This window comes from Bos grunniens, chromosome 20, assembly GCF_055505025.1.
Source record: "Bos grunniens cultivar Pamir isolate PY7600 chromosome 20, Bosgru_T2T1.0, whole genome shotgun sequence".
Classification (NCBI taxonomy): Eukaryota; Metazoa; Chordata; class Mammalia; order Artiodactyla; family Bovidae; genus Bos; species Bos grunniens.
In genome coordinates this window covers 45,161,814-45,233,902 of record NC_141184.1, presented here as the reverse complement: position 1 = coordinate 45,233,902, position 72,089 = coordinate 45,161,814, and positions in this window count along the sequence as shown.

Sequence of the window (72,089 nt, the reverse complement as noted above, 5' to 3'; positions counted from 1 at the left end):
ACACATTTGTTCAACAGCATGTGGAAAAGTTGGTTGAATTCATGGAAACTTCACTTGAAGAGACTCAAGAATATAATCTCCCTTCCTCACAGAAAACCTACTGAGAAAATGATTCTTTATACTCCATAGATCCAAATAATGAAAAATACCAGAAGAACTCACTGTGATTTCTATTCAGACTTAAAATAAGGGGCTAGCAAAAGGTTGCAGAACAGCCATCCTGTAGTTTTAACATAAAGGTTTAGGGACTTTGAGCAGACGACCAGAGCTTTCCAAGAGGTTTTTGAAGTAGTACCATGGTTTTTACTAATCATTTTTACCCATGAAACTTGTCAGGAAAAAGGTGCAAATTGTTTTGGTATCCCTGAATCTTTAATATTATTAATTGCAGTCCTGAATATTTATTGGAAAAACTGATGCTGAAGCTGAAACTCCAATAGTATGGCCACGTGATGCGAACTGACTCATTTGAAAAGACCCTGATGCTGGGAAAGATTGAAGGCGGGAGGAGAAGGGAACAACCGAGGATGAGATGGTTGGATGGCATCACCGACTCAATGGACATGAGTTTGAGTAAATTCCAGGAGTTGGTGATGGACAGGGAGGCCTGGTGTGTTGCAGTCCATGGGGTCACAAAGAGTTGGACATGACTGAGCGACTGAACTGAACTGAACCTACAAGATATAAAATATACAACTATTTAGTAGTTAAACTGAAGTACTGAAAATTTTTTATTATGAATTGATATTTATGTTACTAAATTCAATAGCTAATCCTAAATAGTGAAATAGAGAAAGCTTTAATTAGAAAACAGAGTAATCAGAATACTTACTCTTTAAAATTAAATATGAGGCAACAAAAAATGGTTGGCTACATGTACCTATGAAAGTGTGTTACAATCAAAATTGTTTTGGGTTTTATGTGAAAGTGTTCATCTGATATTTTAAAAAATAAATTTACCAGATTATTTGTTTTATACCTCAAAAGGAAGAGAAAGCCAGACCTAAGCTTTAGGGGATAATTACATAACTAGATGGTAATCCTCTCTGGAAATAAAATGGTAGATGCTTTATGGTGACTGGATTCAGGACTTTAGAGCTGCAGTCCAGAGCAGCTCAGCTGAGAGACACAAAAGCAAAACCTGTTCTTTGGTGCCTGGGCAGTGGGTCTCTGGGAGGACAGGAACATGCTGAAAGGGAGCAGTGGATATCATGCTAGCTTTCTAATTTTTCCTCAGGTTGAGCTTTGACAGCTTGTCAGAAAAACTAGATACGATTTTATATTTCTTTTCTCATCTAATTATCACAGTAGCCTAGTGAGATAGATAGCATTCTTACTCTTGAATATACTGAAACTTCAGAGAATGAAAAAGTATGTGATGTGCTCAGGATCTGAAATTTAAATCCAGATCCAGTTCTTAATTCAAAATCCTCTATTGATTTCACTTCACTAGTACTTGGATTGAGACCTAACTCTGATCTTTTACGGGTCACATCTTTTTATTTTTTGGGTTACATCTTTTTATTTTTTAAATTTATGCTTAACATAAAGTCTTGACTCTGGAAAAGCCACAGTGACCAAAGGATTATTTTTTAAGTGGGGTGACATGATGTGTTTGAGTGTGTGTTTATATTTTTGTGCATGTGAATGAGACAGAGGGAACGAGAGATAATTTACTTTTCTTTTCAATTCTTCATTATGTGTTGTATTAATATCACTACTGATTTGATCTGGAATTACTATATGTCATGTGATTTAAAAATATCTGTTAAATGTTATATTAGTCAGCTCAGGTTGCTGTAACAATATGCTACAGACTGGGTAATCTAAATAATAAATTTATTTTCTCACAGTTCCGAAGGCTAGGAGTCCAAGATCAAGGTGTCATCAGGCTTGATTTCTGGTGAAGTTTCTCTTCCTAGCTTGTGAATGGCCACCTTCTTAATATGAACTCACATGACCTTTCCTGTGTGTATGTATACATGTGTGTAGAAATAGGTAGCTCAGTATGTACTTTTCTTCTTCTAACGACACCAGTCCTATTGAATTAAGGCCCAACCCTTAGGACTTCATTTAACCTTATACCTTCTTAAAGACCTTACGTCAAAAATCAGTTATATTGGAGGTATGAATTCAACATATGAATTTTGGTGAGATGTAATTCAGTCTATAACAATTGTGGGCTCTCAAATATTTACCAAGTGGATGGAAGAATACTATGGTGTGTGTATATTCATATATGTTGTTTTTATATAGAAGTTTGTGTTTGAAAAATCTAAGTAGATTTTAACATAAAAATGGAAATATGTGAAATTATTCTGAGATTCAAAAACAGTTTCAAACTCCACCATTGATACATAAACAGATAGTGTTCTTGCCTGGAGAATCCCAGAGACTGGGGAGCCTGGTGGGCTGCCATCTATGGGGTTGCACAGAGTCGGACACGACTGAAGCGACTTAGTAGTAGTAGCAGCAAACTTGGGCTACAAACAAACGCCATTTCAAACTTCCAAGAAAAGCTGAAAAATAGTTAGGATAAGAAATATGTATAAAATAACTTGAGAAGTTTTCTGATCCTAAATCTAAGACTTCTTGTGAGCACTCAGAAACTGTAATGCAATGAACATGTTATTTAAAGTGCATATAACTGTTAGCAAATGTTTAATAATTCTTTGTTGTCTTAATATTAAAAGTAAATTTCAAATATTTCAAACACATATATTTTCAAAATATATTTATCCTTTAGTATTGGTGTACTGCGGTACTTGAAAACTAGGCTTAGACTTGAACTTTTGGTACAGATCCTGAACTCTGGGTTCAGATCCTGATTTCAAGACTTACTAACTATGTAACCCTGGGGAATTTAATTAACTGTTCTGTGTTTTCCTTTTCTCACCTGTAAAGTGAGGATAATGTAAATACCGGTCTCTATGTTGTGAAAATTCAATGGGATAATCTTTGTTAAACACTTAAGAATAGTACCAGATTCAATAACTGTTGCTATTACTCTCCTCTAATGAGTATGTGTATTATTAGCTTTTCTGAACTGCTTAGAATTGGCTGGGGGAAGCAATTGAATTTGTAAAAGTTGCAGTTCTCTAAGTGTTATATACAGACTTCTACTTGAGACCCTTTCACTAAATCCTTGGGTCAAAATTCCTTTCCCAGTAACACTAGATATCCTTTGCCATTTTTGCTGTGTTGGCATTTTCCCCGATGAGACAAAAGTAATTCTGGGTGAAACTGCTGGTACCATAGTATGAAAGGCAGTGATGCCAAACTCTGTGGCCAGTTTCACTTAAGAATATCCTTGAGTTAGTTCTAATGAGGTGGATGAACCTAAAACCTATTATACAGAGTGAAATGAATCAGAAAGAGAAAGATAAATACCATATTCTAACACATATATACGGAATCTAGAAAAATGGTACTGAAGAACTCATTTACAGGGCAACAATGGAGAAACAGACATAGAGAATAGACTTATAGACATGGGGAGCGGGGAGGAGAGGGTGAGATGTATGGAAAAAGTAACATGGAAACTTATATTTCCATGTGTAAAATAGATAGCCAAGGGGAGTTTGCCCTATGGCTCAGGAAACTCAAACAGGGGCTCTGTATCAACGTAGAGGAGTGGGGTGGGGAAGGAGATGGGAGGGAGGTTCAAAAGGGAGGGGATATAGGTATACCTGTGGCTGATTTATGTTGAAGTTGGACAGAAAACAACAAAATTCTGTAAAGTCATTATCCTTCAATAAAAAATAAATAAATTTAAAAAAAATTAAAAAAGAATATCCTTGATGAAGGACTAAAAATTAATAATGTTAAATCTTTATCCTTAAAACTTTTTGTTTATACCTATGGCTGATGAGAGTTCCAGAAAAACATCTATTTCTGCTTTATTGACTATGCCAAAGCCTTTGACTGTGTGGATCACAATAAACTGTGGAAAATTCTGAAAGAGATGGGAATACCAGACCACCTGACCTGCCTCTTGAGAAACCTATATGCATGTCAGGAAGCAACAGTTAGAACTGGACATGGAACAACAGACTGGTTTCAAATAGGAAAAGGAGTCCATCAAGGCTGTATATTGTCACCCTGTTTATTTAACTTCTATGCAGAGTACATCATGAGAAACGCTGGGCTGGAAGAAGCACAAGCTGGAATCAAGATTGCCTCAGATATGCAGATGACACCACCCTTATGGCAGAAAGTGAAGAGGAACTAAAAAGCTTCTTGATGAAAGTGAAAGAGGAGAGTGAAAAAGTTGGCTTAAAGCTCAACATTCAGAAAACAAAGATCATGGTGTCCGGTCCCATCACTTCATTGGAAATAGATGGGGAAACAGTGGAAACAGTGGCAGACTTTATTTTTTGGGGCCCCAAAATCACTGCAGATGGTGACTGCAGCCATGAAATTAAAAGACGCTTACTCCTTGGAAGAAAAATTATGACCAACCTAGATAGCATATTGAAACGCAGAGACATTACTTTGCCAACAAATGTCTGTCTAGTCAAGGCTATGGTTTTTCCAGTAGTCATGTATGGATGTGAGAGTTGGACTGTGAAGAAAGCTGAGCGCCGAAGAATTGATGCTTTTTGAACTGTGGTGTTGGAGAAGACTCTTGAGAGTCCCTTGGACTGCAAGGAGATCCAACCAGTCCATTCTGAAGGACATCAGCCCTGGGTGTTCTTTGGAAGGAATGATGCTAAAGCTGAAACTCCAGTACTTTGGCCACCTCATGAGAAGAGGTGACTCACTGGAAAAGACTCTGATGCTGGGAGGGATTGGGGGCAGGAGGAGAAGGGGACGACAGAGGATGAGATGGCTGGATGGCATCACCAACTCGATGGACGTGAGTTTGAGTGAACTCTGGGAGTTGGTGATGGACAGGGAGGCCTGGCGTGCTGCGATTCATGGGGTCGCAAAGAGTCAGACAAGACTGAGCAACTGAACTGAACTGATATGATGGCTGATTTTTGGTGTATGGCAGAAACCAACACAATATTGTAAGCAATTATCCTTCAATTAAAAATAAGTAAAAAAATAGACAATCAATAGAGAACAAAACAAAAAGAACTTTTTATATTCTATGTGGCAAACTGAGAAATTCATGAAAAGTACTTCTGCTGCATACACTTTGAGAGTTCTTTTTGTGAAAATAATTTATGTGATAACAAGCTAAATTAGCCACTTTTCCTTTTTTTTTTTTTTTTCTTCCCTCTGGGAGTACCATTTATAGTTGAGAGAGCAACTGACAAACTATGGTTATGCAGACTTAGGTATCTACAGATACATTCTTGAAAACTAACAAAGTGAGTCTGCCATTTCAAGGAAAACGACTGAGAAGATTTGTTGCCGATGATAAAATTTGAGCTTTCAAACAAAAGTCTGAATTTAAAGCTTGAATCCCTGCCTTGGATTTGATCCATCTCAACACTTACAGACTTTTCTAATGTGATCTGTGGTGATATTTATGAATGGGATTTTTGGGAGTATTATATAATTAAATGTGTCAATATTTTTAGCATCTGTACAAGTCAGTGGACTTGTTTGTTTTTTAGTCTCTAAGTCATGTCTGACTCTTTTGCAACCCCATGGTCTGTAGCCCATCAGGCTCTTCTGTCCATCAGATTTCCCAATCAGGAGTACTGGAGTAGGTTGCCATTTCCTTTTCCAAGATATTCCTGAATCAGGGATCAAACCTGTGTCTCCTGCATTGGCAGGCAGATTCTTTACCAGTGAGCCACCAGGGAAACCCAAATGAGTGGACTGTTTTCCAAAGACCAGTTAATGGTGTTGCAATATCATGCTTGGTTAAAAGGTCTATTCAAAGTGAATAAAAATAGATGAATGACTTTAATAGACTAATGACTTTAATATAAAATAGTGTAAAAAGCTTTTCTAGGTCCATGCTAAAATCAACCATTAAGAAATTACCACAATTTGAGTTTTGGAGTAGTATCAATGAAAAATATACAGAATTATCTGAAGTGACTATAAGTATACTCCTCACTTTTCCAACTATGTATGTGTGTGAGACTAGATTTCATTCATACAATTCAAAAAAGTCAACATATTGAATCAGATTAAGTGTTGAAGCAGATGAGAGAATCTAGTTATCTTCTATGAGCCCAGACATTCAAATGATTCTTTAAAAAATTCCACTCTTCTCCCTAATTATTTTGTTTGGGAAAACATTTTTCAATAAATAATACGTCACTTATATTAACATATAGGTGGTACCTCCCTGGAGGTACAGTGGATAAGACTCCACCTGGCAATGCAGGGGACATGGGTTTGATCCCTGGTTTGGGGAGATTCCACATGCCATGGAGCAGCTCAGCCTGTGGACCACAACTACTGAGCCCGAGTGCTAGAGCCTGTGTTCCACAGCAAGAGAAGCCACTGAAATGAGAAGCCCGTGCACCACAATAAAATGTAGCCCCTTCATCACTGCAACTAGAGAAAGCCTGCACACAGCAACAAAGTCCCAGTACAAGAGTAAGTAAAAAAATATAGGTTTAGTACTATCACTTTTAAAGTAAAAAACATTAAAGTATTCTTGAGGGTCCCTTGGACTGCAAGGAGATCCAACCAGGCCATTCTAAAGGAGATCAGCTCTGGATGTTCTTTGGAAGGAATGACGCTAAAGCTGAAACTCCAATACTTTGGCCACCTCATGCAAAGAGTTGACTCATTGGAAAAGACTCAGATGCTGGAAGGGATTGGGGGCAGGAGGAGAAGGGGACGACAGAGGATGAGATGGCTGGATGGCCTCACTGACTCGATGGACATGAGTTTGAGTGAACTCCGGGAGTTGGTGATGGACAGGGAGGCCTGGCATGCTGCGATTCATGGGGTCGCATAGAGTCGGACACGACTGAGTGACTGAACTGAACTGAACTGAACAAAGACTCTTTGGGGTATTAAACAAATTTTAAAAGTAAAAGGCATTCTGAGAACAAAATCTGAACCTCTCCTGGAAGCTGGTGCCTTAGTGTGGACGATGGCTACTAGTTGATCTCACCTGTGTTGTTCTGCTGTGTTTTGTCATTTGCAGAGCCAGTCACTGCCTGCTAGTAATACATGCCAGATCTCAGTGGAAGATGTCCCATGGAAACTGACATATAGCTGGACTTACAGAACCTTAAAAGAGTAGATATATTTTTTTTAATCTTTACATCCATCAAAGCAGTCAATATTTACCATACCTGTTGTTCAGTTGTGCAGTTGTGTCCGACTCTTTGTGATCCCCATCAACTGTAGCACACCAGTTTGCTCAAGCTCGTGTCCATTGAGTTGGTGATGCCATCCAACCATCTCATTCTCTGTTGTCCCCTTCTCCTGCCTTCAGTCTTTCCAAGCATCTGGGTCTTTTCCAAGGAGTCAGCTTTTTGCATCATGTGGCCAAAGTATTGGAGCTTCAGCTTCAGCATCAGTCCTTCCAATGAATAATCAGGATTTATTTCCTTTAGGATTGACTGGTTTGATCTTCTTGTAGTCCAAGGAGCTCTCAAGAGTCTTCTCCAACACCACAGTACAAAAGCATCAATTCTTTGGCCATACCTCCCATACCTGTACATCCAACAAAACGTAAGCTCAAATATTGTAATGACTCAGTACTTTTTGTTGTTATCCTTATATAGCTGTCTGAACATTCTTGCACATCATGAAGATTCAGTTTTAAAATGTTAAATTAAGAAATCTACAAAAGACATTAATTAGGGGAAGTCTTTGTGGGGGCTTCTCCAGCATCAGTGTATTTCCCCTTTTAGAGAAAAAAATATTCTATCTCTGTGATTTTTATAAGTTGTATTGGAACATGTGTACTCTTTTTATCAATATACTTTGTAACTGAAAAATAAGGAGAAGGAGGTATTGGATGTTCAAAAATTTCTTCTGTGTTCCTCTTGCCCAGAAATTATGCTTGCTTATTATTGTCACAATTGTGCCTATCATAAATGAAGTAAGAAAGCTGTGATTGGAAACCACCTCTGAGCCAAAGACAGTGGTACTCCTCTCCCCGTATTGAGGCAGTCATCCAGCTTTGTTTCCACTTAACAGGTAAATTCTTTACTAGCTACCAATCCAAATGGCAGAGGGGTGCTAGACTGCTTCGTTGTCTAGAGAAATAAAATGAAATTCAGGTAGACAGTATTTCAGGTAACATCTGAACGTCTGGGATAGAAAATGAAGACATAGTTAACCCTCACTTGTATTTCACGTCTCAAAAAATCCATTTTGTTAGAAAGGAAAGAATCAAATTAAGGTATAAGATAGGAAGAGAAGTCACTTCCAACTTTTCCAGGTCCTAAAATGGTACTGCTATCTACTAAAAATATATAATGAATTTAATTTTTTTCAATAATTGTTTCGCTATTTTTATATCTATAAAGTTTTATTTGTTTTAAGAAGGACTAGTTCAATTTGTAAATACAGATTGAAAATATAAGTTTTTTTTCAATTGTACTTATGATCTTATTTTAGTTTATTTATATTCAATGAATCAAATTCATTGATTTGTGGTGTTTTTTAAGTCAAATTTACATTTTAAAAAATGAACAATTTTTTATTTTGTTCTGCATAGTCAAGACGTTGTCAGCAGAGGGAAGAAGTTTGAAATATGGCATTTGGAAGTAGCCCCTTCCAAAGTTGTCACTAACATTGTGTTTCAGATGGAAGGATCCTGGTGACAGGGTCTTACAGAGTAGGGGAATGCCCTGAGTCACAGTGCTTGGGGGGTTCTCCCAAGAAGGTCAGAGCACTCAGTGTGTAATAAGCAGGGGGCACTACAGCAGCCATTATCTTCCCTCCGACAGAGCGGCTCACTGACCTGGCATGCTGGCAAATGGAGAGGAAAACTCTGCTCTGAGATGTAAATGCCCCATCCAGGTCCCTCATGAATATCTTGTCTCCAGGATTCAAGCAAGTGACCTGGAAAACAAGGTTCCTCCCCAATCAAAATGACAGGCAGAGCTGGTTTCCTGTTAGGAAGACTATGAGGTGTGTAAAAAAATTATGATTTCTGAGGGGAAAAAAATGAGATGTCACACAGAGCAAAATATTACTTTCAAATGGTCCTCCACAGTTCTTTTGAATGGCAGCTGTTAAGAATTCAATTGTGTGTATGACATGCTGGAATCCAGAATGGAAGTTCTGTTGGGGGGCAGGAATGAATAGAAAATTTTGATTTAAATACTCATTTGAGAATATTTGAATATCTGTCATTCTTTAGAGTCTAAAGATTAATTCTTGAAAAAATAATTTCCATTAACAACATAAATTCTAACCTTGTCAAATTCTCTTATGTAATGCATCGGTGCTGAGAGGAATACTCTTGCCAAACTGTACCATTAAATATATAATCCTAGTTTATAGACAATGTTTTCCTCTAAAAGTTTTATTGGTTTATCAGTTATTTGGTTAGGGGGAAATCATTAAGATATGTTTACTTTGATGCCCAACAAAATAATCATGAATCATCTATTTTTTAAAATTATGAAAAATATTGAAATTATAAAAAACAGCATTATATATTTCAATGGAGGAGATGTCTAAAATTCATATGTGTGTGTGTGTTAGCCACTTAGTCATGTCTGACTCTGTGGCCCCATGGATTGTAGCCCACCAGGTGCCTCTGTCCATGGAATTCTCCAGGCAAGAATACTGGAGTGGGTTGCCATTTTCTTCTCCAGGGAATTCATATAGAAAATATCATTTCAAAATATTTTATTATATAATGCTAAATATAGTAAAACAATGCCTTAGAGTTTGGTTAAATTTTAAAAAGTATATTTATTTAAAATATTCTGCCTATTTCAAGTAATATATTTTCTGATTTTTTATAATAATTTATAAAACTGTAATTCAGTTAAGACAAATAAATGTTTCTACACTGTAATCAACTTGAAATAATTAGTCATCTATCAGATATGGCAGGCAAAGCACTTGTGTAAATCATAGCTAAGCCTCTTCCAAAGAGCCTCTTGATGAAAGTGAAAGAGGAGAGTGAAAAAGTTGACTTAAAGCTCAATATTCAGAAAACTAAGATCACAGCATCCGGTCCCATCACTTCATGGCAAATAGATGGGGAAACAGTGGAAACAGTGGCTTACTTTATTTTTGGGGGCACCAAAATCACTGCAGATGGTCACTGCAGCCATGAAATTAAAAGACACTTACTCTTTGGAAGGAAAGTTATGACCAACCTAGAAAGCATATTAACAAGCAGAGACATTACTTTGTCAACAAAGGTTCATCTAGTCAAGGCTATGATTTTTCCAGTAGTCATGTATGGATGTCAGAGTTGGACTATAAAGAAAGTTGAGCACTGAAGAATTGATGCTTTTGAACTGTGGTGTTGGAGAAGACTCTTGAGAGTCCCTTGGACTGCAAGGAGATCCAACCAGTCCATTCTGAAGGAGATCAGTCCTGGGTGTTCATTGGAAGGACTGATGTTGAAGGTGAAACTCCAGTACTTTGGCCACCTGATGCAAAGAGCTGACTCATTTGAAAAGACCCTGATGCTGGGAAAGATTGAGGGCAGGAGGAGAAGGGGACAACAGAGGATGAGATGGTTGGATGGCATCACCGACTCAGTGGACATGGGTTTGGGTAGACTCCGGCAGTTTGTGATCAGTAGGGAGGCCTGGTGTGATCCGGTTCATGGGGTTGCAGAGTCAGACACAACTGAGCAACTGAACTGAACTGAAGCCTCTTCTGCCTTCCAAAGAACAACATTTACACTTATACCCACCCATTAAAATAATATTTAAAAAGAGATTTTGGTATTTCTAGTTCATACACGTATAGAAATTGTTTCTTAGAAAAATAACATTTTAATGTGATTTAAAAATTTTTTGCAAATATGATGTATCAATCATTTAAAAATCCACTTTGGAGTTAAAATCAGGCTTCCCAGGTGGCTCAGCTCAGTGTTAAAGAATCCACCTGCCAAAGCAGGAGACACAGAAGACCTGAGTTTTATCCCTGGGTCAGGAAGACTCCTGTGGAGTAGGAGATGGCAACACACTCAAGTATTCTTGCCTGTAAAATTCCAGGGACAGAGGAGTTGGACAAGACTGAGTAACTGAACATCCATGCACAAAGTTAAACTCACTATCTAAAAGAGAAAATAGAAACAAATATTTTGGGACTTGTCACTAGGAATTGTATATACACACACACACACTTTACCCCTTGGTACTTCATTGTGAAATTTCTGTTGCTTTTGTTGAAGTTTTCTTTTATTTTTCACTTTGGTATTCAACATAATCTGAATGCAAATTTATTCAGTATTGTTATGATCTTTTTTCCCAGATTTTGGAATTATCTTCCAAAAGATTTGCTTATCATGTGGAAGTTTTCAGGCTCCACTATGGAGTCTGAAAAACCATGAAAAAGCCATGACTGGTTTTGATGTTTTGGAGTTGTTATGAGCCATTTTTGGAAAACTACAATTTAAATTTGCACACAGAGCTTAGACAGAATGAATATGTTAATGAGTTCCAGCCATGGATTGCACACTCAAATTATCATCAATTGTGCATGAAAATTTTCCAGGCTATTTGTTCTGAAAATAAGTACTAAATTATGCATTCAACTTAGATTCAGGCATAAAATAGGTTTTCACAAATATTTTCAGATGGCAATTTTTGTGTGTGCAAATACTATACAATCTTATATGGCCTTTTCATTTTACAACATTAAAATCAACATATGAGTGAATTCATTGACATAAAAGCACAGACATACTTTTTGCCACTCTTAAATTATACCACGGAATAATAAAATTCACTATTGTCTCTTAAAACTACCATAAGCTGTCTTCTATTCACTTCTGTGTTGCTATTGAATGTACCTTCAATCTAAGGAAACAACAGTTAAGCATTCATTTTTAGTAAGCATTATAGTAGCAAAATTGAGATTCTCTGAATTTTTCATTCAGATTTTGAAAGGACTTTAACTTGTTACAACTACATTTGTCTTCTTGATTTCTACAACAAAATAACAGATTTAGGTTAAAAGATAATTCTTATTTATAATTATAGCAAAATTTAATTGTTAGAAGAATAATAAGGCAAATTAGTGACTTACATTCTGTGGCCTAGCACTAAAAATTTCCTTATCCAAGATTGTTGATTTTACTAATGAACTTACTAATTCATCATTCAGTTCAGTTCAGTCTTCTCCAACACCACAGTTCAAAAGCATCAATTCTTCGGCACTCAGCTTTCTTTATAGCCCAACTCTCACATCCATACATGACCTCTGGAAAAACCATAGCCTTGACTAGACAGACCTTTGTTGGCAAAGTAATGTCTCTGCTTTTCAATATGTTATCTAGGTTGGTCATAACTTTTCTTCCAAGGAGTAAGCATCTTTTAATTTCATGGCTGCAGTCACCATCTGCAGTGATTTTGGAGCCCCCAAAATAAAGTCTGACACTGTTTCCACTGTTTCCCCATCTATTTGCCATGAAGTGATGGGACCAGATGCCATGATCTTAGTTTTCTGAATGTTGAGCTTTAAGCCAACTTTTTCACTCCCCTCTTTCACTTTCATCAAGAGGCTTTTTAATTCTTCTTCACTTTCTGCCATAAGGGTGGTGTCATCTGCATATCTGAGGCAATCTTGATTCCAGCTTGTGCTTCTTCCAGCCCATTCAGGTATGACCTAAATCAAATCCCTTATGATTATACAATGGGAGTGACAAATAGATTCAAGGGAGTAAATCTTATAGACAGAGTGCCTAAGCAACTATGAACAGTTCATAACATTTTATAGGAGGTAGTGATCAAAACCATCCCCAAGATAAAGAAAGGCAAAAAGGCAAAATGGTTTTCTTAAGAGGCCTTCAAAATAGCTGAAAAAAGAAAAGTGAAAGGCAAAGGAGAAAAGGAAAGATATATGCATCTGAATGTAAAGTCCCAAAGAATAGCAATGAGAGATAAGAAAGCCTTTTTAGGTGAACAGTGCAAAGAAATAGAGGAAAACAAAAGAATGGGAAAGACTAGAGATCTCGTCAAGAAAATTAGAGATACCAAGGGAACATTTCATGCAAAGATGGGCACAATAAAGGGCAGAAATGGTATGGACCTAACAGAAGCAGAAGATATTAAGAAAAGATGGCAAGAATACACAGAAGAACGTTACAAAAAAGATCTTCACAACCCAGATAATCACGATGGTATGATTGCTCACCTAGAGCCACACATCCTGGAGTACAAAGTCAGGTGTGCCTTAGGAAGCATCACTACTTACAAAGCTAGTGGAGGTGATGGAATTCCAGCTTAGCTATTTCAAGTCCTAAAAGATGATGCTGTTAAAGTGCTCCACTCAGAATCTCAACAAATTTGGGGCTTGTCCAAATTTGTTTACAAAATCCCACACAGGGGGCTTGTCTCCTGTGTGTAAGACATCCTATATGAGTGGCTTGACCCACTCATTCCCTGGGGTGAAAGTTCACCTGTGTGATCTCGTTTTTCCTCTGAGTCTCTTTCCCAGACCCAAGTCCCCTCAGCAGTGGCCACAGGACTGGAAAAGGTCAGTTCTCAGTCCAATCCTAGAGAAGGGCAATGCCAGTGAATGTTCAAAGTACTGCATAAATACACTCATTTTACATGCTAGCAAGGTAACACTCAAAATCCTTCAAGCTAGACTTCAACAGCATGTGAACTGAGAACTTCCAGATATATAGCCTGGATTTACAAAAGGCAGAGGAACCAGAGATCAAATTACCAACATCTGCTGGATCATAGAGGAAGCAAGAGAATTCCAGAAAAACATCTGCTTCATTGACTACACCAAAGCCCTTGACTGTGTGGATCACAACAAACTATGGAAAGTTCTTAAAGAGAGGGGAATACCACACCATCTTACCTGCCCCCTGCAAAACCTGTATGCAGGTCAAAAAGCAACAGTTAGAACTGGACATGGGACAACGGACTGCCTCAAAACTGGAAAAGGAGTTTATTAAGGCTGTATATTGTCACCCTGCTTATCTAACTTATATGTAGAATACATCATGTGAAATACCAGGCAGGATGAAGCACAAGCTGGAATCAAGATTGCCTGAAGAAACACCACTAACCTCAGGTACTCAGATGACACCAAGCTATGGCAGAAAGCGAGAAGAACTAGAGAGCCTCTTGATGAAAGTGAAAGAGGAAAGTGAAAAAGCTGGCTTAAATCTCAAAATTAAAAAAATGAAAATCATGGCATCTTGTCCCATCACTTCATGGCAGATAGATGGGGAAACAATGGAAACAGTGACTGATTTTATTCTCTTGGGCTCTAAAATCACTGTGGACAATGACTGCAGCCATGAAATTTAAAGACGCTTGCTCCTTGGAAGAAAAGCTATGTCAAACCTAGATAGCGTATTAAAAAGCTGAGGCATTACTTTGCTGACCATGGTCCACACAGTCAAAGCAATGTTTTTCCAGTAGTTATGTACGGATGTGAGAGCTAGACAATAAAAAAGGCTGAGTGCCAAAGAATTGATGCCTTCAAACTGTAGTGCTGAAGAGGACTCTTGAGAGTCCCTTGGACAGCAAGGAGATCAAACCAGTCAATCCTAAAGGAAATCAACCCTGAATATTCATTGGAAGGACTGATACTGGAGCTGACTTTCCAATACTTTGGCCACCTGATGCGAAGAGCCACCTCACTGGAAAAGACCCTGCTGCTGGGAAAGATTGAAGGCAGGAGGAGAAGGGGATGACAGAGGACAAGTTGGTTGGATGACATCACTGACTCACTAGACATGAGTTTGAACAAGCTCCAGGAAATAGCAAAGGACATGAAAGCCTGGCGTCCTGCAGTCCATGGGGCCACAAAGAGTTGGACACAACTGAGCAACTGAACAACCACAACAGCTTGAGTTAAAAAGAATGGCAAGTAATCCAGTCTCATCTTACATTGCTTACTGAGAGCTTCATGAGATCTAATGTGGTTGTAGCATGGTTCAGTCACACACAGGACTTCAGTGGCTTCTGAATAAGCTTGTTTATACTTCAGATTGTACTTCAAAGTTCTTCATATCTGACTGTAGCCTGCCAGACTCCTCCATCATGGGATTTTCCAGGCAAGAATATTGGAGTAGGTTGCCATTTCCTTCTCCAGGGCATCTTCCTTACTCAGGGATGGAACCTGGTTCTCCCACATTGCAGGCAGACTCTTTACTGTCTGAGCCACCAGGGAATCCCTGAAATATCAAACTATAAAAGTATTTTTGATAGTGTTTGAGAAACAACTAAATAAATAAACACAGTCTTCTCAATGGTCTATTTAGTTAGAGAACCTGGTAGAATTAGTGGATAGAATTAGTGGATAGAAATCTTGCACCTTTTGATGGCTTTGAAAAAATATTTTATACTTTTGGCAGAAATGAAGCATCCACATTTTTTGAATTCAAAAGGAAATGTGTTTCATAGGCTCAGGGATAGCATATGTTAAAACTGAAGTAGGTAAAATTTGTCATTGCTATCGTTACTTGCATAACCTGCACCTTTCTTTTCCCAAATTTTCTTTCCATGAGAGTGAATCTTCCCTTTTGATGTTCCCAGTTCACTTCTACCTCACCCACACACAAATCCATTGCTTCCAAGTCCTCCTTCTGACCTCACTCTTTATGGATATGCACTCTCTGGGGTGAACTCCAAACTCAGCCTCTGCACTATGCTAACCATCCTCTATGACTGAAGTTTATCCCTAGGTGGCTGTCTTTTCCAGCAATTGTTTGGTTGCAAGAAACTGAAATCCACTACAACTAATCTAAGCAAATAAGAATGGCCATATGTCGAAGGCCAAGAGCAGAAACTGTAGCCGTGCCTTATGTGGACTTGGAAACAGGACCTGAGAAGTCATCTATAATAAAGGCAGTCACCCTCTCCATCTGTTTTTCTCTGGGGCTGTGTGTGTATACACCTTCTCTCTCCCTGCATGTTTTCTGCTTTGTCTTTAGAGAATATACTCTGCTTATTTGCAGAGACAGACTCATCTTGACTTACCCCTCAAAGTGACCTCTATATTTGAGATCATTCATTTTACAAGTCTAGTAACTGAATTTGATTGATCTGATTGTATCAATTGTAGTGTTCTCTGAGAGAGAATCCAATGGACCCAATGCAGCCTCTGGGGTAGATGTTATGCTTGTGCTCAGTCGCTCAGTCATGCCTGACTCTTTCGTGACCCCATGGGACTGTAGCCTGCCAGGCTTCTCTGTCCATGAAATTTTCCAGGCAAGAATACTGGACTGGATTGCCATTTCCTACTCCAGGGGGTCTTCCTGACCCAGGGATAGAACCTGAGCCTTGTCTTTTGCATCTGCGGCATTGGCAGGCGGCATCTTTACCATTGTACCACCTTCCCTAAATTAGTTAGCTATGCCTAGAGAGAAAGAAGCATCTGAAAGAAACAAGGTTGAAAGGTGGAGAGTGGAGAAAAGTGGCCTGGCTATGAAAGGAGAATCAAGGAATTGTTAGGTAATTTGATTAAATAATCTGTGCTAATGTGTTCAAAAGGTGCTAGTGAATTATCATTTGGTAAAACTTTTTGCCTTTTAATGGCTCTTTTGCACTTAGATGATAAGCTCAAATGCTTCCAAGAAGTTGGACCAATAATTATGTAAGGGAAACATCTGGGCACAGAACAGCTGTATGTGGAAGATCTTTTAGACAATTGGAGAGGGAATGTGCAGTATAAAAGCATTAGAAATTATTTTTAAATTTATGTGTAGTATAAGTGAAAAACTGGGCTGCCAGAGGTGCCCTCAGTGTGCTCTTTTGTGATTCCTGATCTGAAGCTCTGCTGTAATTCCAAAGGATGATTCTAAAGGTTGCTCTGACTGGCACCATGGATAAGTCAGTGGAAAAGGTAATACTGCCTTATGCCATTCCTTAAATCCAATAGGAAGAGTTCTATTTGGGGGAGTAAGAAGACCTGGGTTCTAGTTCTAATTTTATCATTTGTTGACTTTAAGATTTTAAATATAGGAGTTTTTCTTGTTTGACCTCACTGAAAACGGAGTGACTGCTCAGAGATTTATTAATTTAGTATCATTAGAACAGCATGGTGACAGTGATGATGGGGGCAGTGTGTCAAAGCAAAGAAGAAAATTTCTAGGTCCTATCCCAAACCAACAATTGCAAAATGTCTGGGAGTGGTACCCAGGAGTGTGTATTTTCTAAAATTCCCCAGATGGTTTTAATGCAGTTGTGATGGTGACTGCCTTTTAGGAAGCTGACCTAGCTGCTCCCTCAGCTCTCACAGTCTAAGAGACTAATGTTCAAAGACTGACCTTTTCTCATGGGCTGCTCTGCCTGAAATGGAATCTGGGATTGCCATATTGAGTAAAACCAGACTTCCCTTGGGATAGATTAACACATCTGCCATTATTTTTTTCCTCGGAGGCTAATATGAGGGATTTCTGTTTTCGGACATGTTAAAGTGTGCTTCTGCTTGGGATCAATCATCCAACCATTAATTCTTGATTCCTTGTTTTGTAATGCTGTTTTCATTTTACTATTTTGTGTGTCTGTATCTTTACACTGTCTACAGTTTCCTACTCCTCTTCAAAAAGTGTACTCTTTAGTTTTGAGTTTAGAAAGAGTTCCTACACCTTGACTTCCCCCAATCAGATTTCTCTAAATACTCAGTCTCATTCATGCAAATCTCTTGTATGCTTCTGCCGTATCTTGCATGGAGTTATACTTATTTCCTATACTGAACTGTAGAATTTAGTTTGCTCTGCCTTTTCCCATTAAATTTTACTTTCATGAGAAGAAAGCTCTACCTTATTTATTTCTCTATTACTATTATCTAACACACTGACTGAAAAAAAAGTATGTCTGTGTAATGAGTGAATTAGTGACATGAAAACTGCTGTTACTACTGCTCATCTCACTATCATCACCACCATCATCATCATTGCCATCAGCACTATATGTATGTAAGAGCTCTCTACGCATGTTTTATTTTTCATAGGAACATGGTGACAGGTAGTTGCTCATTTCTGTCTCCTCCCCCTTACCCCAGATGAAAGATCTGGGTATAGCATTAAAATAAACGGGCCAAGGTCAATATGTTGGTAAGCAGCAGAGCCAGCTTCTAAATCTAGTCTGACTTTGGAGCCCAAGGTCTTAACCACAAAGATATACTCCACCATTTATTACAGTTGCTCTGAAGTCTGCAGTAAAGATTTGTTGGGCTGCCTTAGAGTCAGGGTCACTAGATTATTCACAAGAAGAGAAGCATTTGTTGCTTCCTAGTAACTTCTCACACAACCCTAGATTTTGTCTTTTTCTCCTTTTTCCCTTGCCTCTGCATGACTGCATCTCTGTGCAAGCTCTGGTCAAAGCAACAAAGCAGTCTCAGTGATTCAGGTTTACAAGGTGAGAGCCAGGAAGAGAATGTACTATTCATCCAGTAATACATCAACTTGTTCAGGGAAGACAGGAAGAAGAGTAAAGAGACACAAAAACTCCAATCTTCATAGTCATCACAGTTTACATACTCAATGGATAAATAAATGAACTCCATTGATGATTTATTTTTAGAAAAATATTTTTTAACTTCAAACTAACAGAAAAGTTTCAAAAAATAGGGTAATAAATTCAAGTCTGCTCTTCATTTGTATTCATCAAATATTCTTTGCTTGCTTCCTTCCTTTCTCTCTCTCTATATATATATATACATTTCTCATATATCTTTCATATATACATGAGAGAATTATATATAATATGTATGAGAATTATATTATATATATATGACAGTTATATATGTTTGTATAGAGTAGACTTAGATCTAGGTACCATTTCATATATATGGAACAAGTTGAAAGAGTAACTTGAAGATATCATGCCCTCATTCTTAAATATTCAGTGCATATTATCTGGAAATAACATTATTTTATATAACTACAATTGAAATCATCAAAATAAAGAAATTTAACAATGATTTTAAAATGCGTTTGCATAGCAAAGGAAACCACAAACTAAACGAAGACAGCCCACAGAATGGGAGAAATTATTTGTAAATAGTGTGACTCACAAGGGATTAGTCTCCAAAATTTATGACCAGCTTATACAGCTCAATATTAAAAACAAAACAAACGACCCAATCAAAAAATGGACAAAAGACCTAAATAGACATTCCTCCAAAGAAGACATAGAGGTGGCCAAGAAACACATGAAAATATGCTTAACATAACTAATTATTAGAGAAATGCAAATTAAAAGCACAATGAGATATCACCTTACACCAACCAGAATGGCCATCATCAAAATATTTGCAAACAATAAATTCTGGAGGAGGCACAGAGAGAAGGGAACCCTTCTACACTAACGGTGGGAATATAAATTGGTATAACCCCTATGGAGAATGGTAAAAGAGTCCTTAAAAAACTAAAAATAGAGCTACCATGTGATCCAGCATTCCCAATCCTGGGCATATATCCGGGGAAAAACATAGTTCAAAAAGACCCATTTACCCCAGTGTTCATTGTAGCACTGTTTACAATCGCTAAGACATGGAAGCAACCTAAATGTCCATTGACAGATGAATGGATGAAGAAGATGTGGTGCATGTATACAATGGAATATTACTCAGCCATTAAGAAGAATGAAATAATGCCATTGCCACTACATGGATGGACCTGGAGACTATCATACTAAGTGAAAAAAGTCAGAGAAAGACAAATGTCATATGATATTGCTTATATGCAGAGTCAAAAAATTTATACGAATGAATTATTTACAAAACAGAAATATACCCAGAGAACAAACTTATGATTACCAGGTGGAAGGGGGAAAGTTGGAAGTAAGCCATGTACACATGGCTCTATTTGAAACAAAATGCCTTTATGCAAAAAAGATGCATTAATTACCCAATCTATGTCAATTTTCAAATGTCACTAATTGTTCCAATAATGTCCTTTTAGCTCTTAATTTCCAGTGCAAGATCATTCGTCATCTTTAGTCATCTCTCTTTTAGACTCATTTAATCTGAAGTAGTTCTTCACTCTTTTTTTTCCCCTCTCAGTTATTGCTTTGACATACTCTAAAGTACATGCCAGTTATATTGTAGAATAGATGAAAGCTTTATCTGATGTTTTGTCTGATTTTTTCTCAAGATTTGATTCAGTTTATGATTTGTCAAGAATTTCACAGAAGGTATACTGTATTCTTCACAGTGCCTCACATCTGGGGGCACATCTTGTTTTCATTGTTGTCTGCCTGTTTGTTTTGCTTTTATCCATGTTATTGGTGATGTTAACTTTTGATCATTCCTCTAGGACGGTATACTCTGTTCACTTTAAAAAGTGGGTCATGAATATGTTATATGTGAGAAGATCTTTGGAGAGCATTTAAATAGTGCTTTCTTTCTGCAGATTTTTCATTCTGCCTCAATCAATGACCATCTTTATTGTGTGAAGGTGATTTTCTAATTCCATCATTTTTGTGCATTTATCAGTAGGCATTTTACTGTAAATAAGATCTTTCTCCCTCATTTATTTGTTTATTTTAATATGGGCTCATGGCTTTTTATTTTATTCATTGGTTTATAACCCATGCAAAAACAAACATTTTATAAAATCATAAAATGGTCTTATATTTGGCAGTGGGGGTCTCTTAAAGCTCTGTTTTTTATTGCATAGTTTATTGATGCTATTTCATACAGATTTATTTTTTTGTTGCTCATATAAAAATTTTCAGAATCAACCAGGTTTTGATGTTTAGGGATAAGGAACTTTGGGATGAAGAATGAGTAGTTTCCTGCATTGTTAGAGTTATAGTCAGAGGTGCTTGGTAGCAGGCTTAAGGGAGCCAGTTGCTTGCATCTTTGCTTAGCTCCCAGTGACATATCATGGTAGCCTGGAATCAGCCATATCACAGAAATTGTCAGACTTCCCCCCACTCCCACACTCCTGAGAGGTGGTTGTTTAACATTTCATCCACACACTGCTAGCTATATACAATGTCTAATTTTCCATTACTTTCTTTAGACTGGCTAAGCATCCTGGGCAGAAGTTGGCATACTTCTTGAAATCCCGATGAATTTCCCCATTGGTTATCTCTCCATACATGTAAAAGAGGCATCATAACCCTAGAGTCATCTGGTAAAAAGAGGTCATTCCAATTCCATGAGCTTGGCTCTTTGGGGTCTCAGAGGAGTGTGTGCCTGGAGCTGAGGTAGTCCCTTCTGAATGGGTAAATACAATTACCCGGCTTCAATGAATGTAGCTGCCATTTTAGGTTCACTGATTCCTCTTCCCCTCAGCCTGGCAGCCCCCACACAAGGTCTTTGTCTCACTGCAGCCCATCACAGAGAGCTGCCCCAGATAACTACAAGTTAAAAATGCTTGGGTGAGTTTGTTCTGGAAAGTAGGGTCTCTATCAAATTCTTATTTAAAATGTGTGTGCCCAGCTGGAACATTTATTTATCTCAGACTGATAAGCAAGCCTGGGCTTATTTTCATCAGCTCCAAATTTGCTTTGGCATGGGAATGTTGACACTACCAACCTGGGCTCAAATTTGATCACATGCTTTTACCGAAAGGGTGGCCAGCGGGCTAGGATTCCTCTAATGTGACAGTACTCAAATGTACTATCCAGCTTTAAATGCAATAACATTTGAAAGGCTTGCTCTAACACCGAGAAGGGTTGTAGCATTCTTGAACACATGCAGTTTTAAGTGCTGCACTGTTCTCAGAAAAGTAAACAGGAATATGGAAGCTTTACTTACTATCCTAAAAAAAAAAAAATTACTCTCAGTCTGCTGTTTCCAAAGGAAAGCAGACAGTATAAAGGATGTATCTAACATCTTTTATTTTTCCACTTTGGGTTGTGTCATATAAGCTGTATTTTCTTTTTTTAACAATAACTCATAAAATAAAGATAGAAAAATTAAAATTTCCTCCAATTTGCTTTAGTATTTGTAGGATTCTTTTCTGACAGATCTGATTGTGATGAGAAGACAAATATATTAAAGGTTGACACCTGCTATTAAGTTGGAATTTTTGATGAGGTTCAAAGATGGATCTCCATGACCTGGAAAAATAAATCAAGGTCACTGATTGACTCATACAAAGTCTTTTCAGCCATTTATATTACAATGTAATTATAGCAAACTGATGTACAATCCTAAAAGAGCTCTAACCCACCCACATTGATACATATGTATTGTATGATGAATAAATGAAAAGAGAAAACAATATGCAAAGGAAATTATCTATATTCTTCATTATAAGGAGGTTCTAAGTACTGTACAGCTACTGTGAGGATTAGTTTCTGGATCTCCATCTTTCACTGATGCTCAGATTATCTCGATTTACCTTAGTTTTGCTTATATTCACTTATTATTATTACTTGAATATAAAACATAGCCTTATTATTTTCCTTGATCTTTATTGTTGTTTTTTTCAGTTACTAACTCATATCCAACTCTTTGTGACCCTATGAACTGTAGCCATCCAGGCTCCTCCGTCCATGAAGGATTTCCCAGGCAAGAATACTGGAGTGGATTGCCATTTACTTCTCTCTTTTCAACCCGGGGGATCAAACCCAGGTCTCCTTTTTGGTAAGCAGATTCTTTACCACTGAGCCACCTGGGAAGTTCCTTAATCTTAGAAATTAACATTCAGAACTGGAACACTCTCTGACTGCAATATTGAAGAAAGTAGAAACTTCCATTATCCTGAATAAACATCAAATCAAAGTTTTATATTGAGGTTTCCTATGCTGTAGTGACTTTGAGAAATTGGAGAAGAGAAATGCTCATATTTCCAGAAACTTCTTCCTCAATTTATCTCAGGGTTGGACTCAATCCTATTAAGTCAGTTTTTAGCTCTCTTGCCAAGGAGTGGTAGGATAAACAAAAGAGAAATACTATTTGTGGCTATGTGCTCTGATGCAACCTTTTCTTTGCAACATTTTCTTCCTTGGATGAAAAGGAAAGGGTTGATTAGCAGGTACATTTCTTAAAGTATGAAAGAGGGTAGTCAGAAATGTATTGCTTCAAGAAGTACAGCAAGGAGTTACTTAGCCTTTTCTTCAGTTTTAATCAGAAGCAATTCTTTTCCTTAGTTATTCTTTGAAGGAAATTTAAACACACACACACTCACACACTCAGCAAAAGGTAGAAAAGATCAAAGAGGAAACCTGTGGCTATGCATTATTGTGACAAAATTCCTGTACCAGAGAAAAATGGGAAATAGAAACACAGGTATTTTTTTCCCCCTAATTTCAGGAGATCCCAGTACACTGTTGAAGTACTAGTAGATTACTGCAATGCTTAAACACAGTGTACGTATTTCATTTTCAAATCTAATTCCTTTTTATAGGAACAGGTAAAATATACAATTTAAAGCAAAGTTTCACTATTGTTTAAAATGGATTCTTTTCAATGGATACAAATATCACGAATTTTCCCATCTCAGCGCTTTTGATGGTGTTCATGTGGGCTGTGTTCCCTAGATGTTTTTACCTGGAATCCCCTTCATCCAAGACTGAGTTTGCTTTTCTTTACCTAGCTGATATTATTGAAACTCTATGTCTCTATAGCTGGTCTGTCTATATAGCATTCTATATATTTACTGCATTTCAATGCTGGGAATACCCTAGCATGACCTCCTTCTAGAATTTATTCTTTGTCATTATGGGGATATTTTTCATGTTTCCTTTAAAACCTTAACCGAGAATCACTGAATTAATCCTCTTATGCTTCTTTTTGTAAAAGCATTTTTTAAATTAAATATTTACTATTTAATTTACAAAGTAATCATCTAAATATTTTCAAAGAGAAGTTGGAATTGTTTAAGATCGTTTCTGAAAATCATATCGAAGTCAAAGTTATCTTCTATGGAACATTACAACCAAACTCTGAAGTTATGAAAATAGAAAAATAATTTATCTTTTATTTCTTGCTGATTAAAATTTTATAACATGTCAACCTTAATTAGGACTACAATCTAAAATCTGTGTTTTTAATCTCAAGAAGACGGCTGGTGATTATGTATGTCAGAAACATAATCTAGCCATATAAAGGAGACAACATATTTTCTCAAGAAAATTTGTAATTCAATGGATAAATATTGAAATAAAAGAAATGTATAAACCAGTGATATAAAATGAATTCTCATGTCTCTAAATATTTATATTTGCAGAATGTGTGATGTAGAACATCCTAAAAATTGACTGAAAGGAGCATTTGTCTCCAGGTAAGTGGGAGGGGACATAGTAACACATTTAAAAGGCTGAAGAGATTGCAAAACTAAATCACATCAGATGCTGCAGGGTAGCATAAATAGGATTGTGTCTTTGTGCATTTTCAGTAGTTAATATGCAGATAGAGCACTTCTGTGGAATTAGTTTGGCTCCTGTTCAGCTCCCAGCAATATCAATATTAAATCTCTAGTACAGTTGAATAAGTAGGAGATTACCATATTTCCAGATTCATTTTATTATGTACCTTGATGGTTGATTTCTTGTATTGAAAAAAATTACTTCTGAAGTTACTCCATAGACAGCTGGTTTTATTCTAAAGGCATGGAAAAATGTGGACATTTTAATGTGTAACACATCTGTTTAGTAGCTTTAAGAAACATAAAGGAAAAGATTTCCCTTCTGCATCATTTTAATGTAACTAGTTGATATTTTTATATAAATGGCATTTTCTAGATTCAGTTGATTAATATTAGCTTTGTTGCTAATTTATTAAAATACCACATTTAAAATGCTTTTCTTTTTCCCTCTCTTTTTCCCTTTCTTTTTCCCTCTCCTTTTTACGCAAGTCAGTATAACAAAAAAGTGTGTAGCTGCTATCCATAATGTTCCCTATAGTGAGTTCTATTTAGCTTGTGCTTTGTCTGCAATTTCACTCCTGAAATTTGGCAGAATATACATAAAAATTAGAATATCAGCCACTAGTATTGTAGATTCTGCCAGACAGAACCATCAATATGAAAAAGGGGGGAAAAAACCCACTGCCTTTCACAGATCACCCTTCAACCATCACAGTGACAAAATAATTGTAGGACCAGTAAGATTAGTCAGACCACATGGGCACAGGACATCGAGTCTGTGACAGAAGCAAATGTGCTATTAAGAAAGTAGCCAAGTAAGGGCATGCTGTTCTGACACTTCAAGTGCTGCCTGTGAATATAGATGCCTTCTTTGAGTGAATGTCAGGGCACAGTGATTACCATAATTAAAACATACATATATGGCACATTTGTAACTGTTTAAAGTTCCAGCAAGTAAAGATTACTCACAACTGGAAATCTGCCACACTGACCGTGGCTTTAAGACACCACAGAGTTCAGGTGTTCTAGGTAACACCATCTAAAGAAAGCACAGCTCTCTACTCAAGGGTTTGTTTGCCTCATGGAAACATGCTACCAGAGGGCGTTTATGCCGGCTATGGTTTAAAAGAACAAACTCTCTGGCTCCAACCAACTCTGTTTTTCTTACCAGGCAGCAGAAACTGAGACACTTTAGGTCTTATGTTTTATAGGGAAGCCAGAACACATTTCTCCCTTTGTGAAAGCCTAGCAATAAAACAGTCTGAAAAGTCACATTAATTATTATGCTTTGAAGGTTGAATTGATGAGCATCTCATCAGTTAGTGCCTAGGTATATGCTAACTTTTAAAATGCAGTAATATCATAAATGGCTATGTGTGGTTATATGTACCCAGTAGATTATAGGGGTTTATGTATTTACAGCAGTTGGTTAACTTGTTTTTGAAAATCCACTGGGTAACTCACTTCTTTGCTTCTAATATTAGCTTTTTGGCATAAAATACAAGTTTTAATAGCAGACCAGCCTAGTAGGAGATGATGGTAGTGAAACATAGTAATTCACTTAATGACCCAAGTAAAGATATAGTTTTATTTTCTAAGAAAGTGTATTGTCAAGGGATCTTCTAGCTTATTTTTTAAATAAATTAAACTTGGGGAAGAATTGTGGACACTAAGTTCAGGCAGTTACCTGCTTTTAAAAAAATCTTCTCTAAATTGTATTTGTATGAAATATAAAACATACATTTTATGCTAGAATTTTAAAAGAAGATATTGGAGAGACAAAAAGAATTATTTGTTTATGCTAATTAAATGACTCATTCAGGTAATACTTTATATCATTAAATCATTATACAACATCAAATATTTGTTATTCAAGAAGGTGCTAACTTACCCTAGGACAAGTTTTGAAAATTTGGGGGCACTTTTCTTGAGGTCACAATGAACTGGGGCTCTACCGGCATTTCATGTGTGGGACCAGCCCTAGTTATCTGGCAATTGCGTATCTGCCTCTTTCCAGCTAAAGTCAGCATTTTCTGTCTCAAACATCTCCATGTCTTTTCTTCTCTGGCTGACAGTTTTCTCCAGCTTCACGGAACTTATTCAGCCACAAACAGGGGTAACACCAAGGTAGGGAGTAGTTAGAGACCCTTATGGGTCATAGGAATCCACAGAGAAATGTCCCAGGCTTACTGTTCTAGGGTAAAAGATACTTTTGAGGCACATTCCACCTGGTTTCTCAGAGGCAATCCCGTGGGCTGGGCCCTACTTACCCACAGCAACACCCCACAGATTACCCTACCCTATATTCTCTTTTTCCCTTCCTTAAACAAATGTCTTTTTCTCACTGTATGTTTAGGGGAGATGCCAGCCTAGGACATAAACCTTCACAAAGAAGGATTGTCCTGAATCTCTCACAACTATTGTATATCCTGCTAAGTATTCAGTTGATTTTATATGCACACACACCATTCTTATACATTACATACACACACATATATGTATTTAATGTCTAGAATCTATCTACAAGTATAAAGCAGATTTTGTATGCTTTCATATATATTAAAATTTTCAGGAATAAAATTATGTATTTGAAAAAACTGGGAAGATTTTACTTAATTTGTTTTCATCTTTAATAAGAAGTTTTCAGCATCTTGGAAAATCTTGTTACCAGTGGCAGAAGTTTATTTTTTGATCAGATCATTGTGGCTATAATGTAAAGAATGAACAGGACAGGGTTGAGGTATAGACCAGTTAGGCAGAATTGGCAATTGTTACAAGGGAAATGGCTTCCCAGGTGGCACTAGTGATAAAGAGCTCATCTGCCAATGCAAGAGACATAAGAGACACAGGTTTGATCCCTGGATTGGGAAGATGCTCTGGAGGAGGGCATGGCAATCCACTCCAGCATTCCCGCCTGGAGAATCCATGGCCAGAGAAGTTTGATGGGCTACAGTCCATGGGGTCACAAAGAGCTGGACGCAACGAAAGCGACTGAGCATGCATGCATGCACAAGGGAAATAAAGATAGCTTGGACTAGAGACATAGTCACGGGCCTGAAATAATTATATATGATATATATATCATATATAATTGTTAAATATAATAATGAGGTTTGCACAAATGGAGTTTGAGCTGTCATTGAGATGCCCAAAAGAAGATGTAGGGTAGGCATCTGAATATGTAGGTCTGGAAATTGGAGAACAGGTCATATTAAAAAATATAAATGTCATATATCAACATTCTATAGATAGTAATCAATTTTTATAGCATAGCTAAGATTGCCTGGGGAGAGACTGTAGGGTGAGACATGAAGCTTGTAAGGAGTTCCAAGGATCTCTGATACTTAATTTTTAGGTAGTGTTCAAAACAGACTGAAAAGCAGATGCCAGCAAGGCAGAGAAAACCAGAAAAGGTATAAACACAGCAGCCGAAGGAAGAGAATGCCTCTAGAAAGATTAATGTCCAATTCTGCTGAAGAGACACAGTAACAGCTAAAGGCTCCACCACTGAATACTTCCTTTGTAAACTTGGGAAGTTACTTAAAATTGCCCCCTCCATATGATCTAGATAGAATTACAGACATCACAGGAATATTGTCAGGAGACAATATTAAATGAGATAGTGTTTGCCTAGGGCTTAGCAAAAACAGTCTCAATTTATAGAAACTTCAGCAAGGAAGAGGAGGACCCTTGTTAGGTTTATAATGTCCCTGTAACCTGCTTTGCACTCACTGTAGCCATGCGAAATTGAATTTCTGTTTCCTAGCTTAAAAGGAGGGTGGCAAATCCAGACAGTATAAAGTAATCCCTAAAGCAATTCCAGTAGCTAAAAATTCAGAGAGCCATAGTTGTTACAGAACCTAATTACAGCTAAACCACATTTATTCACCACCATCAGGAAATGATGGAATCTACATCAGGGCATTTTTCAGGTGCTGTACAGTATCATGTTACTTAAGTTATTGTGTCTGCTTTTTAAAGTGTTTCTCCTCACCTTCTCTCTGTTGTAGTCCATGGTGATTTCAAGTTGTGGTTAGGATGCCCGTGAGTAACAGTCATTCCTTTCTGTCCCACACAATCACTGATTTATTGCCTTTAATTATGAGGCTACCATCTTTTCTTTTTACCAAGGTATGACTTTAGTTTGGGGTAATGTGTAGGTTCTTTATGTAAATATCTAATGCAGGTATGTATTAAATTTTCACACCAGACAAATTTGCTGGTGGTCATCTCTAGTTGGTATGAAGAATCTTCACTTCTGCCTTCAAAAGAACAACTTACTCTAGTTTATCTCTGTACCTTTTGTGTCCATATGAATCATCCAAGGAGCTTTATAAAAATGCTAGTATCCAGCCTTTGCTGCCATAGATTCTGATTTAGTAGGTCTTGTTTGGAACTCAGAAATCTTCATTATTTAAAGGCTACCAACATTATTCTGACATATACTGAGCACCTCGTGAAGGAGGTGTAGTGACTTAAAATTGTAGACTGTCTAACTAGATATACTGGATTTGAATCCTAGCTCTATCACTTACTAGCTGTGACCACTTAAATAATTAAACTTGCTTCCTTATTTGTAAAATGAGACTCATGACAGTAGCTACATTATAGGTTTATTGTGAGGATTAAATGAGTCAATCACAAAAGTACTTAGCACAGTGACTGGCACATACTAAGTGCTTGTCTGAGGCTGAGTTCCTTGGAAAGCATAGGCTAAAATAAGGACTTGGGAGCAGTTGCTTCTTTGAGAAGTAATCTCAGGAAACAAAACAAAGTGAGGGGTGAAGAAAATAGAAAAGGAAGGGAAAAAATCCAGGAGAGGGTGGATTAGTGGACTGGTTAATGACGTGGCCAGCTGGGATTCAACACCATGGGGACCTCCTAAGGGGCACCATATAATTGCCCCACCAAGGAAGAAGGAGGCTGAGGAATTAATCCACCAACTCCTGTTCCCCGCTGGTTGAAAGTTGAAACAGGAAGGAAACTTCCCTCAGTTCTGGGCTGTGCCTATACGTGACTGATCTGTATCCCTTGGCTTTAAAAAGCTTTCTGGCTTCCCTGGTGGCTCAGATGATAAAGAATCTGCCTGCAATTCAGGAGACCCAGGTTCTATCCATGGGTTGGGAAGATCTCCTGGAGAAGGGAATGGCAGCCCAATCCAGTATTCTTACCTGGATAATCCCATGGACAGAGGACCCTGGCGGGCTATAGTCTGTGGGGTTGCAAGGAGTCAGACACAACTGAGCAATTAACACTTTCACTTTGATGCTCAAAGCAGAAACACCACTGGCGGTTCGAATGGGTCCTGATGCTGTACATGGAACTGAAATGGGGGTAGGTCATATGATGGGATTCATCACATGCGTCTACTACAATTGGTAAACCCAAATGGCATATCATGTGCTCAGTGTTAATCACTGTTATCCGATTTTAGACATTGTGCCAAGCTCCCTACATGCTGTTCTATTTAATTTTTTTGAAATATTTTGTGGAATTACCATGTCCATTTCACAGAAAGAAATAACATGAGAGATGAGAAAAAGTTAAAGTGTACAATGTCACACCAAGAAGAAGGAAACAGATTTAAAACTAAGTTGTCTTTCACCATAATTATCTCAGCCTCACTTGTGATAATTCTGAACAGTAGCAAGAGGAAAAAAAAAAAAAAATATATATATATATATATGTGTATATTCCCAGAATTTAAGTTGTCAAAATACAGGAATGGCAACAACTTTATATGCTTTGATTCCAAAATTAAAAAAAAAAAATTCACATATTTATTTATAAAATACTGGAGCATTGCCAATGTGGATTTCTGCTCTTTATAGTCAGCTCTGAATTATTTAAGGATTTAGTTCAGTTTAGGTCAGTCACTCAGTTGTGTCCAACTCTTTGTGACCCCATGAATCACAGCAGGCCAGGTCTCCCTGTCCATCACCAACTCCTGGAGTTCACTTAAACTCACATCCATCGCGTCGGTGATGCCATCCAGCCATCTCATCCTCTGTCGTCCCCTTCTCCTCCTGCCCCCAATCCCTCCCAGCATCAGAGTCTTTTCCAATGAGTCAGCTCTTCACATGAGGTGGCCAAAGTATTGAAGTTTCAGCTTGAGCATCATTCCTTCCAAAGAAATCCCAGGACTGATCTCCTTTAGGATGGACTGGTTGGATCTCCTTGCAGTCCAAGGGACTCTCAAGAGTCTTCTCCAACACCACAGTTCAAAAGCATCAATTCTTCAGCACTCAGCCTTCTTCACAGTCCAACTGTCACATCCATACATGACTGCAGGAAAAACCATAGCCTTGGCTAGACGGACCTTTGTTGGCAAAGTAATGTCTCTGCTTTTGAATATGCTATCTAGGTTGGTCATAACTTTCCTTACAAGGAGTAAGTGTCTTTTAATTTCATGGCTGCAGTCACCATCTGCAGTGATTTTGGAGCCCCCAAAAATAAAGTGTTACACTGTTTCCACTGTTTCCCCATCTATTTCCCATGAAGTGATGGGACCAGATGCCATGATCTTCGTTTTCTGAATGTTGAGCTTTAAGCCAATGTTTTCACTCTCCTCTTTCACTTTCATCAAGAGGCTTTTTAATTCCTCTTCACTTTCTGCCGTAAGGATGGTGCATTCTGCATATCTGAGGTTATTGATATTTCTCCTGGCAATCTTGATTCCAGCTTGTGCTTCTTCCAGTCCAGCATTTCTCATGATGTACTCTGCATATAAGTTAAATAAGCAGGGTGACAATATACAGCCTTGATGGACTCCTTTTCCTATTTGGAATCAGTCTATTTTTCCACGTCCAGTTCTAACTGTTGCTTTCTGACCTGCATATAGGTTCTCAAGAGGCAGGTCAGGTGGTCTGGTATTCCCATCTCTTTCAGAATTTTCCACAGTTTATTGTGATCTACATAGTCAAAGGCTTTGGCATAGTCAATAAAGCAGAAATAGATGTTTTTTTCTGGAACTCTCTTGCTTTTTCCATGATCCAGCGGGTGTTGGTTTAAGGATTAGGTTGTACATAGCTGAACCAAAGTTTTCTTATTTCCTCATTCCTCTTGGCATTTTGCCATTAAGTAGTTCCTCTATAGAAGTCTGGTTGTGAAATCTCAGCCAGGTGAGTTTTATATTATAACTATGGGTAGGACCTATCTCAGTTTGATGGAAAGAAATTTGAAGATTATGGTATAAATGGATGAATTATTTTAGTCAAATAATCCTTGAGTTATAGAATTTCACAATTAAGTATTGCCTTAAAGGTATCTAATTGGTTTAATTTTCTAATGGGAGAGTTGTTTTTTGTCAACATGTTTAAGAACATAGCCTAAAATGACAGATAAAATTATTTTTGAAGCTAACAAAACACAGAAAACTATAGAAATAGCCTATCAGTCATTAACACATCTAATGATTTTTAGCAGATATTTGTAAGAAAATAATTTTTATTATGTCCATTTTTCACAAGAGACAATTCATGTAATGAAAGAAATTATGTGACAAGGTCTGGACCTATGTGACTTGAAAATATCAAATTAATATAATGAAGTGATATAATGTAATATATTCCATGTAAACCCTTGTATGTTCCAGCATAGAGTTGAAACAGTACCTCAAAAGCAACATTTTTTTTTTACCCAAAGTCTATTTTGCTAAGATTGAAATGTGAAATCTCTGATATGCTGAGGAGTGATTTTGAAGTGGGACTGGGTGCTGTGCCTCCACTTGGGCTGAGCAGACCAGCTGTGCTAGTTTTTCTGTTGGAGGGAATACCTGCTGAGAAACTAGCCTGCATGTGTTCCTTAATTTCCTGAATTATCATATCCTTATAATCAGTACCTGAGCCGTGACGCCATTATGAAGCCTGAAACACTAGGTTCCAGGAGAGTTTCTTTCTAGGAGATGTAGTCTGAAGTGGAATATTTTATTTGGCTTCTTATCATTCAATGTGTATGTGTGTGTGTGTATGCATGTGTATGAATTTATACATATATGTGTATACACATAGATTTCTATGTTTGCCTTACCTAAGCCATAAGCCACTTATGCTAATTTATCATAATGAGGTTTCAGATCCCCAAATGGTCTTCAAGTAGTTAAGTAAGAAATATTATCTTACTTAAGAAGGCTAAACCAGACAAAATATATTTGGATTATGCATACACTGAGAGAAGAAAAAATATCATGTCTTACAGACATGCTGCAGGGTCCCAGATAATGAATGCATTTTAATTGAAAATGACAATGCTATTCTTTTTAATTTAGTGATCAATTTTTCTTTGCATGAGAATGGATACATGAAGTAAATTGATCCATAATAACCACAGTTTTGAGGCTCCAGTATTCCTTGTTTAACTTTTAAATATTCTTTAGCTGCCATTTTATTGCATGAAGTTGAGCACTTCATACACACATTATGAACTTTTTGCAATTAGTAAGAATTTAAAGTTTTAAATTCAGAGAACAATGATTATTACTATTAGGAATACTAATTCATTTTATAGAACATTTTGGTACGGTTAAAGAATCAAATACATCTTCCTTTATACTTTTCAATTGTAGTTATTGATAAGACTAGGTTTATATGGTTTAAAATGCAAAGGTTTCAAGTGTGGGTGAGATGGAGGATCGTGTAATAATATAGAAAACAAGATAGGGTGGCCAGGAGAGAAATCCATGTTCAGAGAAAATTAAATGCTTAGATTAGAGCACGTTGGGTCTGAAGTGGTAAAGAGACATTCATGTGGAAGAATCAGCAGGTCACTTTTGCATGCTCTACTGAGCCAAATGCTCCAATTCCCTCAAGCAAATTAATAATGTTTACTTCATGTTTGAAGTGACCCTATGAATTCATAGAAAAAGAAAGTTCAAATTAATATGGTGATAAGAATCAAACATGAACAGTAAGTAGTTCAAAATAAAAAGTCTCCAAAGTGTGACCATCTAGCTTAGTATAAGCATGATGGCAACAGCATTAAATTGTCTAGGCCCAGGGAATAGTAAGGTCTAAAGCTTCAATGAAAACACTTGTATTATATCACATTCCTGATGTAATCTTTCTGCCATGCTATGTTATCAATAACTTAAAAATAATAATAAATAAAAACTACCAAGAAAACAAGAATATCTTCATTTAATGACATCTGAAAAAAATACTGCATCTTTGTGGAATTATTGCCTGTATAATTGGACCATGAAAACAAGCTTAAAAAGTCCACTTTTGCTAAACAAAATTGCTATTCTGAAAATTGTCTAAAAGCATTAAATTTGGTTTTACTCTTTTTAAAAAAAAAAAAAAAATTGTCTAGGCCCAAATAGTGCCCAGTGCTGATGACTCACACATCTGTGTTTCCAGACTAGATTTCTTTCTAAAGCTCACTGGATTAGTTTACTTAAATGACCATAGGACACTTATTCTAAATATGCTGAAGGAAGAAGTCATACTTTCCCTAGCCAGCATCTGATCGCCCTTTGTTCTTCATGTTAGTGAAGAGTGTCTCAAGTCTATAAAAATAACATACTGAAATTTGTGCATTTTACCATCAGTTCAGTTCAGTTCAGTTCAGTCGTTCAGTCGTGTCCAACTCTTTGCGACCCCATGAATCGCAGCACGCCAGGCCTCCCTGTCCATCACCAACTCCCAGAGTGCACTCAGACTCACGTCCATCGAGTCAGTGAGGCCATCCAGCCATCTCATCCTCTGTCGTCCCCTTCTCCTCCTGCCCCCAATCCCTCCCAGCATCAGAGCCTTTTCCAATGAGTCAGCTCTTCACATGAGGTGGCCAAAGTATTGGAGTTTCAGCTTTAGCATCATTCCTTCCAAAGAAATCACAGAGCTGATCTCCTTCAGAATGGACTGGTTGGATCTCCTTGCAGTCCAAGGGACTCTCAAGAGTCTTCTCCAACACCACACTTCAAAAGCATCAATTCTTCGGCGCTCGGCCTTCTTCACAGTCCAACTCTCACATCCATACATGACCACAAGAAAAACCATAGCCTTGACTAGACGGACCTTTGTTGGCAAAGTAATGTCTCTGCTTTTGAATATATCTAGGATGGACATAACTTTCCCTCCAGGGAGTAAGCTTCTTTTAATTTCATAGCTGCAGTCACCATCTGCAGTGATTTTGGAGCCCCCAAAAATAAAGTCTGACACTGTTTCCACTGTTTCCCCATCTGTTTCCCATGAAGTGATGGGACCGGATGCCATGATCTTCATTTTCTGAATGTTGAGCTTTAAGCCAACTTTTTCACTCTCCACTTTCACTTTCATCAAGAGACTTTTTAGTTCCTCTTCACTTTCTGCCATAAGGGTGGTGTCATCTGCATATCTGAGGTTATTGATATTTCTCCCGGCAATCTTGATTCCAACTTGTGTTTCTTCCAGCCCAGCATTTCTCATGATGTACTCTGCATATAAGTTAAATAAGCAGGATGACAATATACAGCTTTGACGTACTTCTTTTCCTATTTGCATTTTACAGTACTTTCTTTTTTTTTTAATTTTAAAAGCAGTATAAATGGAATATTCCTTTATCTCTTTCAGGTTCATTTGAAAATAGTCCCCACATAAGACTGTAGTTCATACTGTCATTTTTTTTTTTACCATATATGGTTATTAGAGCTTGTGTCATTGGATTTAAAAACATAAATAAAACATCTTATCACCCTCTTTTACTGTAACCACCCCCTCCTCCTGAACAAACACATCTCTCAAACTGAATTAGGTTACTCTCTACTTATGAGTAGCTAGGGGTGAGTGATTCTTGGTTCATAATAGTGATACACTTCCCCAGGGCATGTATCCACCATATTCAATGAACAAAAGCTTTAATTTCATACCTGATGATATTGGCCACATGCTCTTCTGTGAAAAGTATTGGGGTGAGGTGGGGTTGAAGGAAACTTGTATCTGGCTTATTTGTTTGTTTATTTAATACATTTAATTCCATGTTCTACTCCCATAATTTCTTCTGAGTGTGTTCGAGCATCTTATTAATTTATGAGTTACAGAGTGCAAAAATTAAGTGCCAGGTTGCTGCCGTTCTAAGCCTACTTACAGAGGTACCAGAGCAGCAGGTCTGTTATTTCCCACTTCAAGCTTATTTCAATGGAAAAATTGGCTGCTACAACCAGACAGATTGTAAAAAGGAAAAAAGTCTTAAGATTAAAAAATTATATAATGAAGACAGTCCTTATCCAAATCTGCTGAGATCTTGGTTTTTGTTTGTTTTCGTGAGGTGTGATTATCTTATGGTGAAGTACTTTAATAACTAAATTCAACGACTGATGTCTGAGTTAGCAGTGTTATAGTAAGTTTTACATTAGTAAATATTTGTATTATAATGAAATTCTATGAATCGATAAATGAAATTATTCCTGTTTAACAGCTTGAGTTTTCAATCTAATCTTCCATTCACTTGAATATGACAACCACTTTCATCAAGGCCTCTAGAGCTTAAAAATGGGGTTTGAAGAGTTTGACCAAGTATTGCATTCTTCCAAAGATTTCTTTTTAAAATTCCACATTATAGTGTTAAAACAAAAACAAAAGTATTTGACATGTTACTATAATATTCCCTATCTATACATAAGTTGGAGTCAATGAAAACATAATCTAACATAGTATCTCTAGGGTTGGACCTATAATTAACTGTCAATTTTTAAATCATTATTGGCCAGGGCATTTATAAGACATTAATGTTGAAAATTTCCCTAACCAGAGCATCAGTACCCTAACCAGCTTGTTGGAGTGACTGAGGGTTAAAGATAATACATATACATACCTATTCCTTCACCAGCATCTCCAATCTAGGAGAGGGGGCAGTCCTTCTCCAGCAAAGCTAGATTTTGCTTGGCTCCATTTTCCTAGCACATTGCAAGGCCTTGGAGATATTTTCTGTATGTGCTTAACGTCTTGTTATTATAGTCCAGGAGCTTCAGTGTCCTAACACAAAATGATCCCTAGATCTCTTGCTCCTGTGACTGTTGCTATAGTAGTTCTTGTTTTCTCAGCTATGCGTACCCTACTTCTTAATCTCTTTGCACAGTACCATGCATGATATTGCTATACCGAATTCAAGTTTGTTTTCTGTGTTCAACTATGTATAAATTTAAGCTGTCTTCTTTCTGTTTTCTTTTTTAATTTAGCAACTATTTTCAAGCTTGATTTTTGTTTTGTTTTATTAAGGACATGCTTCTTCTAAAAATCTAATAATACAGAAAAATAAAAGAATATAATTATCAAACTAATTCACTGATCACCCAGCAATAACCAGTTTTAATATTAGATCCCCTTACAAATATGCATATTATTAATGTAATAGAATAATTATCATTTATAAATAATCAGATCAGATCAGATCAGTCGCTCAGTTGTGTCCGACTCTTTGCGACCCCATGAATCGCAGCACGCCAGGCCTCCCTGTCCATCACCAACTCCCGGAGTGCACTCAGACTCACGTCCATCGAGTCAGTGAGGCCATCCAGCCATCTCATCCTCTGTCGTCCCCTTCTCCTCCTGCCCCCAATCCCTCCCAGCATCAGAGTCTTTTCCAATGAGTCAACTCTTCCCATGAGGTGGCCAAAGCACTGGAGCTTCAGCTTTAGCATCATTCTTTCCAAAGAAATCCCAGGGCTGATCTCCTTTAGAATGGACTGGTTGGATCTCCTTGCAGTCCAAGGGACTCTCAAGGGCCTTCTCCAACACCACAGTTCAAAAGCATCAATTCTTCGGCGCTCAGCCTTCTTCACAGTCCAACTCTCACAACCATACATCTCACATCCATACATGACCACAGGAAAAACCATAGCCTTGACTAGATGAACCTTTGTTGGCAAAGTAATGTCTCTGCTTTTGAGTATGCTATCTAGGTTGGTCATAACTTTCCTTCCAAGGAGTAAACATCGTTTAATTTCATGGCTGCAGTCACCATCTGCAGTGATTTTGGAGCCCAGAAAAATAAAGTCTGACACTGTTTCCACTGTTTCCCCATCTATTTCCCATGAAGTGGTGGGACCTGATGCCAGTAACAATAAATTAGTATTATCCTCACATATATACATATGTACAAAAAGGAAGATCAACAGGAAACAAAATTTGATATACAGACAGCAAAAAGAATGCTATAAAAATTAAATCATATTATAAAAGCTTTAAAAATAAAGAATTTAACATAACAAAAAACAAAAACTGAAGGAAATTCTGTACTTCATAAATGTTGTATTTATCTTTTTGTATCAAAAATATATTGCTTCTATAAAGGTTCTAATATTAATATGTACTACTATTAAACAGATGCATTCTTTTTTCTTTTTAAAAGCTACTTATTTCCCAGTGGAATCCCTATAGATTTTTTGCATATTTTTCCACTGAGCATTTAGCTCTTTGAAGCTTCATTTTGCAATTGCCTCTTTTCCACCTTATCAAGGATGAAGGCCTTATCTCATCCTCCTAAAGGCATTTAAAACTCAAAGTCCTTGGTTCCCCAAATTTGTAACAGCTTCAGTTTGTCATTTTGTCCTTTACTCAATTTATTTTGCTTTCAGTAATACATTAAAAAGTGTTTTAAAATAATTTAAAATACTCCTTTGTGTTTTAGAACACAGCTTTTCTGAATATTTCACTTACTATATTGCTAGAGATAAGATTCTCCATTGCATTTTCATCTCAGCTTTGTTTCCCCCTAGATTTTGGGTCCTGTTTTTGTTTAGTTTCATTGATTCATAAACTTGTTTATGTTATCTTGTATTCTTTTTCTTCCTTTTGCTTTTGTATTAGAATAATTTTTATATTTTCAAGGTATTGATCCATTTCCTCAATTAAGATCATCTTTACTAAAGGTATCAGAGATGCCTTAAATAATGTTTCTCTCTCTTGTTGACTAGCTGGTCTACTCTTATCATGGTAATTCTTGTCCAAGAGCCCTTTGTTTCTTTCAACTCACAATTTCTAGTAAAAGACAGTGGATACTGCTTAAGCCACCACTTCCAGTTTTAAGCCATAGAATAGAACAAGGGACAAAAATTTTTTTTTTAAATACAAAAAAGCATGCACCAGTAATTTCATAAAAATGTTCATAGAAGTGGCCAAATGACACATTGGTGTACATATTATGGACCAAAACTTATTCATGTCTTGATGTAAGGAAGAAGACAAATGAGTTTTTATTTACTGTTTAGATGAAAATCAGAGTTCTGTTTCTAGAGAAAAACAGACTTTGGAAGTAATGACTTTTTCTATCACATTACTGTGATGAGAATGAAGTTTCCAAGAGAAAGAGTCAAGTGCTGCCTACGACCTTCTATGATAGGTGCTGTTATCACCCTCATGTCAGAGGTGAAGGAACTAGATGTAGAGGAATTAACTTGTTGAAAATCACAACTAATTTCATAATAAATTATGAAATTTAATAATGGTTCAACTGGCACTCATTCCAGAAATTCTAGAGGCCAGGTTCTTAATACTGATATGATCCTCCTCTCACAGAATGTGACTATTCCAAGGCCTACAAAATAACAATGAGAATTCTCCAGGTATTTTGAACATATTAAATTATAGAACCATGAAGATTAACCTATCATTATTTTCTAAATTTATATAGTATGTGAGAAACCCAATGTTTACTCACCCAGCTTTATGTCTCCAAACACAAAAAAGAAAATAAAGAACAAAAACCAAACAAAAAGTCTTTAAGTTTTGATTAGTCAGCTAGAGTAAGCTTAAAAAGAACATGTACTCAGGGGGGATTTTTTAATGTACTATCTTCAAATTATTTAATGTGTTTTCCATGATTATCTTTGATACTTTGAATAATTAACAAAGAGATGTATAATTTTTGAAAAAGCTAGGATATTGTTCCTTCTAGATGATGAGAAAATTAAAAAAATTTAAATGTATGGCCATCAACTGACTTGTGAGTGACCATGAAGTCATCTACTTAGGCATCATTTGATAGAGGAAAAAAATCCACCAAAATATTTCTTCAGTTGGTGATTGACAGTGATCATGCAAAACATTAGTTTTACTTATAAAGATAGTATCACTCTTTTTAATGGACATATAATAGTCCAATATAACCTTACTATGATTTGTTCAATCTACTCAATATGGCCAGCTATTAGACCATTGGGTCATTTCTAGGTATTTTGCAATTGTAAAAAAAAGTTGAAGTAAATAACCTTGTATCTACATTGTGCACTCAGTTGCTCAGTTGTACCTGACTCTTTGCGGCCCCCTGGACTGTAGTCTGCCAGGTTCCTCTACATTACTTTTGTCTTTTTGCTTGCATTTGAGAATATCTTTGGATAAAATGCAAGAACTGGCATTCCTGGTTCAAGTGCAGTCTATATGTACATACACATGTATCTTCAGCTCAGGAGTAGAGAGATATCAGTGATCTATGGGATGAAACTTTGATCAATGGGAGAAGAAACCAGCAGGCAAAGTCTTCTCTCTCCTTTCCCAACATGGGCTGATCCGAGAAGCAGCTGTTTACATGGGCTGCAAGATGGTCTCAAGAGATCAAGCAGTTTTGCTTGATCCTATTGTTGTTTGCTGGTCTGCTAATCCACCTACTATTGGCCTCTCACTTCTCAGTCCTATTTCCCTTTAATCTAACCCTTGTTCACTGGGGTTGCACTCCTTAAGAAAGTGGTTGGCTCACATTCTTCTTTTGGGGCAATCCTGTATAAACAAGAAGACATAATAAACAAAACACATAAATAAAATACATCCTATGTTAGATGATGTAAGTGCACTAGAGAGAAAAAAACAACAACAACAAGGAATGAATAGATCTGATATTTGGCAGCTACACACTAGAGCAATGCAATAAACATTGTGCTTTGCTATTAAAATCCCTCCTTCTGTACTGAGGATTCATCAGAACTGATGAGTATTATCAGTAGGGTCTCACCAGAATCCTTTTCTGAGAATTGCCCTCAGTTGAAGAGAGCCTCCTTTCATGCGACATTCCTTTTCTAGATCAGCCTGTATCCAATAAATGGTCATTGTGGGCTATAAAACTTGGCCCCTCTTTCCTCAGTTGTGGGGAGTTCCAAAGAGCCATCTCGACTTCAGAATGTGTGAGTTCTGCCAACACTTCTGCTGCAATTGCTTTGCAGTTCATCTCATCCCTTTGTTCAATCCTATTTTCTTCACTTTCTCATAGGTATTGCTCCTGTGGGCACTCACTGATAAATTTTTTTTCATGCTAATCTCTGTTCCAAATTCTGTTTCCCAGGGAACTCTACATAAGCTCCTATGCCATTTGATTTGCTAGAATATTGAAACATAGATGACTCCTGTACAGTGGGATAACTTCCATCCCATGCTGCCAGCCACACTCTCTCCTCTGCTGCTCTAGTCATGCCAAGTCCTCAATCAGGATCTCCAATCTCCCTTACTTTCTAGAAGTTCTGCAATTCAGAAGGAACCTAGAATAGTAAAATACAGAGTTGTGAAACAAAGTTTGAATGTAAATTTTGACTTTCAAATTTTAAACTCTTGTAACATTGTGTTTAGATTGTGGCATCTCCATCGCCACACCCATCCACATTTATGTGCAAATGACAATGTAAACCAACATGCTGTTGTATTTATGCAATTTACAGAATAAGATACACTATTTTGTAAAGCCTACTGATGAAATATTTTTTTACTGAGTCAATAAATATATGGATAAAATATATGGATGAACGGACAGATGGATAAATGGACTGATAATAGAGACATATTTGCAAATAATCATAATAGCTGTTCTTTTGGTTAAAAACACATCTTTGAACTAAGTCACTAAGTAGTCAGTGCTTTGATTATCTTTGTAAGAATATGATCTTAAAGGTACTCTGTTAAAAATCGACCACAAAATATCCCATGACATATTTAATAATAGCAAATTTTCAGTTTTCATGATTTAAATATGGTCAGTGCTGCTGCTGCTAAGTCACTTCAGTCGTGTCCGACTCTGTGCGACCCCATAGATGGAAGCCCACTAGGCTCCCCTGTCCCTGGGATTCTCCAGGCAGGAACACTGGAGTGGGTTGCCATTTCCTTCTCCAATGCATGAAAGTGAAAAGTGAAAGGGAAGTCTCTCAGTCGTGTCCGACTCTTAACGACCCCATGGACTGCAGCCTACCAGGCTTCTCTATCCATGGGATTTTCCAGGCAAGAGTACTGGAGTGGGGTGCCATTGCCTTCTCCAATATGGTCAATATTACATAGCAAATATTTCTTGATTTGCATAATTTTTATATATTAAGACAGTCAATGGGCAAATCCAGAAACACTAACAGAAAAGAGTGAGTGGCTGTGGATTTCAACTGCCTTTAAAATATATGAAGCCACTTCTAAGGTTCACTTTTATTAAGATTACTAATTTTAAAGGCCTATTCTTTAGAGGATGTCTACCCCAAATTTAGTGTTAAATTCAAATTAAAGGATTTTTTAAATTAAAATAATAGTAAGAGGCACTTTAAACGTATTAACACTTGATGTAATAAAAGTTGGCAATTCTGTGTCAGGCCTATTATTGTTAATATTTATCCTTTTTGAAATCCCAGAAATCTAAGCATTTGTAGTGATAAGACTTTGCTTCTTTTTTAGATGCAAATTCATCATCAAAAGAGCATTAATGATCATAATAATAAGAATGGTCACTTACTGGATGATTCCTCATGCACAGCTATATAACTTAGCTTCTTTATTTAAAATATCTAAAGGACAAGAGAGATCTCTAGTCTTTCCCATTCTGTTGTTTTCCTCTATTTCTTTGCATTGATCGCTGAGGAAGGCTTTCTTATCTCTTCTTGCTATTCTTTGGACCTCTGCATTCAGATGCTTATATCTTTCCTTTTCTCCTTTGCTTTTCTCTTCTCTTCTTTTCACAACTATTTGTAAGGCCTCCCCAGACAGCCATTTTGCTTTTTTGCATTTCTTTTCCATGGGGATGGTCTTGATCCCTGTCTCCTGTACAGTGTCATGAACCTCATTCCATAGTTCATCAGGCACTCTATCTATCAGATCTAGGCCCTTAAATCTATTTCTCACTTCCACTGTATAATCATAAGGGATTTGATTTAGGTCATACCTGAATGGTCTAGTGGTTTTCCCTATTTTCTTCAATTGAAGTCTGAATTTGGCAATAAGGAGTTCATGATCTGAGCCACAGTCGGCTCCTGGTCTTGTTTTTGTTGACTGTATAGAGCTTTTCCATCTTTGGCTGCAAAGAATATAATCAATGTGATTTCGGTGTTGACCATCTGGTGATGTCCATGTGTAGAGTCTTCTCTTGTGTTGTTGGAAGAGGGTGTTTTTGATGACCAGTGCATTTTCTTGGCAAAACTCTATTAGTCTTTGCCCTGCTTCATTCCGTATTCCCAGGTCAAATTTGCCTGTTACTCCAGGTGTTTCTTGACTTCCTACTTTTGCATTCCAGTCCTCTATAATGAAAAAGACATCATTTTTGGGTGTTAGTTCTAAAAGGTCTTGTAGGTCTTCATAGAACCGTTCAACTTCAGCTTCTTCAGCATTACTGGTTGGGGCATAGACTTAGATTACTGTGATATTGAATGGTTTGCCTTGGAAACGAACAGAGATCATTCTGTCGTTTTTGAGATTGCATCCAAGTACTGCATTTCAGACTCTTTTGTTGACCATGATAGCTACACCATTTCTTCTGAGGGATTCCTGCCCGCAGTAGTAGATATAATGGTCATCTGAGTTAAATTCTCCCATTCCAGTCCATTTCAGTTCACTGATTCCTAGAATGTCGACATTCAGTCTTGCCATCTCTTGTTTGACCACTTCCAATTTGCCTTGATTCATGGACCTGACATTCCAGGTTCCTACGCGATATTGCTCTTTACAGCATCGGACCTTGCTTCTATCACCAGTCACATCCACAGCTGGGTATTGTTTTTGCTTTGGCTCCATCCCTTCATTCTTTCTGGAGTTATTTCTCCACTGATCTCCAGTAGCATATTGGGCCCCTACTGACCTGGGGACTTCCTCTTTCAGTATCCTATCATTTTGCCTTTTCATACTGTTCATGGGGTTCTCAAGGCAAGAATACTGAAGTGGTTTGCCATTCCCTTCTCCAGTGGACCACATTCTGTCAGAGAAATAGAGGAAAGAAATAGAGGAAAAGAACAGAATGGGAAAGACTAGAGATCTCTTCAAGAAAATTAGAGATACCAAGGGAACATTGCATGCAAAGATGGGCTCGATAAAGGACAGAAATGGTATGGACCTAACAGAAGCAGAAGATATTAAGAAGAGATGGCTAGAAAACACAGAAGAACTGTACAAAAAAGATCTTCAACACCCAGATAATCACAATGGTGTGATCACTGACCTAGAGCCAGACATCCTGGAATGTGAAGTCAAGTGGGCCTTAGAAAGCATCACTACGAACAAAGCTAGTGGAGGTGATGGAATTCCAGTTGAGCTATTCCAAATCCTGAAAGATGATGCTGTGAAAGTGCTGCACTCAATGTGCCAGCAAATTTGGGAAACTCAGCAGTGGCCACAGGACTGGAAAAGGTCAGTTTTCATTCCAATACCAAAGAAAGGCAATGCCAAAGAATGCTCAAACTACCGCACAATTGCACTCATCTCACACTCTAGTAAAGTAATGCTCAAAATTCTCCAAGCCAGGCTTCAGCAATATGTGAACCGTGAACTTCCTGATGTTCAAGCTGGTTTTAGAAAAGGCAGAGGAACCAGAGATCAAATTGCCAACATCTGCTGGATCATGGAAAAGGCAAGAGAGTTCCAGAAAAGCATCTATTTCTGCTTTATTGACCATGCCAAGGCCTTTGACTATGTGGATCACAATAAACTGTGGAAAATTCTGAAAGAGATGGGAATACCAGACCACCTGATCTGCCTCTTGAGAAATCTGTATGCAGGTCAGGAAGCAACAGTTAGAACTGGACATGGAACAACAGACTGGTTCCAAATAGGAAAAGGAGTACATCAAGGTTGTATATTGTCACCCTGTTTATTTAACTTATATGCAGAGTGCATCATGAGAAATGCTGGACTGGAAGAAACACAAGCTGGAATCAAGATTGCCGGGAGAAATATCAATAACCTCAGATATGCAGATGACACCACCCTTATGGCAGAAAGTGAAGAGGAACTAAAACGCCTCTTGATGAAAGTGAAAGAGGAGAGTGAAAAAGTTGGCTTAAAGCTCAGCATTCAGAAAACTAAGATCATGGCATCTGGTCCCATCACTTCATGGGAAATAGATGGGGAAACAGTGGAAACAGTGTCACACTTTATTTTTTTGGGCTCCAAAATCACTGCAGATGGTGACTGCAGCCATGAAATTAAAAGACGCTTACTCCTTGGAAGGAACGTTATGACCAACCTAGATAGCATATTCAAAAGCAGAGACATTACTTTACCAACAAAGGTCCATCTAATCAAGGCTATGGTTTTTCCTGTGGTCATGTATGGATGTGAGAGTTGGAGTGTGAAGAAGGCTGAGCGCTGAAGAATTGCTGCTTTTGAACTGTGGTGTTGGATAAGACTCTTGAGAGTCCCTTGGACTGCAAGGAGATCCAACCAGTCCATTCTGAAGGAGATCAGCCCTGGGATTTCTTTGGAGGGAATGATGCCGAAACTGAAACTCCAGTACTTTGGCCACCTCCTGTGAAGAGCTGACTCATTAGAAAAGACTCTGATGCTGGGAGGGATTGGGGGCAGGAGGAGAAGGGGACGACAGAGGATGAGATGGCTGGATGGTATCACTGACTCGATGCACGTGAGTCTGAGTGCACTCCGGGAGTTGGTGATGGACAGGGAGGCCTGGCGTTCCGCGATTCATGGGGTTGCAAAGACTCGGACACGACTGAGCTACTGAACTGAACTGAAAGTACAAGATGTATAAATTGATGCAAATATGAGATTTTTGAGACTTGAGTTTCAAGTCTCAACTCTAAAGGCTCTTCTCTGGGTCACCCACAGGGCTAATTTGAAATTCATTCAGTTTTTAATGGCTGAGTAATACTCCATTGTGTATATGTACCGCATCTTTCTTATCCATTCGTCTGCTGATGGACATCTAGGTTGCTTCCATGTCCTGGCTATTATAAACAATGCTGTGATGACATTTGAATAAGTTCTAAGGAGGTGGATGAAACTGGAGCCGATTATACAGAGTGAAGTAAGCCATAAAGAAAAACACCAATACAGCATACTAACGCATATATATGGAATTTAGAAAGATGGTAATGATAACCCTGTATGTGAGACAGCAAAAGAGACACAGATGTATAGAACAGTCTTTTGGACTCTGTGGGAGAGGGCGAGGGTGGGATGATTTGGGAGAATGGCATTGAAACATGTATAATATCATATAAGAAACGAATCGCCAGTCTAGGTTCGATGCAGGATACAGGATGATTGGGACTGGTGCACTGGGATGACCCAGAGGGATGGTATGGGGAGGGAGGTGGGAGGGGGGCTCAGGATGGTAAACACGTGTACACCCATGGTGGATTCATGTTGACGTATGGCAAAACCAATACAATATTGTAAAGTAATTAGCCTCCAATTAAAATAAATAAATTTAAATAAAAAATTTAAAAATATATTCTTGGGAAAAAAAAAAAGAAATTCCTTCAACTTGGAGTGTATGTTCTTAGCATTAATGTCACTGATTATTTTAGGTTAAGAGACAAATAAGTTTATTTATGATATAATAAACACAAATGGGAAGACAAACTCATACCAGAAATGTATCAGGGCAGTTATTGTGTCTTTGTAATCCTGATAGTGTCTTCCAGGAGACTTCCTGGAATTAAACTTCTCTGGAATCAGCTTTCAACTGTAGGGCCTGAAGACAGAATGTAGCAAAGTCTGACAAGGCTCCCTGGAGACCATAGCAGTCCCATCACCATATGGCCTGAAAGGGCTTTTCACATGTTACAATATTCTGAAGTAGGGTCTTCAGAATACATTGGCTAATCTTCAGAGAACATTCTTAATCTCATGAACCTAATTATCTGTAAAGAACAGTTTAAAGGGTGCTTCTTCAAATTATTCATACTAGTCCATGTACTTTTATCTGGGGGCATATATAACTCTCATTATGCAGCGATTACATTTTAGCTTTGAAAATGTATTCTAAGAAGGATTAAAAGGATTATTCATCTCCATGGTGACCCATGCTCCCATTGTTAATCATAACACAAATGTATCTTACTCATTCACGTTTTCAGAATACCTCAGCTTTCACATACATGTTAAATGCTCATGTTTCACGTAAGTAAAGAAGAAGCTGTATGGAAATACTAAATTTCCTGTTAAAGACCAATATAAACTTTATGTGAAATTACTTTTTAAAATTTTTACATGAAATAATTAGTATTTGCTCTCGTATTTCAGGAACATATAATTGAGAAATGTGCTGTTGATTATACTTAACCTCACACTCTGCTCCAAATACCCTTTCTTTGTAACAAGCATGGGCTCGGAGGTGATTGTCCTTTGGGGATTTTCATGGCTGTTGTTGTGATTCTAGTTTAGTTGTCATAAACTGTGCTATGTGAATGAGGAGAGACTGGATAACAAATCATGAGAGTGTTTATTGAGAAGGGTGTTTTCTACCTCATCATGGATAGTCACATACAATGACAAATGACCCTATTCCTTAACATGCAAATATTCAAATAATAAAAAGACAAAAAATCTTATTCATGCAATGCTTAATTAAATTCAATACAATTAAAATGTCAAAAATCTATCACTTTAAGAGATATACATGCAATATATTATTTCTGGTATACTATGTTCACTAAAAATAAGTTCTCATTCTTGGGATTATATACTGAGCTCGGATGATAATAGAAGTCAAAATACACCCCCATAAGATAAAATTTGTAAAGATAAATGTCAAATAGCAGTATTATTTTTTTGCTTGCAATAACTTCTGAGAGAATAGCACTTGCAGAAAATGTTATATTAAAAGTTAAATCTTCAGCTATTTGGGCTAAGAAATATGCTTGATAAATGCATGGTGAAAATGAAAGTGAAGGCACTCAGTCGTGTCTGACTCATTGCAACCCTGTGGATTGCAGCCCACCAGGTCCTCCATCCATGGGATTCTCCAGGCAAGAATACTGGAGTGGGTTGCCATTTCTTTCTCCAGGGGATCTTCCCGACCCAGGGACCCAGGGATCGAACCCAGGTCTCCTGCATTGCAGGCAGATTAACCTCTGAGCCACCGGGGAAGCTGGTAATTCAACATCTAAACTTTCTAAATACTGTTTAATTTTTTTTATTATGGTAAACATTATGTAATATAAAACATACTATTCTGACCATACTTAAATGTACAGTAGCATTAAATGCATTCACATTGTTGTGCAACTCTTACCATCATCCATCTCCCAAATTTTTCACCTTCCTAAACTGAAACTCTGTCTCTGTTAAACACTAACTCCCTCTTCCCCCTCCCCACACTCCCACCTCTAGCCCCTGTTATCTACCAAAGTACTCTCTGACTCTGTGAATTTGACTGTTTTGCTGCTGCTGCTGCTAAGTCGCTTCAGTCGTGTCCGACTCTGTGCCACCCCATAGACGGCAGCCCACCAGGCTCCCCCATCCCTGGGATTCTCCTTAGGTACCTCCTATACATGGAATCTTTATAATAGTGGACAGCCACAAGCAGAATACTTACATCAGAGATTCCATCAAATAGAATACAGAATTTGAACAGGAGGACAGTTAGTAACAGTTCTGGAACTAAACTGCTGCAGACATCACTTAGACACAAGACACATTGTTCCACCTCTACTCCTGTAAGTGAACCTTTAACAGGTTCATTTGGTAATAAGCTCAAAGGGGAGAAAAAACTTGTGCCCCAACTGCACTGTTCATTCACCTGTGCAAACAACTTGAACTCTACTTCTCTTCCAATGGTTTCCTTGTAATCTTCCCAACGTACAGCTGCTAGATATAAAACAGGAATTATAGTAGAGAAGATCCTGCTGTGCTGTGAATCACAGTGCACTCGACCACACTTCAGCAGGTTATGGGATGAAAAGAATAAAACGTCTGCAAAGGCCTTATTCCATCCCCTTTTCCAGCTGGTAAAGTCAACGCATGGCAGCTTCCTGGAATGCTTTATTCTGTATCCAGCTGTACTAGGCATGACCTGTCCCATTCCCTTGCCATCCTTTCGTATACAAATAAATGGTGAGAGCATCTTTCCTTTCTTGAGGCACTGGGGGCCAAATCAATTGCCTAATCAAGTGAAAACAAAACATCTGTGATGTATGAACTGGAGGGTGGCTTTCTCTGGAGATTTTTATAAACTGATTAAGTCAGGGCACCACTAATCCTCTATGCTGCACTTCAGATGTAACATTGACAAGGAAGATTAGAGTGAAAAGATAATGGTTGTGTCACCAGTGTGCAATAAACAACCTGTGAAGAGCCATCAGAGGTTCAGAAATGTTCCCATTACAAATGTAAATGTGAACTTTAGCAACTGGGCTGGAGAGCACTGTGAGAGACGCCTGCCTGTGTGTCAAGGAGCTCCAAAGAGAGAACAGAAAAGGGGTTTATTGTAATAACATAAGACATCAACCCCCATGTGCTCGTCAAATTAAGTTTAGGATATATGAATTTCGTATGATAACATCTGTGCTACTTAATAATAGAGTTGTTTTGGACATTATATTAAGTGATATTTTGAAAGTGCTTTTTAATTCAAAGGAATCCCAAATAGTGGTGGTTGTAAATTGATAGAATAGTACAAACACAAAACAAAGTTCTAGAGAAAGTAATCTTTGGAGAAGACAGCTTTGATTAGAGCTACTCAGAGGATCCAAGTTATGCATTAGAAGGAATCATGAAATAAATCAGACATCAGGGTTTCAGTTCACATACACATCTGTTTATGTATAAATCCAGCCTGAGCACGTTCTGCTCTGTACACAAATTCCTCAGGTGATGAAGTTCATTGCAATGTTACTTCTGTATTTGAAGTTACTTCCAATTTTGAAGTTACTTCTTCCTTTAATCTTACATACAGCACATATATAAAAGGTGTTAATATTTTAGAAAAACTTTAAACTTGTAGAAAGCAAGAAAATATAAGGACAAAATGGCATTATTATAAAAAAGATTACCGGGTGAAATAGTTGCCTGCATACTGGTAAAAGAATAATTAAATGCAAATGCATTTTTAAAAATTCTGTGCTAATTTATAATTTTTTTCTGGCCATTCAATACTGATGCAAATAGAAGAAAAAACTAGTATTGTTAGTATGCTAAGAACAAAAACTAAAATATGTATGGTGGAAGATGATAAATGTTTTTGAGAACAACATATTTTCTTTAGGATAAAAGGTGATTATGGAATATTTGCTGTGAGGGAACAAACTTGAGGATTAAAAAGTTATTTTTTCCTGTGTCTGAAAACTTTACAACCAGGGGAAAAAAAACATGGGTAAATGTACGCTAACCATGGGCTTGCTGGGAGGCACAGAGGTAGAGAATCTGCTTGCCAACGCAGGACACTCAAGAGATGCGGGTTCAATCCCTAAATTGGGAAGATCCCCTGGAAGAGAAAATGGCAAACCACTCCAGTATTCTTGCCTGGAAAATCCAACGGACAGAGGAGCCTGGCAAGCTACAGTCCATAGGGTCACAAAGAGTCAGGCACAACTGAGCGACTGCACACACATGTTAACCACACAATGTGAAACGTGGTCTGAGAACTAGAAACCTTCTCCTATAGGAGACTGTAGGAAGAACAACATACCTAAGATGGTGGGTTGTGGGGGGTGGAACTGGGAAAGAAAGAGATGAGTTTGATGTTAGTTTTTAATATAAAGCAAAATTATTGAAGAAAAGTTGGAAGGTATTTCAGAGAGTAGTGTGTGACATCATGAGATGTCATGACTCCTTCAATAGTTCAGGGTAAGAGGCTCCCACAAAGAGATGAGGAATGAGGAAAAAATAAGGCTGCTTTGCAACCCTATGGACTGTAGCCCATCAAGCTCTTCTGTCCATGGAAATTCTCCAGGCAAGAATACTAGAATGGGTAGCCATTCCCCCCTCTAGGAGATCTTCTTGACCCAGGAATCGAACCTGGGTCTCTTGCATTTCAGGGAGATTGTTTACCTTCTGAGACACTAGGGAAATCCCACATATAAGCAAGAATCAGATCTGAAGAGTGGTGTTTTCTTGCTATGGAATTTGGCCTTCTGATTGAGGATTCGGGTATCTATAGCAAGTACTTTAGGACACTTGTTGAATGAATATGTGACTTTTTGTTTTTTGGTGGGGTGGGGGGGCAGATTTTTGGTAACATTTGATTAGATGAGCAGTTTAGAAAGATCAGTCTGTTAGCAATGTGGAGATTGAACCAGAGGGTTGATGCTGCAGGCTAGAGGACCAGATAGGAAGCTTGCATGGTTTAGGCAAGCAGTGATGAGGCCTTGACCTGCAGAGGAGGACCTGGGACGGAGGTGTGGGTCATTCACTGCATTGGAGGCAGGATCAACAGTGTCTGTGCTACAGTGCATTGAAGACCTCAGGGTTCAGTGCCATTTTGCAAGTCAAAAAATAAAATCAAATATGCTCATTCTAGACAGATGCAGTTCCTGTAGACTGGTAGGCCAGAGAGAATTTTGTGAAAAAGGTGTCATTTCCCTCTGACATAGCACATCTGCCCAGGGCACAGGCCATGGGGAGTGGATGGGGACCTAGATTTCAACCCCTACTTGTCATTGTAGCTGGACACCTCTGTGTGGTGCACAAACTGCAGAGTCTTACACAGCCATCTTCATGAGAAGGATGTTCTCAGGTTTCTGACTTGAATAACTTCATCACTGGGATGCAATTTGGTGAACTCGTAAAGTCATCCAGAAAAGTAGATGTTGGGGAAAGAAAAATGATTTCGATTTATTGAATTTGGTGTGTCTGGGGACATTCGAATGAAGATGTCTTGATTTCCATTCAAAATATGGCTCTGCAGTTTAGAAAACTGATTTGAAAATGAGTTTATAAATGGTAGAAAAATACTGGGATGAGGTGGCTCCAATTATTTTCTTTAGGACTATCTTTGGGATGAGAATATAGCTAGGGGTGGAGTGGGTGAGGACTTAGAGATTATGGTGATTGGAATAATCAAAACCAAAAATGAAATAGTAAGTACTATAAACCTGGTATTAAGGGAAGGTCAGGATCAAAAGGGTTTTAGGGGTTTGCACCTAAGAAGTAATTGTGGCTTTTCTAGGCAAAAAATACTTAGTATGATGATAGAAGCAGTAGGTATGTTGGAGTAAGTTTATTTTGCTTTTAGTTAGGAAAGTTCAGATTATCTGCCTAAAGTCCATTTTTCTTTATTCCTTTATATTAGTAACATATTTTAAACATCATGTTTACTGAGCTTTATTAACAGAATTTTCTCTTCAGTTTTGTCTTTTACATATTTCAGTTCCAGCTGCATAATAGAATATGACCTTTATTTTGGAAAATACAGCAATAAAAACATAAAATAATGTGGACATATTTGATGTCAAGCATTTCTTCATAAATTCATGCATTTACTTATATATAGTATTCTACTTATTATTTATACATTTATATGACTTAAGACGCAAACAAGTGTGTAAGGGCTGGTTATAGTCATCCTCCAAGGTGGCTTTCAGTGAACCTCACTTCTTAATATTCACATCCTTTTGCAGTCCCCTCCCATACTGTACCAAGGTGGTCTGTATAACCAACACAATGTGGAAGAAATGGAATGTTACTTTTGGGACTAGATTATGAAAGACTCTGGCTTCCATTTTGGTGTTCTTTCTTGAATTGTATCACTCTTTGTGGGGAATGCTACCTACTATGTCATGAGCAGCCCTGTGATGAGGAACTGGGGATTGTCAACAACCATTATGATTGAACTTGGCAGAGGATACTTCACCCTCAGTTGAGCTTTTCTATGACTGCAAACAGGCTGAGAGCTTCATTCTAACATTGTGGGTGCTCTTGACCTAGAACCACCCAGCAACTCTGCTGCTGGACTCTTAAACTCCAAAAGTTATATCAACTGTGATGTTTTGGAGTACTTTGTTTCACATCATGTTTAAAGAACTGGATGCTTTCAAACTGTGGTGCTGGAGAAGACTCTTGAAAGTCCCTTGGAAAGGATGGAGATCAAACTAGTCAATCTGAAAGGAAATCAATCCTGAATGCTCTCCGGAAGGACTGATGCTGGGACTGATGCTGAAATTGAAGCTCCAGTACTTTGGCTACTTGATGCAAACAGCTGACTCACTGGAAAAGACCCTGATGCTGGGAAAGATTGAAGGCAGAAGAAGAGGGCGAGAGAGGATGAGATGGTTGGATGGCATTACTGATTCAATGGACATGAGCTTGGGCAAACTCTGGGAGATGGTGAGGGACACGGGAGCCTGGTGTGCAGAAGTCCATGGGGTCTCAAAGAGTCAGACACAACTTGGTGACTGAACAACAACAAATGTTTAATACATATTTGGATCACCTCTATTTGCTGTTTATCAATTTCCCTCTTAAAAAATAATACACACACACACACACACACACACACACATATATATATATATGTATAAAATGCAGGTATATTGTACATGGTTATTTTTTTACTCAATTTATTCTTTAAGATTGAAATAATATCTTTCATCCTCCGAATCCTAAGATTTAGGAAATCCAGTTTAAGGATTCAGGTTAGTCTACCTGCAAGGTCTTAATCTCCTTAAGTTAGATTATTGATTTGTGCTTCAAGCTCCATCTAGAGCTTAAGACTCTACAGAGCCCAAGACTCTTTAGAGCTGCTCTGTGCACACTGGTTGTGCACGATTTTCTCCCCGCCCCTTCTCCTTCTCTCCAAGTTTGTCGATGTCACTGTCCCTGTGGGGTGGTTGTGGGGTTGAGCAGGGTGGAGGCAGATTTCAGCTGATTCAAACACAGGAAAAGGGAATTTCCACATCATTCTTTCCCCCTCCACTCATTCTTCTCCCTGGACTCTATTACCTTTTTATTCCTTTTCTCTTTTTCCTCCCTTCTGCCATTCCTGCCTCTTGTTTCTCCTCTCAAAATATAGAATATTTTGGAGTGAGGTCAGTAGCCCTTCCTTGCCATTTTTGCGTTTTCAGGTGATCAGTCAAAAAGATTATGGAAAAGCATTCAGCTATTGCCTTCTCCGGCCACTTTCAGTGAAGACAGACACTTGTAGAGGTGCAATCAGAGACTTTCTAAGTTTTAAACCTCTGGGTCAAGGAAAAAACAGGCAGGCAAAAAATTTTTATGTGGCTGTATGTATACAATATAGATGTAGATATATACACAGATATGTACTCAGATACATGTATATCTGTGTTATACATTTATATCTATATACTTGATTTCAGAATACTTTTCATGAAAACATGAAAATATGCAAAAACTATATGGCTTGGTGTCTTAAAATAACTGTACCATTCCATTTAACTTGAATTTATAGAACAATATGAGCTACCTAAAATTCTTATCAAGCTAACTGTATTTTACAAAAAAAAAAAAAAATCCTTTCTGAGTGGTGACTTGGGTTAAGTACAGTTTTTAAATGCTAGGTTCAAATCAATGCAAGTGTATCATATGCAGAGTAATTCTCAATTGTTATAAAAATTATGTCCATTATGCTACTTGCTGGGATTCTAGTAATCATCTAAATTCCATAAAACTTAAAATTTTCAAATTATCCTCAGTAATTTAAATGTGTTATTAGGCCTTTCATGAAGCATTTTTCTTCTTTGAAGAAAACAAGCTAAGTTTCTCAAAAGCACTGCAGGATAAGTTATAAGTGACTTTCACTTGTAATTTGCAGATGCTGTAATAGGAATTTTCCTTTTACCACCATCTAAGTCCAACTATTTTGCATTCTAATTTGCAAGTAAAAAGTTGCTTTAAAAGTTGATATAGAAGTTTGCGAAGACTTTAAGAGATTTAAGGTATATTTTTCTAAAAGAGTCATAAATTAGGCATGAACATGAAAATGTGACTTCTGAAAAGGAAGGAAAAGAATAGAAAGGAATAAATGAGGGAATATACATATCTTTTATTTGACATCTTACTTTGAAAAGCAGAAGATATCTTTAGGAGTTTGCCTATGTCATATTAAATAAGCGTGTGTTAGGCTCTAACTTTACTTATTTTTTGTAAGAGAAATGAGGAAATATCAATAGACACCCTATGGAGGGAAAATATTCAGATTTTACCTCTGTAATTTGGTCATTTAGATATGACATTTGAGATAGTGAGTGTCTCAGTTTTACCAAAAGGAACACTTTTGTTCCTTTTGTGGCTAGAAATATTACCATCTTAATAAGGCATACATCAAGGTCCATATCATTAGTGCTCAACATTAGGGAACGCCAATTTTCTTCACTAGGAGTCTCAGAGATTCATATGAAGAAGACTAAATAAAAGAACAGAGCTGCCACTTTGTTTTGAGTCTTTATTGCCATCACAAAAAACTGCTAATGGATTAATAATGTTTAACATTAGCAGCTCTTCAGTGATCACTAGGCTAAGAATCAGTTAAATAGAGTTGTTACCACCCTTCAAGAAGTAATTCAAAGTTATTAGTTATTAGTTATTTCAAATGCCTGAAAATACAATGAATGCTGAAATTTCATAAGAATCATAAATGCCAGAATTGGAATTTTTGTATTTCTGTATTCTCACATCTAGTCTTGTCATTTAGGAATGGAAACTAAATCTGAGAGGTGAAATGAGCACTACAAGAACATCTGGCTAATTGACTATTTAGAGTTCCAGATCTGTTTTGTGCCATGTGCAGAGAGCCCCAATTTCTTTGAAGAACTAAAAGCCAAATAAATGTACGTGGCATGAACATATAAACCAGAGAAGATAACATATCTTCATCACACTACTCTAAACCTTTTAAAATGTAGGTGGGATAAAAATTTTATATAAATACAGACATCATTCCTATACACTGGGTAGACATAAATAAAAATCTTAAATTAAAAATGCCATAGCCATATTAAAATTAGGGAAGGCTTGAAAAAAGCTGAAATGTTCTTTATTTAGTTGTATAGTTAGTTCGCTGAATTTGGCAAAAAGTAAGTTTATTGTGTTGTAAGAGATGTAGTACCAACAGTGACTTAGGATTCAGGGTCTAGAAAGTGGAGCTTCAGGTCCATGATGACACAAGAAATATCTATACCTTGGGAGAAGGTATGGGAACCCCCCCCCCTCTCATTTTATTTTTTCTAAGACGGGGCAAGTAATGATATTTACCTCATAGGGGGAGTAAGAAGCAGATATATTAGCACAGTATGTATTGCTACATATGAATTAGTCTTATTAGCAAATAATTGATAAGTTTTAAAATTTTATTGTTTAGTAGGATCCTTGTAATCACTAATGAAAAGACCATATTTAAGAGAGAGTAGAGGATTTTTACTTTGCCTTATTGCTGTAGCTAATCAACATAATTAAAATAGTTTTCTATAGTTTGAAATAGGCATCATTTTAGAAAGAGGAATAATTGATCAGTCCTATTTATCAGGAATATAATTTTTGATTGCTGTAAATTATGATTTATAATAGGAAATAAGTATATATGTATATAAATAAGAAATGAATATGTATATATGTATATACCCACATATATATACAAACACACATATTTCTCATATAGTGGCGAAAGACATTGCTTTCTCTGGAAATGCTTTGCCTTTAAAGATAAGCTATAAAAATCTCTTGCAAGAAAATTTTCTAAAAGTATGGGCCATATTATATTAAAAAGAAAATACATGTGAATGTGGGCTGAAAATCCCCACATTAATCACCATGTTAATAATGACTGTATCTATGGCTATAACATGCAATATTTAGTAGCTGTGATTTGGTAGATTAACAAAAGAAAGCTCTAAATGAATCAATTAGGTTTTTAACAAAGGAAATATATTTCTGCATTTTGCATTGTAGCAATTTCCATAGATGGTAGCAATTTACAACAAGGATTAATAATACAAATTTGAGCTTCCTGGAAGGGGTCCACATGCAGGCTGTTTCTTTGCCACACAGTTCTCACAAACAATAGGCAACTATTTATTACTTTTACTGTGTATTATTATTACTTCAGCTTAAGATGGGGACAGCAAGGTCCTCCAAATTGGATGTGGCCTAAGAGGCTTGAAAGAACAATGGTTCCAAATGATCCTTATTGTGTATCAGAAGTCATGGTACGTCCAAGGAGAATGTGTACAAGAAGGTGGGCTGAGAAGGAGCCCCAGGAGAATGCTCAGCATCACATCACCCACTGACATATAATTGCAAGGCTTTGAATCCAATCCATGACACAATCCATGGTGATTATTCTACTCAAAGAAACCAAAAGACAGATAAAAAATGCTTAATTTGCTTGTTCTTAAATGTGGCAATTTGCCTAACGAATGAAATTGACTTCATAAAATGCCAAGGATATCTTTTAGTTTCAAATCTGGAATACAAACATACCCCAGATCCCAGCGCTTGCAGCTATAATCGATTCAAAGTGAAGCACGTGGAGTAACACATGGCCACTATCCTACAGAAACAGGTCAAAATAAACAGAAGTGGTCAGAACAAAGATTTGACTAATAGAGTAAGAGAGAATCTCAAATCCTGGTCAACCAAGATTATCTTTAAACACTTGCAGATAACGATACAGAGCTGTCATTTATCGAGCTATTTTCTTTCATTTCAGCATCTCTCAATAACATTTTATATTGTCTGAGTGACACTTGAATACAGTGAGGTAAGTACAAAAAGAAAGATTAACCTTTCTATTGTACATGACAGAAAAGTCCCAGAATGTAGAGGTGGAATGTATAAACCCGATGAGTAATGCTGCTGCTGCTGCTGCTGCTGCTGGTGATGATAGTGTGCCTGTAGGCAGGGATTTTTCAGTTAAGCCCAGGGGATTATTCCTAGAGCACAGAGCTGAAGGTAGAGTGATAGCTGCCCAAGGTCACGTATTTTCACCAGTGGCAGAAACAAGAGTTTGAACCTGGACCTTAAGACTTCTAATGCTCTGGATGGAATATGCTCTCTTAAAGTTGACTCAATGTAGCTGCTCTTTGCAGTGTGTTCTCCATAGTTAATAGCCATGGGTAAGTCCAGCTGGACGACATCTTTCTATAGAGATCCATCTCTGTGATTTTAAGGTCTCAGGAAGATGGGTGGGAAGTATTTGTATTACAAGACTGAATGACATCAATCTATTATATTATTTTAGATTTCACTTTGCAGAGTAAAAGGGAATAAATGAGACATAGTGCCTCTTTGAAAAATTAATTATTGTAGGACAGAAATGAAAAGGGATGAAGATTTTAGAGAATGCAGCTTTATGTATTTCTTAACAGAAAGAATAAGTTAAAAAGTGTAGAAGTGTAGAAAATAGGAGACATTTAAGAGACTCAGTCATTCAAATAACTATCACCGGATTGATTCTTAAAATTGGTGAAACTAAAGGAAGGGCATTCTATCAGTGGGTAGAGTTTCATATAAATTGGAAAAGATGAAGCCCCCCAAACAAGGGCTGAGAACCAATGGTGGGAACAAACTCAAAATATTCAGGTGCCAGCTTTTAATTATAATCAGCTAGCAGGTGCTTTTTTTGCATAGGCATTAAGTGAATTTTTTAGATAAAAGGATGAGAAATGTGTGGTTATTATTTTAAAAATGAGATCAGTAGTTGTTTGTTGTTCAGTCACCAAGTTGTGACTGGGTCATTGCAACCCCATGAACTGCAGCAAGCCAGGCCTCTCTGTCCCTCATCGTCTCCCAGCGTTTTCCCAAGTTCACATCCATTGAATCGGTGATGCTATGCAACCAACTCATCCTCTGCCGCCCTCTTCTTTCCCAGCATCAGGGTCTTTTCCAATAAGTAGGCTGTTCACATCAGATGGTCAATAGGTAAGCATCTAAATCAAGGACTGGTGACTTTTTTTCTGTGAAGGTCCAGATGGCAAATGTTTTCAGTTTTGTGGGTCATGTGGTTTCTGTTGTACCAACTGACATCTGCCGTTGTAACTCCAAAGCAGTCATTGACTCTGTGAAAATGAATGAATGTAGCTGTTTTCAGTAAAACTTTATTTACAAAATAGGAAGCAGATCCAGATTTCACCAACCCCTGAAAATGAAAGTGTTAATTGCTCAGTCAAGTCCGACTCTGCAACCTCATGGACTGTAGCCTCTGTCCATGGGATTCTCCAGGCAAGAATACTGGAGTGGATTGCCATTCTCTTGGGATCCTCCCAATTCAGGGATAGAACCTGGATCTGCTGCATTTCAGGAAGTTTCTTTACCATCTGAGCCACCAGGAAAGCCCTTAACTCTGTATTAGTATTGATTCTTATTAATACTAGGAAGCCAAAATTGAAGCCCTGGCAATAACAGCATCTTTTGTGTGTGTGTGTGCCAATTGTTTCCCTTTTAAGTGTCCTATAAATATCAGCCTTATCTATTGATAAAATAATGTGTACTGAAAAGAAAATCATTAAATAATGTGTCTCCTCTCCCTTAGTAGATGAGGAATATAGTTGAATGAGGAATATACACTTAGAAGGTCACCAGCTCAAACCATTATTTCCATTCTAAATACACATCAGGATGACTAAAACCTCACATACTGTACTTTCTGAGTATTTAGTAGGAAATTAACTAGTAGTTCTACATCATACTTAGAAAATGAAATAATATCCATATGCAGTCATAAGGCAAAAGCTGAAAAGAAAGGAATAGTATTAATTTTCCCCTTTCCATGTGCTATCAGACCATGTTGGAGGCAGTATCCACCTTAGTTGCCAACAATACACCTAAGCTATGTGTGTATATATGCATATTTGTTTATTTATAATGTATAACTTTATAAAAATGCTCCCACTCACATAATTGTAGAAATAACCTAGTGAGATAAATGTGGTAATTCCATAAGCACTTTGTTTTCCTACCTAATTAGACTTTTGGAAAAAGTGGCTTTTGCAAAAATTTTATGAAGAAAATTTACATGCATTTTCTGAATTTAGAACCAAAAAATTATCATCTTTAATCAAATGTGAAAGATATGATTCTAAAATGACGGTGTAGGAGAAGCAAGAAGTAGATACTAATGGCCTCTATTTCAAAGTACTGAAAGGCTTATTACTCTAGATCTGTTTTCTGTCAAATGCTTCCCTGTTCATTCTTATCCATTTTTCAATTTGGCATTCCCTTATGTTGCCAAAGCAGGTGCCTTGCACACAATAGCAGGAGTATGTGTTTCAAAGGGTCCCACAGGGAATCATTTATCATGCAAGATTACTTCATGACTAATGATGATCTCTGTAAACATTCAGGTGCTGTTTGACTGCCTAGTTGGTGGTGGTCCAGCCTGGTGACAGTTGGCATGTGTTTTATCTCATTTCTCCTTCCACATTCTCTACATAGTCTAATATATGTTGGAAAAAACTCTGGGATGTTATAAGGAATAAAATGATGAATAGAAGCTATTAAATAAAACCACTACAAATAAAACACTGAATGTAGAACTTTATCATCTCTGGTTTTATCAGTGACATAGGAGGTCTTTTTGAGGCTGTGTTCCAAACCTGAAATGCTGACTGCTAACACTGTGAGATAACAATAATCTTATTCCAGCCAAGTTTAGGATTGGGAATGTTGGCAGGGAGGAGAAAACTGGTAAAATTGATATGCTACCCTAGCCAAAGCTTTAAAGTTACAGATAGCAATGCATGTGAAATGCTATGTAAAATAATAACACTATATGAATATGAGATGTCTGCTGTATGCTGTAATATTTGAATCATACATGTTTATTTAATAAACATTTTAAATGATCTAAGTTTACCTTTTTTAATTGTGATAATCAACTCTAGTCATTTTGAGCTCATTCAGCTGTATCAACAAAGGAGCAAACACAAAAGCCAAATGTGTTTCTAGACTAAACCAACACAAAATGTATTTTGATAATAGCAGGTGCAACATAAGAGCATACAGTTTATAAACATGCTCTAAAACTGATAATTTCACTTCTGAGCATAATTGAAGGTAAAAAATATTTTAGTAGTAGAAATTAGAAAGCTACACAATTTTGAGAAATATACCTAAACTTTTAAACATTTCAGGCTGCAGATAAATCACTATGGAAATATTTTAACCGAAACAGAAATGATCTCCATCACCATGTACCTATTACATCCAGCATAGTTTGGTGACCTGAGCAAACCAGTAGAATAACATTTTCAGTTTTTTACATTTTTGGTAGACAGGTTATTGTTTTGCTACATGACTATAATTTACAAGCTCTTTGTTTCTTCCCTTTTTTCATATAGACATTGAAATTACAAAGCTCTTTAAAACTTCCTAACAAATAGGGGAATTGTAGTTAAGAGCACTGATTGAGGAGTTAGATTGTGGACCCTTGCTCTTCTATATCAGCTGTACCATCTTGGGCAAATGACTTGTGTCTTGGTCCTTCAATTGCTTCAACTATAACTTAGGAGGAAGAGTAGTGGCCACTTTCTGGGATTATTTTGAGCATTACAAATAATGCATGTAAATAATTAGTAATGATTTTTGACACACAGGATATATTCAAAATGATTCTATGTTAATATTATTATCTCTTTTATTTAATTTTAAACATATTCAAGTTTTGGGGAAAAAAATGGCATCAGAACTTGACTACTTGATGAGCTGTTGTGTTGCAGGAATTGTTAAGCTCCATCACATGTTCAAGCTGGTTTTAGAAAACGCAGAGGAACCAGAGACCAAATTGCCAACATCTGCTGGATCATTGAAAAAGCAAGAGAGTTCCAGAAAAGCATCTATTTCTGCTTTATTGACTATGCCAAAGCCTTTGGCTGTGTGGATCACAATCAACTGTGGAAAATTCTGAAAGAGATGGGAATACCAGACCACCTGACCTTTCTCTTGAGAAATTTGTATGCAGGTCAGGAAGCAACAGTTAGAACTGGACATGGAACAACAGACTGGTTCCAAATAGGAAAAGGAGTCCGTCAAGGCTGTATATTGTCACCCTGTTTATTTAACTTACATGCAGAGTACATCATGAGAAACGCTGGGCTGGAAGAAGCACAAGCTGAAGTCAAGATTGCCGGGAGAAACATCAATAACCTCAGGTATGCAGATGACACCACCCTTATGGCAAAAAGTGAAGAGGAACTAAAAACCTTCTTGATGAAGGTGAAAGAGGAGAGTGAAAAAGTTGGCTTAAAACTCAACATTCAGAAAACAAAGATCATGGCATCTGGTCCCATCACTTCATGGGAAATAGATGGGGAAACAGTGGAAACAGTGCCAGACTTTATTTTTTGGGGCTCCAAAATCACTGCAGATGGTGACTGCAGCCATGAAATTAAAAGACACTTACTCCTTGGAAGGAAAGTTATGACCAATCTAGACAGCATATTCAAAAGCAAAGACATTACTTTGCCAACAAAGATCCGTCTAGTCAAGGCTATGGTTTTTCCTGTGGTCATGTATGGATGTGAGAGTTGGACTGTGAAGAAAGCTGAGCGCCGAAGAATTGATGCTTTTGAACTGTGGTGTTGGAGAAGACTCTTGAGAGTCCCTTGGACTGCAAGGAGATCCAACCAGTCCATTCTGAAGGAGATCAGCCCTGGAATTTCTTTGGAAGAAATGATGCTAAAGCTGAAACTGCAGTACTTTGGCCACCTCATGCGAAGAGTTGACTCATTGGAAAAGACTCTGATGCTGGGAGGGATTGGGGGCAGGAGGAGAAGGGGACGACAGAGGATGAGATGGCTGGATGGCATCACTGACTCAATGGATGTGAGTCTGAGTGAACTCCGGGAGTTGGTGATGGACAGGGTGGCCTGGTGCGCTGTGATTCATGGGGTTTCAAAAAGTCAGACACGACTGACCGACTGAACTGAACTGAACTGAATCAGACCTGATTAGTGTTTGCCTCGCTCACCACAGCAACTCTAGGACCCAGCAGAGTGTCTGGCACTAGGGTGCATCAATACCTGTCAAATGAATGAACAAATGAATGCAGTAATGAACTAGACCTCAAGGCCAGTGGAAAAGACTGAAATGTTTTCTCGTTGGCCAAAAACAGCCAAGGAAGGGTCTATAAACTAAGGCCTGCTTAATCTCAAGTGCCTTCTGTCACTGTTTCCTGTCTGTTTTGGCCTTGGAGCTTTGCCCTATCATGGAGTAAATGTTTTAATTTGGTATGCATCAGTTCAGAATATTAGTTGTAAACTTCTGTATTGATTTTTCCATCCAAGTTTGAGAACCTGGATTAAGTAGGACATGACTTAATATAGAAGATATGTGTAGATCTCCAGAATACTAATGCTAATTATAAAAGCACCTGTATGTATCTACTACTATAGGCTAGGTATAAAAATATATCCTCATTTTATCCTCATACAAATCCTGCAAGGATATTATCTCTATTGTAACATAGAATAAAAAATGAACACTACAAAAATTAAATATATTTGCTGAGATCCTATAGCTCAGTTAAATATTCATCAGCACCACTGGCTAATATTTATTGAATGCTAAGTGCCAGACATTCTTCTGTGACTTCTATATGTGTGTTTTCATTCGCAATACTATGCCATGGGTACCATTATTATAGTTGGAGAAACTGAGGGTAAGAAAGATTATGTAATTGGACATAGGTCACACGCTTAATAAACGGCACAGGCAAAATTCAAATCTAGGCAATTTCACTCTTAAGTCCACACACTTAACCACTGTAATGTGAAGATTGCCATTATTAGGTCAATATTTAAACTGATTTCTGTTTTATTTCAAAGCCTATTGTTTTCTTTTATGGTGCAACTCAACCTTGATGTCAGTTACAAATATGTTATGGACTTTAAAATATATTTATTTCCCTATTCATTCTGGGTATGGAATCTTTGCAAAGGTAATCTAGAGACTGACTATAAAGATGAGATTACATTATTTAGTTTTCTTGTACACTATTACATTTATTATTTTTACATGTAAGCTGAAATTAAATCATAATGGTTAAAACTTTCAAGCATGATGGCATTTCGATATGACCTTTCCGGCAATACCATAATCTAAAGTTAGAAATGGAGGTAGTGTTCTTTGACAAACTCCTATAATAAAGAAACTAAATAAGATGAGTACATTAAAGGAGTTTGTCAAAGAACACTACCTCCATTTCTAAATAAGATGAGTACATGACATAAAATTACATGTAACTTATGCCTTTTACATAACCATTGCACTTCATAGAAAACTGCCTCTGCTCCATCTCTACACATCACCTTGTTTGATGGACACACAATAGTCTTTTTATTTATAAATATGGAGCTCTGGAAATTAAAATATTCTTTTTAGGAGAATGCTTAACTTCATTCACATGTCTTAGAGTTTAGGTTAAGCAGTAATTTAGCTCAGTTATAGATTAACATCTTTGTGAGACATCACAAGGAACTAAGGGAAATAAAGTAAAATTATGCTTACCAAAAGAATTGAAATCAAGTAGACAATCTGGGTTTGGATAAGGCATTTATATGTTGAGTCATCGACTAAATGGATGTGAGTTTGAGCAAATATGGGACATACCAAAGGACAGAGAAACTTCAAATTTTAAAAGACACTGCTGCTAAAGTGCTGCACACGATATGCCAGGGAATTTCGAAAACTCAGCAGTGGCCACAGGACTGGAAAAGGTCAGTTTTCATTCTAATCTTAAAGAAAGGCAATGCCAAAAAATATTTGAACTACCACACAATTGCACTCATCTCACACTCTAGCAAAGTAGTGCTCAAAATTCTCCAAGATAGGCTTCACCAGGATGTGAGCTGAGAAATTCCAGATGTTCAAGCTGGATTTAGAAAAGGCAGAGGAACCAGTGATCAAATTGCCGTCATCCATTGGATCACAGAAAAAGCAAGAAAATTCCATAAAAAAAACATCTATTTCTGCTTTATTAACTATGCCAAAGCCTTTTACTGTGTGGATCACAACAAACTGGAAAATTCTGAGAGAGAAGGGAATAGCAGACCACCTTACCTGCCTCCTGAGAAATCTGTATGCAGGTCAAGAAGCAACAGTTTATTTTTTTTTTTTTTTTTAGTCATTTTTCTTTAATGTAGCTTTGCCAAATGCTACAACATTAAAACAAGACATTCGTGAGATATGATTCAGTTAGCCCAGCCTTAGAAAAGTAACATAGCCACATGACAAGTACAGGGTATTAGCTGTACCTCATAGTATTTTGTTCTATGTGTATTCTTTGATCTGTTCGTCAAAGTCCTTAATTTTTATTTTATTTTTTTTTTTATTTTTTTTTATAATTTTATTTAAAAAAAAAAAAATCACATGCTCCCCATCCTGAACCCTCCTCCCTCCCAACCTCCCCATACCATCCCCCTGGGCCTTCCCAGCGCACCAGCCCCAAGCATCCAGCATCGTGCACTGAACCTGGACTGGCATCTCGTTTCATACATGACATTTCACATGTTTCAATGACATTCTCCCAAATCTTCCCACCCTCTCCCACAGAGTCCATAAGACTGTTCTATACATCAGTGTCTCTTTTGCTGTCTCGTACACAGGGTTATCGTTGCCATCTTTCTAAATTCCATAAACCTGCGTTAGTATACTGTATTTATGTTTTTCCTTCTGGCTTACTTCACTCTGTATAATAGTCTCCAGTTTCATCCACCTCATTAGAACTGATTCAAATGTATTCTTTTTAATGGCTGAGTAATACTCCATTGTGTATATGTACCACAGCTTTCTTATCCATTCATCTGCTGATGGACATCTAGGTTGCTTCCATGTCCTGGCTATTATAAACAGTGCTGCGATGAACATTGGGGTACACGTGTCTCTTTCCCTTCTGGTTTCCTCAGTGTGTATGCCCAGCAGTGGGATTGCTGGATCATAAGGCAGTTCTATTTCCAGTTTTTTAAGGAATCTCCACACTGTTCTCCATAGTGGCTGTACTAATTTGCATTCCCACCAACAGTGTAAGAGGGTTCCCTTTTCTCCACACCCTCTCCAGCATTTATTATTTGTAGACTTTTGGATCGCAGCCATTCTGACTGGTGTGAAATGGTACCTCATAGTGGTTTTGATTTGCATTTCTCTGATAAAGAGTGATGTTGAACATCTTTTCAAGTGTTTGTTAGCCATCTGTATGTCTTCTTTGGAGAAATGTCTATTTAGATCTTTGGCCCATTTTTTGATTGGGTCATTTATTTTTCTGGAGTTGAGCTGTAGGAGTTGCTTGTATATTTTTGAGATTAGTTGTTTGTCAGTTCCTTCATTTGCTATTATTTTCTCCCATTCTGAAGGCTGTCTTTTCACCTTGCTAATAGTTTCCTTTGATGTGCAGAAGCTTTTAAGTTTAATTAGGTCCCATTTGTTTATTTTTGCTTTTATTTCCAATATTCTGGGAGGTGGGTCATAGAGGATCCTGCTGTGATGTATGTCAGAGAGTGTTTTGCCTATGTTCTCCTCTAGGAGTTTTATAGTTTCTGGTCTTATGTTGAGATCTTTAATCCATTTTGAGTTTATTTTTGTATATGGTGTTAGAAAGTGTTCTAGTTTCATTCTTTTACAAGTGGTTGACCAGATTTCCCAGCACCACTTGTTAAAGAGATTGTCTTTAATCCACTGTATATTCTTGCCTCCTTTGTCAAAGATAAGGTGTCCATATGTGCGTGGATTTATCTCTGGGCTTTCTATTTTGTTCCATTGATCTATATTTCTGTCTTTGTGCCAGTACCATACTGTCTTGATAACTGTGGCTTTGTAGTAGAGCCTGAAGTCAGGTAGGTTGATTCCTCCAGTTCCATTTTTCTTTCTCAAGATCGCTTTGGCTATTCGAGGTTTTTTGTATTTCCATACGAATTGTGAAATTATTTGTTCTAGCTCTGTGAAGAATACTGTTGGTAGCTTGATAGGGATTGCATTGAATCTATAAATTGCTTTGGGTAGTATACTCATTTTCACTATGTTGATTCTTCCAATCCATGAACATGGTATATTTCTCCATCTATTAGTGTCCTCTTTGATTTCTTTCACCAGTGTTTTATAGTTTTCTATATATAGGTCTTTAGTTTCTTTAGGTAGATATATTCCTAAGTATTTTATTCTCTTCGTTGCAATGGTGAATGGAATTGTTTCCTTAATTTCTCTTTCTGTTTTCTCATTATTAGTGTATAGGAATGCAAGGGATTTCTGTGTGTTGATTTTATATCCTGCAACTTTACTATAATCATTGATTAGTTCTAGTAATTTTCTGGTGGAGTCTTTAGGGTTTTCTATGTAGAGGATCATGTCATCTGCAAATAGTGAGAGTTTTACTTCTTCTTTTCCAATTTGGATTCCTTTTATTTCTTTTTCTGCTCTGATTGCTGTGGCCAAAACTTCCAAAACTATGTTGAATAGTAATGGTGAAAGTGGGCACCCTTGTTTTGTTCCTGACTTTAGAGGAAATGCTTTCAATTTTTCACCATTGAGGATAATGTTTGCTGTGGGTTTGTCATATATAGCTTTTATTATGTTGAGGTATGTTCCTTCTATTCCTGCTTTCTGGAGAGTTTTTATCATAAATGGGTGTTGAATTTTGTCAAAGGCTTTCTCTGCATCTATTGAGATAATCATATGGTTTTTGTTTTTCAATTTGTTAATGTGGTGTATTACATTGATTGATTTGCGGATATTGAAGAATCCTTGCATCCCTGGGATAAAGCCCACTTGGTCATGGTGTATGATCTTTTTAATGTGTTGTTGGATTCTGATTGCTAGAATTTTGTTTAGGATTTTTGCATCTATGTTCATCAGTGATATTGGCCTATAGTTTTCTTTTTTTGTGGCATCTTTGTCAGGTTTTGGTATTAGGGTGATGGTGGCCTCATAGAATGAGTTTGGAAGTTTACCTTCCTCTGCAATTTTCTGGAAGAGTTTGAGCAGGATAGGTGTTAGCTCTTCTCTAAATTTTTGGTAGAATTCAGCTGTGAAGCCGTCTGGACCTGGGCTTTTGTTTGCTGGAAGATTTTTGATTACAGTTTCAATTTCCATGCTTGTGATGGGTCTGTTAAGGTTTTCTATTTCTTCCTGGTCGAGTTTTGGAAAGTTGTACTTTTCTAAGAATTTGTCCATTTCTTCCTCGTTGTCCATTTTATTGGCATATAATTGTTGATAATAGTCTCTTATGATCCTTTGTATTTCTATGTTGTCTGTTGTGATCTCTCCACTGTCATTTCTAATTTTATTGATTTGATTTTTCTCCCTTTGTTTCTTGATGAGTCTGGCTAATGGTTTGTCAATTTTATTTATCCTTTCAAAGAACCAGCTTTTGGCTTTGTTGATTTTTGCTATGGTCTCTTTTGTTTCTTTTGCATTTATTTCTGCTCTAATTTTTAAGATTTCTTTCCTTCTACTAACCCTGGGGTTCTTCATTTCTTCCTTTTCTAGTTGTTTGAGGTGTAGAGTTAGGTTATTTATTTGACTTTTTTCTTGTTTCTTGAGGTGTGCCTGTATTGCTATGAACTTTCCCCTTAGGACTGCTTTTACTGTGTCCCACAGGTTTTGGGTTGTTGTGTTTTCATTTTCATTCGTTTCTATGCAAATTTTGATTTCTTTTTTGATTTCTTCTGTGATTTGTTTGTTATTCAGCAGCGTGTTGTTCAGCCTCCATATGTTGGAATTTTTAATAGTTTTTCTCCTGTAATTGAGATCTAATCTTACTGCATTGTGGTCAGAAAAGATGCTTGGAATGATTTCTATTTTTTTGAATTTACCAAGGCTAGCTTTATGGCCCAGGATGTGATCTATCCTGGAGAAGGTTCCATGTGCGCTTGAGAAAAAGGTGAAATTCATTGTTTTGGGATGAAATGTCCTATAGATATCAATTAGGTCTAACTGGTCTATTGTATCATTTAAAGTTTGTGTTTCCTTATTAATTTTCTGTTTAGTTGATCTATCCATAGGTGTGAGTGGGGTATTAAAGTCTCCCACTATTATTGTGTTATTGTTAATTTCTCCTTTCATGCTTGTTAGCATTTGTCTTACATACTGCGGTGCTCCCGTGTTGGGTGCATATATATTTATAATTGTTATATCTTCTTCTTGGATTGATCCTTTGATCATTATGTAGTGACCTTCTTTGTCTCTTTTCACAGCCTTTGTTTTAAAGTCTATTTTATCTGATATGAGTATTGCTACTCCTGCTTTCTTTTGGTCCCTATTTGCATGGAAAATCTTTTTCCAGCCCTTCACTTTCAGTCTGTATGTGTCCCCTGTTTTGAGGTGGGTCTCCTGTAGACAACATATGTAGGGGTCTTGTTTTTGTATCCATTCAGCCAGTCTTTGTCTTTTGGTTGGGGCATTCAACCCATTTACGTTTAAGGTAATTACTGATAAGTATGATCCCGTTGCCATTTACTTTATTGTTTGGGGTTCGAATTTATACACCATTTTTGTGTTTCCTGTCTAGAGAATATCCTTTAGTATTTGTTGTAGAGCTGGTTTGGTGGTGCAGAATTCTCTCAGCTTTTGCTTATCTGAGAAGCTTTTGATTTCTCCTTCATACTTGAATGAAATCCTTGCTGGGTACAATAATCTGGGCTGTAGGTTATTTTCTTTCATCATTTTAAGTATGTCTTGCCATTCCCTCCTGGCTTGAAGAGTTTCTATTGAAAGATCAGCTGTTATCCTTATGGGAATTCCCTTGTGTGTTATTTGTTGTTTTTCCCTTGCTGCTTTTAATATTTGTTCTTTGTGTTTGATCTTTGTTAATTTGAGTAATATGTGTCTTGGGGTGTTTCGCCTTGGGTTTATCCTGTTTGGGATTCTCTGGGTTTCTTGGACTTGGGTGATTATTTCCTTCCCCAGTTTAGGGAAGTTTTCCACTATTATCTCCTCAAGTATTTTCTCATGGTCTTTCTTTTTGTCTTCTTCTTCTGGAACCCCTATGATTCGAATGTTGTAGCGTTTAATATTGTCCTGGAGGTCTCTGAGATTGTCCTCATTTCTTTTAATTCGTTTTTCTTTTATTCTCTCTGATTCATTTATTTCTACCATTCTATCTTCTAATTCACTAATCCTATCTTCTGCCTCTGTTATTCTACTATTTGTTGCCTCCAGAGTGTTTTTAATTTCATTTATTGCATTATTCATTATATATTGACTCTTTTTTATTTCTTCTAGGTCCTTGTTAAACCTTTCTTGCATCTTCTCAATCCTTGTCTCCAAGCTATTTATCTGTGATTCCATTTTAATTTCTAGATTTTGGATCAATTTCACTATCATTATTCGGAATTCTTTATCAGGTAGATTCCCTATCTCTTCCTCTTTTGTTTGGTTTGGTGGGCATTTATCCTGTTCCTTTATCTGCTGGCTATTCCTCTGTCTCTTCATCTTGTTTAAATTGCTGAGTATGGGGTGTCCTTTCTGTATTCTGGCAGTTTGTGGAGTTCTCTTTATTGTGGCTATTCCTCACTGTGTGTGGGTTTGTACAGGTGGCTTGTCAAGGTTTCCTGGTTAGGGAAGCTTGTGTCAGTGTTCTGATGGGTGGAACTGTATTTCTTCTCTTTGTTCAGTCGCGCTGTGGGGAGGGAGGGAGGGATGCTGCAAGCAAATAACACTGGCGTGCGCTCGCAGTGCCTCAGCCACACTGGGTCTGCCCCCGCTCACTGCGCGTGTAGCCTCCCTGCCCACACTGCTCGGGCTCTAGGTTGTTCCGCCGGGAACAATCCAAGGCTGGCCCTGGGTTGCATGTACCTCCCAGGTCCAAGCCGCTCAGGTTCAGGCACTCGGATAGTCCTCAGAGGCGCAGACTCAGTTGGGCCTGAGTATTGTGCTCTTCCCAGGTCCGAGCAGCTCAAGTGATGAGGTGTTTGGCGAGCGCCAATGCTGCGACTTATCGCCTCCCCGCCACTCGGTTATCTGGGCGCAAAACCGGCGCACCTTCTTAGGCAGATGTTAACCGTCCAGACCCCCAAGAAGTTTTAGTTAGCAAAGAAGCCTGCTTACAGTTTTATAGATAATGTCTCTCTGGGGCTGCGATTGCCCCCTTCCGGCTCTGGCTGCCTATCACCGGAGGGGGAAGGTCTGCAGCCGGCTATCTCTGTTCAATTCTTTGTTCCGTGCACGGGCCTGGCGGTCTTAGGTTGGGGCTGGCTTTTCGCGTAGTAGATATCCCACAGTCTGGTTTGTTAGCCCAAATTATTTCGCTCAGATAGTGCTCAGGGTATTTAGGCCAGATTCTTACTCTAAGCGATGCAGCCCGCGCTGCGCCTCCCTGCTCAGCCCCCGCTTGTTAATGGCGCCTGCAGGCGTCTGCGCTGCTTCTCCACTGGGGGAGTTACCGTAGGACTCGCAATCTTCGAGTTTTAATTGTTTATTTATTTTTTCTTCCTGTTACGTTGCCCTCTGTGCTTCCAAAGCTCGGCACAGATTCGGCAGTGAGAAGGTTTCCTGGTGTTTGGAAACTTCTCTCTTTTTAAGACTCCCTTCCCGGGACGGAGCTCCGTCCCTCCCTCTTTTGTCTCTTTTTTTGTCTTTTATATTTTTTCCTACCTCCTTTCGAAGAGTTGGATTGCTTTTCTGGGTGCCTGATGTCCTCTGCCGGCATTCAGAAGTTGTTTTGTGGAATGTACTCGACGTTTAAATGCTCTTTTGATGAATTTGTGGGGGAGAAAGTGTTCTCCCTGTCCTACTCCTCCGCCATCTTGGCTCCTCCTCAAGAAGCAACAGTTTAAACGGGGCATGGAACAACAGACTGCTTCCAAATTGGGAAAGGAGTATGTGAAGGCTATATTTTGTCACTTTGCCTACTTACCTTATATGCAGAGTATATCAAGTGTAATGCCGAACTGGACGAAGCACAAACTGGAATCAAGATTGTTGGGAGAAATAACCATAGCCTCAGATATGCAGATGACACTACGCTTATGGCAGAAAGCAAAGAGGAACTAAAGAGCCTCTTGATGAAAGTGAAAGAGGAGAGTGAAGAAGCTGGCTTAAAACTCAACATCTAAAAAACTAATATCATCGCATCCAGTCCCATCACTTCATGGCAAATAGATGGGGAAACAACGGAAACAGTGACAGACTATTTTTTTGGTCTCCATAATCATTGCAGATGGTGACTGCAGCCATGAAATTCAAAGACCCTTGCTCCTTGGAAGAAAAGCTATGGCCAACCTAGACAGCATATGAAAAAGCAGAGACATTAATTACTTTGCCAACAAATGTTCGTCTTGTCAAAGCTATGGCTTTCCAGTAGTCATGTATGGTTGTGAGAGTTGGACCATAAAGAAAGCTGAGTGCTGAAGAACTGATGCTTTTGAACTGTGGTGTTAGAGAAGACCCTTGAGAGTCCATTGGACAGCAAGGAGATCAAACCTATCAATCCCAAAGGAAATCAGTCCTGAATATTCATTGGAAGGACTGATGCTGAAGCTGAAGCTCCAGAAATTTGTCTACCTGATATGAAGAACTGACTCACTGGAAAAGACCCTAATGCTGGGAAAGATTGAGGGCAGGAGGATAAGGGGACAATAGAGGGTGAGATGGTTGGATGGCATCATCGACTCGATGGATATGAACTTGAACAAGCTCTGGGAATTGGTTATGGATGTCAAAGCGTGGTGTGCTGCAGTCCATGGGGTCACAAAGAGTTGAACGTAAGTGAGTGACTAAACTAAACAGAAAATCTGGTGTGTTTC